A 60948-nucleotide genomic window follows, 5' to 3' on the forward strand; every position below is an offset into this window, starting at 1 on the left:
AATTACTCCAATTTGTAGAGCTCATTCTTTCCATGTAGTAAATACAAGGGTTTTTTTCATTGGCCCCATTACATATCCCAAGCATACATTTGATAGTCTTTAGGTCAACACTAATATGTCATTCTACATTGAAACTACCAAACCCATCAACTGTTAATGTTTCTCCTTCACCTTGAGACTTAATAATATGAGGAATACTTGTATGAGAAAACAACCATTTCAAGGTTTAATGACTTTCAATTGGTACTTCAGTTGCACCAATCCACTAGATATCCATCCTAGAGTGAATCTTGGAATGTTATTCATGTCCCCTATCGTTATTGTATTCTAGTGCCTTGTTCATGATACAAATGCTGACTCTTGCAATCTTTTGTCCTTTTTGAATTTGCACTTCATCCAGCTTTAGCACAAACTTCAAATTACCACCACTTTCTTGTATAGTAAATTTATACCTATGGACCATTGTAGTTTGCACTCTTTTAAGATCAACCCAAATATTATTAATTGTGTTGTATCCAAAGACAACTATTACTTTTTGCTTTTTGTAGGGCGTAGATCCTTCAATATAAATATACTCTCTAATAAATGCATTTGATATCCTACTATTTATGGCTATCCTAGCAAGTAAAACTGCAAGAGGTCGAGGCAAACCAAATTCGCTTATCTTATGATATCTAAGGTTTTCGAACCACAATTTAGAGAGAGCACGATAACCTCTATGGCTAATACTCTACAATGTCACATGTCTCGACTACTTGATTTGGTTTTACAATCCCTTTCAAGTCTTTCACTAACTCTTTCAATTTTCTTACAAGTGTTGTTTTTTAAATGTTTTTAGCCCTAATGATCATGGAATGGTTTAGAGATTGGGTGTCGGCAAAGAACACATTGGAGAGAACATGACCTATTGTTTACCTACTATTGCTAATCACATGAACTTCCCCCACCCACTTTCGAATGGGGAGTCTCCCCCACCTGGTTTGTAAAGTGGTAGACAATGGTGCACTTTTTGCATTTGCAACCAATCAAAATAATAATAAATATCTCTCTCTCTTTTGCAAAATGTATCCTTTTGATACGTAAATGCTTTGTGCCCACATCCACATCCAATTTCAAAAACTGCATGCCCACAATTTGGAGGGGGATTTGGTGTCCATCATTTAGTGTGTAACCAACACTAGATGATTGGCCAAAATACATAATATTGGTAGTCTTCACCAATAGAAGCGCACTTAATTCTCAAGTGGGGTAAGAGCCAACGTATCCATTGTCAAGAAGTTAGGAAAGCCCACAATAAAAGGCTAATGTAGTGTTCATTTATCATGGATTCTTAGTGGCATTCAATGTCCAAAAGACCTTTTGGTGGAAGGCTCATTATTATCATTACTGGGACCTACCAACTCACAGGCATAATAAAGGCTAACAATATGGACACTTCTAAGAATGCCTATTTTGGTAGCAATAGTAAACGCAAGGATTGCTTCCATAAGCATGTTAGTTCCAAGGTAGAGTAGCATCCAATATGGAATATATTTGCAAGGTACAAACTTGTGCAATTGAATCAATAGAGGCTAACCCATATGCAAGTAGTTATCTTGCAATAGAGGATCCGTATCATTTAATAGTCACACCAAGAGTGAGACTCGTTTAATAGTTTAATCCCCAAAAGCATGTTTATAATATTGACAAGATATAGGACTAACACCCCTATGCAAATTGGTTGCCTTGCAACAATAAGCAATGTCTATGTAGAGTGCATTATGTATTTAACATGAGAAAAGTGCTTTAGCAACCCAATGGCATTAAACACTCATGCATTCATGAGTGAAAGGGTATAGCATAAAACCAACATATACCTCTCCAGAAGAGTTATTTGCAACTCTCATTCACCAACTTGGATCAACATCTATGGGCCATCTGTCACTTTCATAGAGACTCCTTGCCATGATGTTTATCTCCGAGCCATGGTCTAAGAGTGCAATACATGGTGTTTCTTTTTCTCCAATTTTGATGATTGTCTTCGTTGTTGCTCTTGCCCAATGCATACGGGAGTAGTGGCTGCTTGGAATGAACTGAGCTTCTTTCTCATCATGCATGTGCTGTAAATGACCTTCTTTTTTAGAGGTGGGCTGCCCAATTTCCCTGAAAATCGTATTTTTTGGCTATTTTTAAGCACTTCTCAGCATTAAAAATCATCTGTCATTGGCAACCATAGGATAGGGAAACTCAGCCCATCGAATCCTACGAAGAGATCTACACATAAACAACAAAAAGGAGCATCAAGCCGATACAAAAAGTACACAACACAACACATCACAGCTCATACCCTACCCCCTGACAAAACCAAGGCATGAAATCCACGAGGAGTAGGCCCAACATTAGCTAGGCCATCCACCACCGTTTGATTTTCTATGCAATTTAGCATTAGCGCTTTAGGGACTTGCCGCTTAAAATCATACTGATTGCCACCGTCGCCTTCGACGAAGTCTATTTTGTGTGTGTGTGTGTGTGTGTGTGTGTGTGTGTGTGTGTGTGTGTGTGTGTGTGTGTGTGTGTGCGTGCGTGCCTGTGCGCATGCGAGTGATTTGGCTTATTTCAATCACAACTTTTGTCATAAGAAACTTTTGTGAGTACCCAAGATGGAACATACTTACGATGTACAAACTTGTGCAATTGAATCAGTAGAGGCTAGCCCACAAGGCTTTATGTATAACAATTTGAGATAATCTTCATGGATACATGCAAGTAGTTGTGTAACTTTGAACTTTTCATTATATAAACATACATCTCGTTCTTTGTGTCTAACTTGCTAATATAGACTATTTTCCATGTTATCTATTCCATAGTAGGTAAAGTGAGCACAAAAAATGACTATCCATCACCCTCATGAGAAACTAGGGAGCCCAAAACAAGTGATAAAGTTAGCTTAAAGTGTTAAGCTAGACCATATTTAGGTTAGGCCACCCATGGCTATTATTAGCATTGCTTTGGTTTTGTGGCTATCATTTTTCTCACTCTAAGGTAAACATGCTTTGCTTGACATTACAAGTCTATGAAAACTCATTAAATCACCTACAATCAATCTGCTTTTTTCTTTAATGAAGCAATATCTATGTGAAAAACATGCTTTACTTCATAAGTGATAAGAGAAACTTTGTACATGTGACATGCAATGGAGAGAGTCAAAAATGAAGAGCCTATTAAAGAGCTATGGCTTTTGACATCACTCATTATTGTAATCAATTAATGTTTTGCAAATGTATCGCCATCTTTTTATCTAATTTTAATGAACACCTAATGCATGTGACATGAAAGAGTTGTGAAATAAAAAAATATACATGCGATAAGAATCTAAAGATGGATAGCTTTTAAACCTTGGAAACATACTCTAATGCATTATGTATATTACATTTATATGCATACAAGTTTTTAACATGATGTAACTCAAGTTTTACCAATTTACAAACAAAATGATGAAATTAAGTACAACTTCCAAGCAATAAGCATAACATCAAAGCACATGTTTTGACATGTCCATTCAGCGATCGACAAGCCCAGCTAATCAAGACACCCCAAACCTCAACAAAGTCACCCACGACACATGCAAAGGAGAATACATGGGATTAGTGCTCATGCTAGGGCAAGGGCTCATACCCTTTGATATTCTCACCAATGATTGTACCACTTTAGCTGAGTGTGGTTTGACCATATAGTTTTTTATTTCTTCTTTTACTGTTCGTGAACACTCACTACTTTACTAGACACTTGTAACACCATGTTTTTCTAGTTGTATTTGTTGGTCTCTCTCTCTCTCTCACAATGTTTAGGGTCAAAATCTATGCAGTAACTTTGTAGCTTCAACAATTTGTTTGCATTGTGCACCATGTGGATGGGGTGAGAAGACATGTAAGTGTGCATCAAAGCATACATATAAATGTGCATAAGATGGGTATGACTGTAAGTTCACAAGTCATGTATGGGTCTTTATTCCAAGGTTTTTAAAAAACCTTCACGATATTACACAGCAAACATAAAGCGATGAATGTGGACTCCCAAGTATCCTCACTTCAAACCTCTCTCTCTCTCTCTCTCTCTCTCTCTCTCTCTCCGTGCTCTAATATGTAGCCAGAACAGGAGAACCATTTGGGAATTCAAAGCCATGAAAATACCCAACAGCAGTCGGAGAATCCAAATCAACCCAAAAAGGATGAGTAGCCATGGCACATAATAATAAAGCGTTGAGTGAGACTGCCCCGGCAAACTGATCCGCCCAAAGTCCGCGAGCTTCAGACAAAACAATTCCTTAAATGCAGGAGTTTTGCTGTCTTCATGAAGCGCAAAAAAACAACATTTTGCATTTTAGGACCATAACCCGAGTTTTGCCTTCGTTTGTGTCATCCAATGCCGCTCATCAATTAGGAGCCCTTCTCAATCTCAACTTACCATAATCAGGGCATTTTTATTGGTATATTTGGCATACTCAATTTCAATATACGAATTAGCTAGCCGAAAACAACTATGAAATAATTTACTTTGCACACACATGCTGCCACATACAAACTTAAGGTAACCTGGATTACCTTAAATACTTTGGGGATGCATAACATCTTACCAGTGCCTAAATACCTGCTTTTAGCAAGATAAAAAAAGGTCCAGTTCTAATACTTGCCGAATAAATCCCTTTTCATTAAAGATTGCTGACCAGAAATTAATGCTAATGTACATGATGCCAGTGATGGTACACAGGCAGATTTGCTGACCATGTTAGTGAGGCCTCCAGATTTCACCAGAATAAATGCTTAACCCATCCCTTTCAAACTACTGGGTTGCTAATATTGGGTAACCAGGAACCAAGCTCGAAGGCTCCACAAGAGCCTTCTGGTAGTCAAGATCCACAGAAGCATTTCCATCAATCGTGTCTTTGTTGTGCTGATCAAATGATTGAGAAAGTGGACAACCACAGTCTTCACATCTTCCCTGTGTTAAGGGATTCTGTTGGGAAGCAGATAAGCTGTCAGTGAGGGCATCAAAAATTTGCTGACCACAGCTACAAGGTACAGATGATGTCCCATTCTTCGAGCTCACAGAATCATCTGGGAGATCAACCTCTGCTCTTTTTTCACTTCCACTGTTTGATATGGTTATTGCTTGGTCATTGTTTATTTCACTGCTGTGTTTTCTCCGTCCATTGTATTCTGACACTCTCTGATTTAGTGAATCCTGCCTCATGAAAGCAGCAGACTTTCCACTTTGTGATGACGCTTTGAGCAATATCCTAGCCAGCATTACACCAAGATATAAGATCATGAAGGAATAAAATGCAAAACATGTAATGTGAAGTGATTATTATCCAATTGCCATATCAGGGTTCCAAAATAGACTGTTGCCTATATCAAATAAATAGCACGCTGAATCAAAAGCCTAATGTGTATCAATGCATGTGTAAACCTTCCCTGATAAGAGGTTGGAATAACAAAAACTGTATATATTCATCTGCCAAAAAATGCTTCAATCTGGGTGGTGCAAGATACCTCATTTCTAGCTGAGTGCAACCTTTCAAACAAAGTTTTGCAACAAACCTTCAATCACATTTTCAGTGCGGAATAAGATTAAAGCCCATCATATCACCCCTCAGGTGGTCTAACATCATAGCCCACCAGATAGGTTGTTCACACAATCATTGTCTTTGTGATGTACTTAGCTACTCTTTACAGGGTTCTTTGTACTTTTGTATTTAACCTCAATGGGATTTTCTACTAGAATTTTCTTTTCTTTGAAAAAACAAAGTGATGATGCCTTCAATACAACATTGTGTTGACTGCATTGAAATGTATCTTGTCTAATGATGCTGCTATTTCCTTTACTATAGACTATGAGATACACAGTTCATGATGACTTCAAAAAGATTGTATGCTTTGTGGTATTCAGCATCTATACGAATGGTCTTGATACAAAATTAAAAGATTTTACCTTTTGGGGCTTCTTCCTCGCATATGCACATCCTCCCCGAGAGAAGGCTCCAATTCAGCAGGCCGCTTCTTACTCCCATGTTTAGATTCTGGCTTGATTATATGAAAGTTCTGGTCATTGCAGTTGTTCACTTGAACCTTTGGACATAGGCACTTACCGTTCGATCCATCACTAAGATTATGATCAGAAAACTTTGCAGGTAAAACAGCAGTAGTTCTGGCCTCTGAACTGTCATGCTTCCCTCTTGCATGGTTGAAAGTTAATCTGGAAAACCCTGACACTTCCCCAGGTCCTGGATTCTCAGCTTCAAGAAAGTTAACATTCGTCTTTTCAGTATCACATAGAACTTTGCTGCCTTGATGATCCAGCCTTTTTCGAGTGTCCATAGGCATGCTATTTACTTTACTGCCATCAATGTCACAATGCTGTTTATTTTCATATTTTCGAAGGTTATCTCTACCTGCAGCTTGCATCAAGTCATTAGGGCCGTTTCCAACATGTTTTGGTAACCTCTCCTCAGAAGCAGAGGATGACTGATTTCGCACATCTAGCATAATGTCACCTTTCTCACAGGGTGCTTCCACTAGTAGGGTTGCTGGAAAACGTTCCTTACTCAATGTCACAGGAAAATCCAGGGTCTCTTTCAGGTGCTGTGGCATTCCATTCCGTAACAATGGGCTTGTAGAACCACTTTTAGATATCAAAATCTCTGATGCAGCTTCACGTTTGGAACTAACATGCTGAGAACATCGAGAACTTGTAACTGTATTTTTGGCAACTCTTTCTTCTAATTCAGAGTTAAGAAACCTACTTGGATTGTCTGCATCCAATACTATACCGATTGGAGGAGGATTTTGTATCAGATCAAAAAGAAATTGCCTCATTGAGCTGTATACCAGAACTTAATGATTATTTTTTGTTTGTTGAATAATCAAGGATGTTATCAAGATTAAGAAATTTCGTGGGTAAGTAGGAAAGTAGAAACCTCAGATCAAGGACACTGTCATTGGTGCATATTCGAGTGACTCTCCTTCCAATTTCTTTCTCAACTTCAACTCTGAATCAGCCACCAAATCCGAGAAGCTCAAAAATTCTATCCAAAATCATGTACAATCACAAAGCACGTCAAAACAGAAACCAAAAAATAAGAGTTCTTAATTCTATGCTTGAAATGCTTTGCGTACTTACAAAAGAAGCTTGTTGACTGCAAGTCTGTCTATGCCTTCCATGCGTAACTCCTGTCTTCACAAACAGAGCAAAAAACTGTAACAGCTAAAAGGAATCAACTGATAAAGAAAGAGGAAGAAAGAAACTGATAAAGGAAGAGGAAGAAAGCAAGAAATAAAATTATATTTGGTGTAAACAAAGACCCTATAGCCTGTGAGGCCAGATGTTGTACAATTTGTGATCCAAAGCAGTTTTTCAACAACTAATGCTGATGAAGCCAGACCAAGCATGAGGAGACAAAAAGATTGGAAGTCTAGATGTAAGGTACATCGATCAAATCAATCTTTAGTTCTATGGCCCGTATGGGACGATTGTGGCTGAAATCACTCTTCCCTATTAGAGTAAGGGTGGTGGAACCCTAAAATGCACTGATTTACAACAATTCACAGCAAGCAATAAATTCATAAAATAAAAGATAAAAGGAAAATTGAACACTTTACCACTCTGGGCGAGATTTCCCTCAAGAAGATTGAGACAACCCAACACCTAATTGGCCCCAAACTGGTGCTCCTTGTGGTATTTCTTTAACTTGTACTGTTTGAATCTATAGTACACTCAGATGTAGACTAATCTCTCTAAAAATTCCAATACATTGGGCTATCACAAAGTGAGCAATAGGATCAAGATCCAAATTGCCCCTAGATTACAGGCACATGCGGGTACAAATTGGGTCAAGAAACACATCCATGGAGGTCTTAAATGATTAGCAACATCAACCCCCAAATTGTTAGAGTGCAGCGATGCGGAAGCGTGGGACCAAGACTGAGAGAGAGAGTGAACGCAGAGAGAAGAGGGAGAGAGAAAGAGACAATGGAAGATGAAGATCTGCTGTATAAAGTGTGCTGTATACAAAGATATGCAGATATGTACACGGGCGCAGTGCGCGGGACTGCGTGTCTCCACCTCGACGATGCAACCTGCTGTTCATCTCGAAGTCTGCTGCAGTCTGCACGATCTCCAGCCTGAAATCTGCAAAACAGAAGTGTGTGGAAGACTGCAGAATGTCGGCTATAAATAGCTAGCATGAATGCGCCCTGAAAAAACAGGTCGGCTGCAGCATTAAATGCAGCCGACTGACCAGTACAGGTCGGACTGCCACGTGGCAGTCCGACTAGTCAGTCCGGCCAGTCTGCCTATACGGCTAGGAATCTGATCGCTAACACCCCCTCTCAGAGCCTAGACGGGGCAAAAGCCTGAGGGATCTAGCATGTCTCCGAAGTAGAGCCTGGGAAGCGCCTTTGTAAACAAATCTGCAAGATTGTCCTCCGTCTTGCAGTACTCTACAGCTATGGTCTCATCCAGAAGCTTCTCCCTGATGAAGTGGTACTGGATCTTGATGTGCTTTGTCCGGGCATGGAAAACAGGATTCCGTGCCAAGGCAATGCAACTGTCATTGTTGCATTGCAGCAAAGTAGGACGAGTCTGGGGGCAGCCAAGCTCCTCCAACAATCTCCGAAGCCACACAGCCTCACATGTGGTGGAAGACGCGGCCCGATACTCCGCCTCAGTAGGACGAAAGGGCTACCGTGGGCTGCTTCTTGCTACTCTAAGAGATAACACCTGCACCCAAGGTAAAACAGTAGCCTGTAGTAGACTGCCTGTGGTCCACATCGCCAGCCCAATCCGAGTCGCTTCAACCTGCAAGTACAAGATCTGAACCACCTGTGCCTGCTGGATAATGAATCCCTAAGTCAGATGTCCCCCTCAAATACCGAAGTATCCTCTAGGCAGCCTGCCAATGCACCGTCTGAGGTTCACTCATGAACCCCGCCAAGAGAGCAACAGCAAAACAAAGATCAACACGAGTGTTGAGGAGCCAGATCAATGATCCAATCAACTAACGGTAGCGGGAAGCATCTGCCAGGGGAGCATCGGAATGTGAAGTGGCCTTCCAGTTCGGATCCATAGAAGTAGAAATGGTCCGACAATCCTCCATGGCAAAAGAAACCAAGAGCTCCTGTACATATCTCTGCTGAGAGATGAAAATCCCGCTCAAAGACTGATAAATCTCATGGCCCAAGAAGAAATGGAGTAGACCCAAGTCCGTCATCTCGAACATCTGATGTAAAGCTGCCTTTGTCTCTTTGACCTTCTGTGCATGATCACCTGTGACAATCAAATCATCAACATACAACACAAAAAGCACACAACCAGCCTCGGAAGTGTGTACATAAAGCTACGGATCGGCCTTGGAACGCCGATATCCCAACTGTGACTGAAGGAACGAATCAATCTTCTCGTTCCATGCACGCGGAGCCTGCTTGAGGCCATACAAGACCTTCTTTAACCTGTAGACTTTCCCATCTGAAGATCCAAAGCCAGGAGGCTGCTCTACATAGATCTCCTCCTTCAAATCACCATTGAGGAAGGCCGACTTCACATCCAACTGGTAGACAGGCCATCTCTGATGGCCAACCAAGACAAGAACAGCTCGAATAGTTGCCATACGAGTAGTGGGGGCAAAAGTATCATGACAATCAATCCCTGGGCGCTGTGCAAAACCTTTAGCAACAAGGCGAGCCTTGTACTTGTCCAAAGAATCATCGCTAAGATACTTGGTCTTGAAGACCCATTTGACGCCAATCACCTTCTTATTCGAGGAGCGAGGCACGAGATACCAAGTGCCACTCCTCTCAATAGCCTTCAACTTGGCTTCCATAGCTTTCTTCCATGGTGCGGACTGTAAAGCCTCCTTCACGGAGGTGGGCTCTTGATCCTGCATAACACGGGTCATCAAACAATAGTTAGAGCAAACAAGCTCCGTAGAATGTGCTTGGTGCCTCCGTGACCGCCGCGGACCATCTTGCGGTCCCCACTCCTTAGGGACCCCCTCGATCCCTGAATCTCGGAGTGTGTCACGGGCCCAACGAGGAGGAGGCCGGACCTCTCCTCATCGCTCTCCATCAACTGAAGACTCTAGGATATCCACCGGTTGTAACTCCTCGAGGGTGACCGGTGGAACAGTAGACTCTGTATCGGAAACAAAATCTGAATCAAAAGGCGATGGCTCCAAAGGAACTGTCTCGGGAGCCCAACTCTCCCCTGGATCTCCAAGAACGGGATGCTCCTCACCCGCTTCTACGGCCGGAACCTCCACAAACCGCACATCTCGACACGTGTATACATCCCGCTTTATGGGATCATACAAGCGATAGCCTTGGGACTGAGAGCTGTAGCCAACAAACACCTGTCTCCGGGAAGCTGCTTCAAATTTATCACGATGAGTCTTGGGAATGTGAACATAGGCATCACACCCAAAAACCCTAAAATAAGAAACATCAGGCTTAGTCCCAAAGTAAGCCTCAAAAGGTATCATCCCATCAACGGCCGAAGTGGGGGATCGGTTAAGGATGTGGACTGCAGTAGCCACAGCCTCGGCCCACAGAAACTGAGGTGTCTATCGGTGCTCCATCATGGTGCGCACCATCTCGATCACACTTCGGTTCTTCCGTTCAAGAATGTCATTTTCTTGAGGAGTGTTGGTGTTAGCAAACTCCTGGTGAATGACTTTATCTACACAAAAACGAGCAAACTCATTAGAAACAAATTCACCACCCTTGTCGGATAGCAAGGTCTTCAATCGCTGGCCCGATCGGTTCTCCTCAAATAGAAGCCAATCCTTGAAGTGGGAGAAGGCCTCCGACTTCAACGCCAAGAAATAGACCCATGTCATCATGCTATAGTCATCTACGATCAACATGAAGTACGAGCTCCCTTTCAAGGACTTGTTCCTCATAGGGCCACAAAGATCCGTAGATACAAGCTCCATCGGGGAAGTAGACCGCCACGAAGCTTTGTTGGGAATCGCATCCCTATGCTACTTCCCACTAATGCAAGAGACGCATGGCTGTTGGCGCACCACTATGTCCGGCAACCCTCGAACAAGCTGTCCACGTGACGCCCTCCGAAGATAATCATAGTTGAGGTGACCAAACCGAGCATGCCATAGTTCTGACTGTGTCTGAGAGATAAGAAGAAGAGTAGGGAGAGCGGTAGAAGACGTCAATTTGTAGATGCCGTTCTCCTCATATCCCGATGAGAGAACCTTCCTTGACCCACGATCAAGGACTCGCACCGCAAACTCGACCAAAAGTCCAAGTGAACAAATCTTATGAACCGAAAGTAGATGATACCCTAAACCTGGCACATGCAAGACCTCTGAGATATGAGTACTACCACGTCCATCTGGAATAAGTTGCATCTCACCCCGTCCTGCAATAGACACCGAAGAGCTATCTCCGATGAGAATCTGCCCACGCGAAGGTTGCAACTGGGCAACACCAACTGATGAAGGAGTCATGTGCCGGGAGGCACCACTATCAACGATCCACTCTCGAGCCTGGGGAGCTGTCATTGCAGCATCAGAAGCCTTTGGTGTAGAGTCCTCAATGGCTGCTAGATGAAGAAACGTAGCTGATGAGGGTGCAGCCACCGCTCCAGAATCCTTCGTGCCCTTCTTGTTGGTGTCCTTCTTGTCTTTGTCTGGGCAATCCTTCTTCCAATGGCCGGTCTTACCACAAATATGGCATGTGGATTCTTTTTCCTTGTCTTTCTTTGACTTGTTGTCCTCCTTCTTCTTTTGGTCCTTCCCCTTCTTCTGAGAGGCTTGACCTATCAAGGCTTCCGATTTGGAAGCATGTTGTCCCTTCAGTTGTTCCTCTTGGTCCAAGACCATAGGAACTAACTCTTCCTACCGAAGAGTAGATTCACGCCCCCAAGCAATAAGGGCAGAATAGAAAGCACCGAATCGTGGCAGCAACTGGGACAAGAGTGTGATCGCCATGTCTTCGGAGGAAATCGGCTTCCCCGCATTTTGAACCTGCATCTGAAGCTATCTAAGCTTGTTGATGTGCTCCCGCAACGAAGAAGACTTGTTCACGGACAAAGTCCGCATCTGCACCTCCAAAGAAACCCGCTTCATAAGGGTCATCCAGTTATACATCTGATCAAGCTCCAGCCATATCTCCCGTGCCACCCTCAAGTGCTCGATATGGGCTATCACGGCTGTAGTACAAGACAGAAAAAGAAAAGAACGAATCCGGGCATTCAGTTTGTCCCAATGAGACTGTGCCTTGGCCAATTCCGCACGAGCATCGGAAGAGAGTTTGGACTCACCTCTCACCGAGGGCCAGTCAATCTCCTCCTGTACAAGCTCCGCCAAATCATAAGACTCGAGGATGGCCAATATCATCACGCGCCAGATGCGGTAATTGTCGCCATCGAGCTTTTGATCTGCGGGAAGAGCCGGTAAGACAGGCACCTTCCGATCCATGATCGTCTGGAACTCCAAGTCAATCTCTGTAGACATCTTCATCTTCCACTGTCTCTTTCTCTCTCCCTCTTCTCTCTGCGTTCACTCTCTCTCTCAGTCTTGGTCCCACGCTTCCACATCGCTGCACTCTGACATGGTATCAGACCAGTGAAGAAGGGCTGACTGAGTGAAGAACCTACCTGAAGAGGAGATTCCATCATGACACAAGGCTGTGTTTTCAGCGTTCGAGGGCGAGCGGGAGGGTTGCGCTTCGGAACAAGGCTGAAGCGAGCGTGGGCGCGCGGGAAAGGAGTGCAGTTGGTGCATTTGCTACTATTTACTGCTGTTTGAAGAGAGAGGCTGAGTTTTCAGCTTTCAAGTGCAGGTTTTACTTTTTCATCGCCTCCGGCGGGTGAAGAAGGTTCGGGACCTGGAAGAAAGAGCCCTAGCAGGTTGCGTTTTCACAGTCAGAGGGGGCTGCTTTTGCGTTTGTGAAGGCATTACAGGGAGCCTTATGCTTGTCCAAAGAACCATCGCTAAGGTACTTGGTCTTGAAGACCCATTTGATGCCAATCACCTTCTTATTCGAGGGGCGAGGCACCAGATACCAAGTGCCACTCCTCTCAATAGCCTCCAACTCGGCTTCCATAGCTTTCTTCCATGGTGCGGACTGTAAAGCCTCCTTTACGGAGGTGGGCTCTCGATCCTGCATAACACGGGTCATCAAACAATAATTAGAGCAAACAAGCTCCGTAGAATGTGCTTGGTGCCTCCGTGACCGCCGCGGACCATCCTGCGGTCCCCACTCCTCAGGGACCCCCTCGATCCCTGAATCTCCAAGTGTGTCACGGGCCCAACGAGGAGGAGGCCGGATCTCTCCTCGTCGCTCTCCATCAACTGAAGACTCTAGGATATCCACCGGTTGTAACTCCTCGGGGGTAGCCGGTGGAACAGTAGACTCTGTATCGGAAACAAAATCTGAATCAAAAGGCGCTGGCTCCAAAGGAACTGTCTCGGGAGCCCAACTCTCCCCTGGATCTCCAAGAATGGGATGCTCCTCACCCGCTTCTACGGCCGGAACCTCCATGAACCGCACATCTCAACACGTGTACACATCCCCCTTTACGGGATCATACAAGCGATAGCCTTGGGACTGAGAGCTGTAGCCAACAAACACCTGTCTCCGGGAAGCCGCTTCAAATTTATCACGATGAGTCTTGGGAATGTGAACATAGGCATCACACCCAAAAACCCTAAAATAAGAAACATCGGGCTTAGTCCCAAAGTAAGCCTCAAAAGGTGTCATCCCATCAACGGCCGAAGTAGGGGATCGGTTAAGGATGTGGACTGCAGTAGCCACAGCCTCGGCCCACAGAAACTGAGGTGTCTGTCGGTGCTCCATCATGGTGCGCGCCATCTCGATCACACTTCGGTTCTTCCGTTCAAGAATGCCATTTTCTTGAGGAGTGTTGGTGTTAGCAAACTCCTGGTGAATGCCTTTATCTGCACAAAAACGAGCAAACTCATTAGAAACAAATTCATCACCCTTGTCGGATCGCAAGGTCTTCAATCGCCGGCCCGATCGGTTCTCCTCAAATAGAAGCCAATCCTTGAAGTGGAAGAAGGCCTCCGACTTCAACGCCAAGAAATAGGCCCATGTCATCCTGCTATAGTCATCTACGATCAACATGAAGTACGAGCTCCCTTTCAAGGACTTGTTCCTCATAGGGCCACAAAGATCCGTAGATACAAGCTCCATCGGGGAAGTAGACCGCCGCGAAGCTTTGTTGGGAATCGCATCCCTATGCTACTTCCCACGAGTACAGGAGACGCATGGCTGCTGGCGCACCACTATGTCCGGCAACCCTCGAACAAGTTGTCCACGTGACGCCCTCCGAAGATAATCATAGTTGAGATGACCAAACCGAGCATGCCATAGCTCTGACTGTTTCTGAGAGGTAAGAAGAAGAGTAGGGAGAGCGGTAGAAGACGTCAATTTGTAGATGCCGTTCTCCTCATATCCCGATAAGAGAACCTTCATTGACCCACGATCAAGGACTCGCACCGCAAACTCCACCAAAAGTCCAAGTGAACAAATCTTGTGAACCGAAAGTAGATGATACCCTAAACCTGGCACATGCAAGATCTCTGAGGTATGAGTACCACCACGTCCATCTAGAATAAGTTGCATCTCACCCCATCCTGCAATAGACACCGAAGAGCTATCTCCGATGAGAATCTGCCCACGCGAAGGTCGCAACTGGGCAACACCAACTGATGAAGGAGTCATGTGCCGGGAGGCACCACTGTCAACGATCCACTCTCGAGCCTGAGGAGCTGTCATCGCAGCATTAGAAGCCTTCGGTGCAGAGTCCTCAATGATTGCTAGATGAAGAAACGCAGCTGATGAGGGTGCAGCCACCGCTCCAGAATCGTTCGTGTCCTTCTTATTGTTGTCCTTCTTGTCTTTGTCGGGGCAATCCTTCTTCCAATGGCCGGTCTTACCACAAATATGGCATGTGGATTCTTTTTCTTTGTCCTTCTTTGACTTGTTGTCCTCCTTCTTCTTCTTTTGGTCCTTTCCCTTCTTCTAAGAGGCTTAACCTGTCAAGGCTTCCGATTTGGAAGCATGCTGTCCCTTCAATTGTTCCTCTTGGTCCAAGACCATAGGAACCAACTCTTCCCACCGAAGAGTAGATTCACGCCCCGAAGGAATAAGGGCAGAGTAGAAAGCACCGAATCGTGGCGGCAACTGGGACAAGAGTGTGATCGCCATGTCTCCGGAGGAAACCGGCTTCCCCGCATTCTAAACCTGTATCTGAAGCTGTCTAAGCTTGTTGATGTGCTCCCGCAACGAAGAAGACTTGTTCACGGACAAAGTCCGCATCTGCACCTCCAAAGAAACCCGCTTCATAAGGGTCATCCGGTTATACATCTGATCAAGCTCCAGCCATATCTCCCGAGCCACCGTCAAGTGCTCATCTCTCACCGAGCCTTGGCCAACTCCGCACGAGTATCGGAAGAGAGTTTGGGCTCATCTCTCACCGAGGGCCGGTCGATCTCCTCCTGTACAAGCTCCGCCAAATCGTAAGACTCAAGGATGGCCAACATCATCACACGCCAAATGCGGTAATTGTCGCCATCGAGCTTTTGATCTGTGAGAAGAGCCGGTAAGATAGGCACCTTCCGATCCATGATCGTCTGGAACTCCAAGTCAATCTCTGTAGACATCTTCACCTGTAATGCCTTCACAAACGCAAAAGCAGCCCCCTCTGATTGTGAAAACACAGCTTGCTAGGGCTCTTTCTTTTGCGTCCCAAACCTTTTTCACCCGCCGGAGGCGATGAAAAAGTAAAACCTACACTTGAATGCTGAAAACTCAACCTTCCTCCTCTTCAAACAGCAGTAAACAGCAGCAAATCCACCAACTGGACTCCTTTCCCGCGCGCCCACGCTCGCTTCAGCCTTGTTCCGAAGCGCAGCCCTCCCGCTCACCCTCGAACGCTGAAAACGCAGCCTTGTGTCGCGATGGAATCTCCTCTTCAGATAGGTTATTCACTCAGTCAGCCCTTCTTCACTGCTCTGATACCATGTCAGAGTGCAGCGATGCGGAAGCGTGGGACCAAGACTGAGAGAGAGAGTGAACGCAGAGAGAAGAGGGAGAGAGAAAGAGACAGTGGAAGATGAAGATCTGCTGTATAAAGTGTGTTGTATACAAAGATATGCAGATATGTACACGAGCGCAGTGCGCGAGACTACGTGTCTCCGCCTCGACGATGCAACCCGCTGTTCGCCTCGAAGTCCACTGCAGTCTGCACAATCTCCAGCCTGAAATCTGCAAAACAGAAGTGTGTGGAAGACTGCAGAATGTCGGCTATAAATAGCCAGCATGAATGCGCCCTGAAAAAACAGGTCGGCTGCACCCTGAAAAAACAAGCTGCATTAAATGCAGCTGACTGACCAGTACAGGTCGGACTGCCACGTGGCAGTCCAACTGGTCAGTCCAACCAGTCTGCCTGTACGGCCAGGAATCTGATCGCTAACACAAATTGCCCCTCTATTTGCATGCAAATCAGCCACCTATAGATCCAAACTCTCCTCTATTCTATTTTCCGCTGACTAAATTTATACTACAATTGACTTGAATCGCTGAGGCACACATACGGGCATTCCAATGCTGCCATGCAAACCCGAATCCTTACTGGTCACACATTGAGGTCAACAAATCAGCAACCACAACACAATCAGGTTCAAATTTGAGGCTCAAGTTTCCATTTTCCTTTACTAGATGGCCTATGAATGAGCTTTGGGCTGTCACAAATTACAAATTCCCCCTTGAGTACAAGCCCACCTAGGCACAAATTGGGTCTTTGCCACTTGGATGCGAGTCACCCTGGGAGTAGATGAACAATCCTTCTCAGGTCTGCTATAATTTCTCAGATTTCCAGCAAATCCCTTTGTTTCATGGCTAAGGTTTGATGGTGTAAAAATTACACGGTGCAACGAATTGAATCTGAGAAAGAGATAGAGAGAACACAATATATAAGAGAAGAATTAAAAAAATATTTAGCTCCAAACAACTAATACAAAGATGGCTCTGTCCACCCATGCGCCCCACTATGAAGCTTAGATGGCGATCTAGATAGAAGATAGGTGAAGAGCTTAAGGCTAGCTGGAACAACTCTGACTGGGTGAAAGATAGATGATAGATGGCTGTAAAGGGGTTTAGCTTTTATAGCCCGTGAAGGTGGTTAGGTCGGCTTGACGGACCTACCATATGAGCCTCCACTAGTCGGCCAAGGAACATTCCCTTTACCATCCGGCCGGGGGTGCTGCCCCTAGACCCCCGCCAGGGAGGCCAAATCTTCCCTCAGTAATAAAATAAGGGAAAACGTGGGAAATACAATGCTAACACTTCCTGGAAGTTTGTGACTCGAATTTTCATTTTCTTATTTTTTAATGTTTGACTTTTCATTTCTCCCCTTTTCAGTTTTCCCCTCTTTCTTAGGCGGAACTCAAATTTATCATCTCTCTTTCCCCGCTTCTTCTTTTCCGACGAAATCTTACAGCCTCATTGTTGCTTGCCCTATCTGTAACCCTATGAAATTTCATTTCCTCTACACAAATACAAAGTGAGTTTCACATGCTTTATGAGAGCAGAGCTTGTTCTACCAAAGCCCTAAGATTTTTGTCACAAAACTTTACAAGTATAATGTTCTCTTCCATGGATGTTCTATAGTAAAGTTTTATCTCGTTTGGGCAAACCTATGCAAGTTATGTGCATTCTCTGACATGTAATTTCTTTTGTTATGGTACTCTAGGAGTTTCTTACAGTCAAGAACAATGATCTTTGAACACTCAACTTCTTCTTCAACATCTTACGGTCTTGGAGCTTCCAATTTCTGGCATGCTTTCTGAGGCTGCTGCTAAGCCCTAATTTCGGCTACTACAAATTAGGGTTTATAACGGAGAAATCTGATATTTCTCAGTCTCTAGTGATCTCAATGTTGTAATCTCTGAAGCAAGGCTGTAGAAAGACTAGGAGACGAGAGAGAATGCTAAGGAGAGAGAAAATTCAGACTTTCTTCATGAAAAACTGAAGAAAATCACTCATTTACTACTACTGCCTTGTCTCAACAGCTTGTAGATGCTGTCGCCTACTGTTGATTGGTATTTCCTGCCCTTGGCAGTCTCAAAAGGTCCTCCAATGACTGCAGATCAAACTAACATCTCCTCCCTCTCTCTTACAAGCCGAATGCACTAAAATGCCTCTCTCCAGTCTCTAAAGACGTTATTCAGTCTTGCATGGGCATTTTTTACAAGTGGCAGTTTTCCCAAATGGTTTTTTTAGTATTGTCCATAATTAAATATTAATTTTCAATCTTTACATACTGAAAATTAATCTAATAATTATTTCAGTGCCCATAAAAATAATCTGACTCGCCAATAATTAAATTGGCTAGGCAATTTCCATTCTCAAGTGTCTTTGTGCCATCTTTTTTACAACAAGCTAGACAACTTCCATTCCCGAGTGTCTTTACACCATCTGTTTTACAACAAGCTCATGTGTTTCCAAGTCTCTCTACTCCATCTCCAACCTCATTAAGGCTGCCTCTGCTGCACATCGCGGACCAACGTCACTTCCCAACATCACATCACCTCCCCCGCCTCAAATACTTCCCATCTACATTGCTGCACCTCAGTCTTTTGGCTAGCCAGCACCTCAATGGACACCGAATAAGCAAAACACACCCAGTTTGCAGCATCCTTTCTCTTTTATTTTGCAAGTATTCTTGAAGGATATGTATGGTCAACGTGTATGATAGGTGGAATTGTGTGGATTGAGATAGCGAGGACTGTCATAGCTACAACCAAGTCCATGAAGACTGCCGTTTATAGCACCTTGACCACAAGGATCATCCAAGGGACCGTGACTGACCACCATCTTATCATTCTCTACCTTCACAATCTTGTTAGCAAAGTACATATCCCGGGTGCTAGAGTACATATCCTAGGTGTCAGAGTGCATATCCTAGGTGTCAAGCCCACCTATCAAAGTGCATTTCATTTCCAAGTCTAGTGCATTAAATGTTGCTAGCTGGTATTTTTGGCACACATTAAATGTTGATCACCTGGTCATAATTCTCATATTATTATTGCCTATTTATAGGCTACTTCCCTCCTCCACTTATTCATTCACCAAATACAAGCACACTACTTTTACTGGAGAGATGGAGATTGTTGCGCTCTAGTTGTCCTCAACTTGTATTATTGCACTACTCTTGAGCCTTGGTATATGGATTCCATTTCCCAAGTCTATTCTCTTTTGAGTTCTTTTGTGTTCTTGCTATTCTTTTATGTTCATTGTGTTTTCAGCAAATCCATCAGCACCATCTCTTGTCCTCAACTTGTATTATTGTACTACTCTTGAGCCTTGGTATATGGATTCCATTTCCCAAGTCTATTCTCTTTGAGTTTTTTTGTGTTCTTGCTATTCTTTTCTGTTCATTGTGTTTTCAGCAAATCCATCAACACCATCTCTTTTCTTCCATTGCTAGCACATATATCCTTTTTCTTTCTTCCTCCATGGCTAGCAAGCTTGTCCTTGTTTGTTGGCAGCTTGCATTTTTTCAACACCTCAATCGATTCGAAAGTGGCTTGCACCTCTTGTTGGGCTTTCTTGGCCATAGCTGCCCAAGTTTGAATTTTCGTTGCTACGTGTGTCTTCAATCTCCCCTTCTTCACCCTTGAGGAGGTTGATCTACCTTTTACATGCAGCTGCCTCCTCTTTGCATCTACCTCCTCCCACAATTCCATATGCCTTTGTTCCTCTCTTGGAGAACTCCCTAAAGTCCCCTTGCCACCAAGAGAATTCCATTATGGCTTTGTTCCTCTCTTGGAGAACTCCCTAAAGTCCCCTTGACCTCAAGAGAAATTCGCCCATACCACTGCGCAAAATTTTATCTTCCATGCCTCCATCTTTTGATGAAGGTTCTCAGCAAGTTCGGCACACATGGTTGCCATAGCTTCATGTATATATATATATATATATATATATATATAGGGAGAGAGAGAGAGAGAGAGAGAGAAAGATATATTAACGTCTACATAAGGCCAATGTGGCCTATGAGACGAAATCCAGAGTACATCCATGTCTAATGTCATCTCATCAATAAGGTAAAGATAACATTACAAATAAGTGGGTGGCCTATGAAACAATACTGAAAATAACTCTACGATGGAACTATACTAGGGTTGAACCATGTGCAGTGCTGTTCCATCGATAGAAAAGAAAAGGAAAGGAAAGGAGAACCAGATCTGATAGAGCCATGTACAAAAGTGTGGTGGAGACTATGGGTTGTAGCTGATCTCAAGATCTACACATGATCTCAGCTATGATGCGGTCCCTAGCTGCTTCACTAATATGCCTGGTGGTGAGTCTTCGGTGTCTTGTGATAATGGCTCTAATCCGACTGTGGTGTGGCCTCCTCGAACGTGGTCCGGTAGACGGGGTCGTCGTGCTCGACGAATGGAAATGGCTCTATCCAATGTGACTCCACGGCGTGCCTTGTAAGGTGTCTGGTGGGGTGGCTTTGTCTCTGCTAGGCTGGTAGTGTCAGTAGGGTCGACTCTGTTGAAGAAGTCTGTCACTGCTCTCTATGTGTGTCCCTCTGGATGAGCTGGCCTCCTGTCTTGCAGTAGTGTAGTTCGGCGCCTCTCGAGCTCGAGGAGGAAAAGACCTAAGCATCTCTGGTCCTCGTACTTCATGACGCGATGAAGAGGTCCAAATCCATCACGGAAGAGGCAGCGGTACCATCCTCGTATGTCATAGTATACCGTGTATCTGCATATGTAGTGCTCCTCTGTCTCAGGCTCTCGACCACAAAGCTGGCAAGTCCTATCCTCTACTAGGGTATTTATCCATCTGCCTGTCTCCATCTAAAGCCTATGTGAGGAGGTGCGAATCTGTCCGATATCCATAGTTGCACTCGTACGTAGTACGAATTGGTTAGTACTATACGGTTCGTACTGTACGAATTCGTACCAAAAAACAATCACTTTTTTTTTGCGTAATTGTTATTGGTGGTGGTTTGGGTTGTTGATTGTTGTTGTTGTAGTGGTGGTGGTGATTTTGTAGCCTTGATCAATCAACCAAGAAAGGTGGCGGAAGCTTGATTAGACTCCTCATACATGTTTTGTTATGATTTATCCTAGCGTCAAAGGCCATACATAAGGTATTCAAGCAGTTCCAAACGTTTCTAATTGATGTCCCATCATTTTTCACAATATGTTAGTGTCATCAATAAATAAATTCAACACCATTTAAGAATCATCAAGTAGCTTAATCCTATTGATTTTACCTTTGTTCACAACTCACTTTGCACCACCCAACCCAAAGCATTAGTACACATTGCTAATAAAACTAGGCCAGAGGATAGCTTGGCCTAATGTACCTTCTGAGAGTACACGAATTAGTGAATGTACCATCGATAGTTGCTTTAGCCTTAGCAATGCCAAACAAAACCATAACAAAATTCATAAATCTTTTGCAAAACCTTTGGTGGTTTGTTTGGTAATTGTTGGTCTCACAAGTCATTTTGGCCTCTTGTAGATGTTAATAAAGCATCTCATGTCATTTCATCTCTCTCTTTTTTTTTCGTAAATTTCATCTCTCTCTCTCTCTCTCTCAACCTTCTCTCTCTCAAGCATACATGCCTCTTATTTGTATGATCATTCATGTATGATGTATCCACTCCTATGTATGTACTTGTAAGTTGTAGCGCATGTTGCGCATGCGGCATATGCCATAGAGGTTTTGGCGTGTTACCCACAAGTATTTATCTTATATACTCCAATAGCATTGCTATTTAGACTCTTAACATCTGTTCTATCATTTATAGTTCAAAATAATGAAGTTTTTTTTTTTCGTACTAATATCGTACCGTACCTTATAAAATCTTAAGGTACCATTTAGTACCGTATTTTATCGTACTGTACCGTACCGTACTTTTCGTACCTGACAACTATGTCGATATCAACCCGTACGCTATGGGAGAAATGGGTGTCCATATATGCTGGCCGAATAGTGAAACCATCATCAGAGAGACACAAGAAATGACTCCTATAGAACTCCATCCTCGATCCTAGAGGGAGTGGTGGATGGATCCATGTCCTTGCTGTCTCAATCCTCAAGATATCAGCTCTGATCACCTGGTTCAGCTCTAATCAACTGAGAGAGAAATGAAATAAAATGAAATGATATATTAATGTCCACAAAAAGCTAAAATGACCTATGAGACCAATAGTTACAATCATGTATATGATGGTATAACTGTCTGGGCAAAATATGTAGCACAAAGTAAAATAAGAAAGGAAACTAACTATGGCTATGTGTAAAACATAGAGCTCTATCTAGTAACAATGAGCTCCAAATGGTACAATCTCATGTGGGTATGGAGGGTCTAGCAATAATCCCCTGTATCCGCCTATGAAGGTGTCGTCAGTGTCTATGTCGAGGCCTAGGACATCTAGATCGGCTAAGCTAAGCGGCTCGATCAATCAGTACTCCTTGTTTGTGTGTGGACTGTGGCGGTGAGAGAGGCTCTTGTGTAGATTGTGGCTGTAATTGTATTGAAGTCTTCTGAGTCTCCTTTGCAAAGAAGTCTGTGAGCTGCCTCTGTGAAGGGGCTCAGTGTCCTGGAGCAGCTATACTCCTGAGGCACATGTCACGAAGCCATCGTATCTCAAGAAGAAAGAGGCCAAGGCATCGTTGATCGGTAAAATCCATGACTCTGGATAGTGGTCCAAATCCGTCTCTAAAGAGACAGTGGAAACGACCACGGACCTCATAATACACTGGGCAGCAGCAGATATAATGCTCCTCTGTCTCTGGCGCTCTAATTGGCATATCTGGCATATGCGCTCCTCTGTTGGGATGGATCTATATCTGCCAATCTCAATCTCTAGTTGATGTGAGGAGATGCACAACTGGCCAATAGTACATCTGATCCCATGGAAAAGTTGGGTGTCCATGTATCTCGGGCGAACAATAAATCCATCATCTGTAGTATGAAGGAAATGCTCGCGGTAAAAAGCCATCTTTGTCCCTAACTCCTGCCCTGGCATCAACCATGTCCACCTGATATCCAACTTGGTAAGATCCATCCTGATAATCTTGTGAATCTCTAACCTACTCAGATCAAGAGATGGTGCATCAAGGGAGTACTGGAAGGGAGGTAACTTGTCCATGCCAAAGCCATGCTGCTCAAACCAGGCCGACATCTGTGCATACCAACATGAAGTATCACCCTCTCTGGCAAGCTGCCTGGAGGACTCAAGGGGCCAACCGTGCATATCTGTGTTTGGGTAAGTCCCATAGGCTATGTATGTATGCGACCGATCGGGTGAGGGCCTCTACCACAATCAATGTAGCTGCTAGCTCGGCTCTGATGATCTCATGTGGCACTGAGGCCTTACATCTGATCATCCTGGATATCATGGACACTAGGGGTTTCTCCATCGACCTCCATCTATCATAAGTGTGCCCTGATCTGCTACGGTGGTCAAGACTGGGGCCCCCATATCTGTACTCCATAAAGTAGTGTGGATGTGACCAGTGTATCAAAGAGTCATAGCTTAGTGCAGGATTCTTGGAATTGCACCTATGAGCACATCCTCTCCAAACCACCTAGTGCTATGTATCCACGAGTCAGTCTAGTATCTGCTACCTCTCGCATAGAAAAGGTGGGCCCTGTGAATAAGACTCTCAGGTATATATAAGAATCCACATACTCCAGCTCCTCAGATCCATATGTGAATTTAGGTGCTAATCTCTTGACCCACTATGGTGTAGTATTAAATACCATCACCTTGGTTTTCCCGAGGTTCACTGAAAGCCCACTGTCCAAAGTATAGTAGTATAATGCATCCAAGTGTCTCTGTAGACCTTCTGGAGAGTCAGCTATCAATACAATGTCATCTACATACAATAGGAGAGATATCCAAGTGCCAACTAGTGGAGCTCTTCTATCTCCTTCCTATGAAATATAATCAGCAATCCCATCAATGTACATGCCAAATAATGTCGGAGAGAGGGGGCGTCCCTACTTCACCCAATGGTGGAGTAAATAGGTGTCGAAAGGCCCTCTGGTGTCTGGACTCTGCCCACAACTCTCTCATACAGTGCCAAAATACCCCAACTGAGCTCTTTTGGTACTCCCATGGCATGCAATCTATGTATCAGCCTGTCTTTGGGTACTGTGTCAAAGGCTTTGCAAAAGTCCACAAAGCAGCAGTAGGTCCATTGGCCATGGGCCCTTCCCTCCTCAATGATTTCTCTGAGTGTAAGGATGTGATCCAATGTGGAGAAGCCTCTCCTAAAACCAACCTGTCCATGTGCTCTAAGACCCACATCTCTGACCACCTGCTTAACTCATGCTCAAGGATGGAAGCATATAACTTAGCCAATGTATGCCCAACCATGATAGTCCAATAGTTACTGGGTAGAGTAGGGTCCTTGACTTGAGGATAGGCACAATAGTGTTCGTGCTCCAGCTTTCTGGTAGGCCTTCACACATGGCTCTCTTAAACATGTAAGCTAGGAATCCGGCCACCAAATCTCTAGCATGGATCAAGTGCTCGGCTACCAATCCATCATGATCTTGTGCCTTTCCTTTGCTAAGTCCGTTAATGGCCTCTCAAACCCTACTTTCTGTAAAGAAAGTGGTGGTCTCTGGACAAGGCTCAAGTGGGTCAAGAAGAGGTGGCTGACCCTCCGCAGTATAAAGACTAGCCCTCCACAGTATAAAGACTAGTTGCATACTCCTACCATACAGCGGTGGACGTAATAGGTGTGGTCGGGCTATGCTCTCTGAAAAGCCTCCAAGCCTCTCTAGAGTCCTGGCTCAAGAATAACTTATATAGGTCTCGCTCCAACTGGGCCAAGAATGTTCTCTTTTTCCATCGTGTGAGGCGCACATCTAAAGAGTATCTGTGCCTATCTGTGGATAGTGGACCCCAGTGCTATCTCTCTCTGTAGCCGCATGCTCTGGTCTCACGGCACTCATCATCATACCAGTTGTTCCGAGGTGTCACCCCGGTGGAGGCTCTCTATGTGGATCATGAGTGTGGGAAGGCTACACTTGCACTGATGTGTAGGGTCTCACTGAACTGTTGAGTCAACTCCTGTAATGGAACGTTGGGATCTGCATCATGTAACAATCTAAGGATCTCTGCCTCATAGATATCCTCTGTCTCTCTGGAAAAGAGGTATCTCGGGTGTCGGTGAGCTGCATGATGGGTCTGTGTGTCAATGAATTGGAGGTCGATGGTGAATGATAGGTAGGCATGATCCACTGCAACTCCGAGAAGGCGTGGGGATACTGAGAGGTCCTAGATGTGAGATATCAGCATCGGTGGGGCAAGAACATAGTCTACCAAGGCGCCGAATAGGGGGTATCTAGCAAGGCCATTAAGAATGGCCAACCTGTGTGATGTGCCCATCTCCACAAGGTATCTCCCATATTCGGTGACTTCCCCCATATCTTGAGATGTCCTCTCCAGCTGTAGCTCTGACACATCCTGCTCCTGTAGCATCTCCTCAGATGCATCAAAGAAAGACACCTAATGGGAGGCTGTCCTAGCATTAAAGTCTCCTAGTAAGATAACCTCTCCCTCCTTCGAGAACTCCCAAATATCCTCATCGAAAGCCACATATGGTGATTGCCCCTTGGGTGGGGTGTATCAGGACGACATTGGGGGAAAATAGCATATGGCAACATACAAAGTGCATTCCTCACCACGCATTCTCACCCACATGTATCTGGCCTGCTCATCTCTGTAGACTACGTGGATCATCTGTTGTAGCTCCTCTCTGAATAACACTGCCACTCCTCCTAACCCGCAATTACTGTGGTCTGTGCATGTCTCCTTCCTGCAAGCTGAATCCCACCTATAGCATGTCACCCATAGAAGTGTAGTATGTGGTCCTTGATGTGTCTTTGAGTAGAACACTATATCTTTCCCTCTTAATGTCTCCTCAAAAGCTCCCACATCCAATCGGAGGGCTCCATATTACAGTTCCAAACTGTCACTGCAAGGCTGGTCCCATAGGTCTCACACTGTCATTTGTGGCACCTCTCCATAACTACCACTCTCCCTCCTCTGTAGAAGGCGAGTTTTCCCTCCTCCCTGGCTGCCTTAATTTTTGGCATGCACTCACTCTGTGGGCTAGTTGGGTTGGTGTGAGATCGTCACCCAAAAACACGCTGGTCCCCTTCAATGTACGGCATTGAGCTACGAAGTCTCTCCTAGCCTCCATGGTGGGGAAGCGGAGAATGAGTGCATGCTCTTTTGAGCTCTCCCCTTCTGTGCTTTTATCGCCCACTCTCCAAGCGGAGATGTACGTGTCTTTCTTAATATTCATTAACGTGTATAGCACCTTGGTGTCCTCATCCACTTTTTCATGCATCTTCAGCCCCGTCACCCGAACATGGAGTGCTCTCATTTTCCTTTTTTGTTCCTCCTCCAATGTGTCATTGATTATGGTTGTTGTAGGTGCGTGTGCTAGGTGTTTCCCCTTCTTTTCCTTCGTGGTCTCCTCCTTTTTTTGGAGTTGTCGTACTTCCTCTTTGATGCAGGTGAGCTCCTCAGTCATGCTAGGTTGAATTTCTCCTTCCTCTAGCTTGGGGCTGAGCTGAGTGTCAGTCAGTAGCTGCCTAAGTGATTGAATCTCCCCATCTTGGGCTTCTATCTTCAATTCCCCAAACAGTCGCCAACAATCAGTGAAATGGTCACTTTTTGGTCATCGAATGCCCCAACAGTCAAACAATTTGGTCAGATGAGCTTGACCAGGGAGCATACGGTACAGGACAGATAGGACAGCTGGATCTGTACATTGGATGTGGACAACTATGATCTGTAGTGTCTTGATTTAGAAGAGGTTGGCTATTGGGGCTATGGAGCTCTAGAAGGAAGTAGTCAAACAGAGAAACAACCTTCCTGGACAGCCTTTGAATTGAAGAAGCTACTAGCAGAGTTTAAAACACTTGCACAGTCTGCAAAACATGTTTAACATATCACTGAAATTGTTGTTTTGAAAGTTGAATGTCAAACCTCTACAAGAGAACAGTTGACTTCAATGAAATGGGAGAGCTGCTTTCCCAATTCCTGCATAGAACACCAAGTATTTACATAATGTAAGCATTGAAAAGAAGTGTTCAGACTGTGATTATGTAGCCAAGCGCCTTAGCAGCAAACTTATGGAAATATTTATTGGGCATCACACCTCTAGATTGCCAATTTCTTTTTGTATTTTTTCCAGTAGGATTGATCTTCCATGGTTAACTCCTGACATTTCAACTCCTGTAATGCATTTTTTAAGGTATCAGGGGTACTCTTCAACTACAATCATCAACAAGAGGAGGCCTCAAAACACATCTCCTCCTTATCTGCAACTTCTGTTAGGCTCAGAAAATAACTTATTTTAAGAAAAGCAATCATGCACCTACGTAAGGCATACAAAAGGCTACAAACAGCAAAAACGAAAACCAAATCCTGGTTTCTCATGTTCCTTACATCTTTCATTTCTCTTGATCCTACAGTTAAATTCAAACTTACTACATTTATTTAGGAGTTTTGAGGTCATGGTCCCCCAACTCTTTTGGTCAAAACAAATGGGTCAGAAAGTGTAAGCAGATTAGGTTCATATTTGGTAAAACTGAGATATTGCAGCACATAAATAATTGCAAGAAGGGATTTTCATGTGAGGAAGGTTATCCTCAACAGTGTTTTAATAATACCATATAGATGTAAATTGTCCCAGCCACATGGACTGTAAACTGTCCATGCGGCAATTTAAGACGTTCCTTAAGCGCTAAATGGTCTGTACTTTACTGGTTTTGCATGTCTTTATGTTTAGTACAAGGAGTTCTATCAATGCTCTCAATAGTGCCAGTTATGAAGAAAAGCCCTCTTCTGGATTCCAGGTGCTTCTGAGACCCAAAGCCAGAGATTTGTACCAATTGACCTGCACTCCAACTGCCAAATAAAAGGACAGCCCTATGATATTGAAAAGGAAGAATGAAGCCTTGAAGTTGTGTCAAAAACCTTCTATAATGGCCTGACTAGAAGTAGAAAGTAGAGGGAAAAGAGTCCACAAATCCATTATTTTATTTTTCCATAATATAGCAGTAAACCACTCAAATGTAAACACATTATCCAGATCAAGACTATCTGCAAGAAAGTACAAAAGGAAAAAGCTCAAGGTGATTGGCAAGAATCATGTAACCAATGTCAAACAGTGTGATAGTGCTCTGAATATTTTGAAATTTCCACAAAATTACTCTGCTGGCTAGAGATGAAGTGAATGAAACCAGATAAAAGAGATGATGGCATGAACTGAGTCTGTAGTTTAATGAAACACAGTGAGAAGTGATGGACAAATCAACTCCCAATGCTCAGCTTGTTTGAGACCCAGTAATCTCCATGAGAACCCCTTAAAAAGTGTCTGAACAAAGCAAACTTCTTCATATTCCCCAAAACTCTGAACTTGGTAAGTCCTTCCAACTGCCCATACCATGTCCCACAATGGTTGGCATTCTATTTCTAGTTTAATATCTCTGCTTTGTTATTGGTCTAATGCAAATTGATTGGAGATATTAGAAGTCTTTCTAATGATGGAAGAACAGTTGATGCAGCATCATGTAAAATTCCCTCAGCTTCTTGGCACTAGGGACATAACATAAATCCCAACAAAAATCGAAAACCTCAAGGAGCTCCTTATCAGAGAAACTCCTCGAGTTCCTATCTGAGTCAATTTCTTAAATCATGCAGCACAGGATTTTTCCAGCAAGAAGACATACAGCCATCAATTTCTGCAGTTCTCCAATTTTGCAATAATTTTCGTGACCAGTTGCAGCATGTTCCATGGTGATCATTACCAAGGATTTATGCCCATACACAAAAGGGTTTAACCACCTGCAGGCTTCTTCAACACCATGCTGAATACAGTGTAGGTTCTCCAAGCACCACCAGTGACATGTTGAGAGACACCATACACACATTGACATGTTGCAAGATGGCATACAGAGTAGAGTGCTTCTTACACAAAGAACTACAGAGCCAAAGTAATAGATGAAAACAAATGAAAACAGCACACAGAAAGCTGTTTTTGGCTCAATTTTCTCTTAAAAGGTTTTCTAGCTTCCATGCATTCTCTTACCAGTTTCATAGGCTTTGCATTATTTTCACTTACACACTCGGCAATCACATAGGATAAAGGAGCCAAGTGCACTGCACGACAGGTCCCCTAGAGTGACAATTTTTGATTACTCTACACAGACTACATAACTCGAAACCACATGAATGTAGAGGGAAATCAAGCATCATGCTATATTCTGATCACAGTGCTGAGGCTTTAGAAATCAGAGGCATTGTGCTATTCACACTTGTGTACACACAAATGGAAACCTGATTTTCTTGGTACTCTCAGAAAACAATATATCCAAAGAGAATAGGACATAGACAGTTGCTACACTCAGGATGACATGTTCTCTGTGCTCATGACACTACGGGCCATTTTACCTCTCCAGCCTTCTGCTCTCTGTGTTACAATTTTGTAACCATTTCTTGGCCAACTTATGTATCAGAAGGTTATCATCTACACATTGAGCTAAGTTTTACAACCTGTTGACTGACATTGCCTTGATAACATTTTCAACACAGAAGCATTTCTGAGCCTCTAAGAGCACCATGGGCCGCTGTGTGTACACTGTACAACATTGTAAGTTGAAGATACTCGTTAATCCAACCGTCCACACAAATCTGACAAATTAGTAGACATTAGATTCCTTCAATCTGTCATTTGGATTTGAAATTACAATGTTTATGTCAGTAACCTGAAGACTCACAGAGTTATTCAAGATTGAAAGCAAATTCAATATCATAATTTCTGGAGATCAAGACAGCAAACACAATATCACAGTTTTATGTGACTTTCTCACCAATAATGGAGATAATAGGCACAACATATGACTCTTGAGAAATCCATGAAGCATTCCATGCTTCCTGTAACCCCTGAAATTATAAGTCTAATTCAGTATCCAAGCTGGAAGAACAAGTATACAATGTATCCGATAATATCATGACAGACCTGAGCTCTTAAAGCCATTAGCTCATAAGCCTTTGTGCAAGAATCAAGCCTCATAGCGGACTTTGACACTTTTAACAGCAACTCAGTTTCTCGCCGGTTCCTCACACTGAAGCAGCACAATTTATTCCAACATACAGATTTGTTAGATTTGTAAAATAGTAAAGCAGTGGAAAACTGAAGCATAAACCACTATGTTTGAGCATTCTGTCATGCAAATAGTTGTATAAAATTATAAAGGTGATCAAAAACTTGCTACATTGTAAGGGTGACTTACATGATCATAAAGGCTAAGGGGAAAATAAACAGTATGAATCATGATAACACTGAAATTCTCAAAAATTTTGATCAATAATAACATCCTATCCAAAAGCCTCACAAAAAACTTGTAGATAGAGTGATATGTGACTGTTAAAAGGTAGTGTATCTTGGGTCTTCAAGCTGTCCAAACAATTGTTGATCCTAATTGCAATCGCATACGTTAAAAAGGAGGCCTTGGTTTCCCATATTTACAGTTCTGCAGGAGTACCATATTTCATAATGTAGAATCTATTATAGGCTGCAGAAAGGGTTTCACCATAGAGAAAAAACAAGCAGCATATAGAAAGAAGTGAGCTGACTTGCAGATAAGCTCAGGTTGAAAGTCCAACTGTACTATGCTAAGATGACAAGCTTACCACCTATTATCACATAGCACGCACATGTTTGCTCCATTGATACAGTAGTAGACACTTGGAAAAACATGTCTCAACAGAATTGCTTCATTGCAAGGCAGACTGCCTTCATATCATAGAAATCCCTACCCAATTTGTAGGTGATGCCATAGACCATCATACCCCTTCAAGTACTCCAACATCTGCATCCCTACTCTCCAATGGTTTTCTCAAGGGTTTTTGAGAACCATCACGAGCTCCAATTGTATAAATATTAAATAAAGTCTAGTGTGGTGTTGCTAGAGAAGGGTATTTTCACCATGTGAACACCCTCTTAGAGTGCAGTCCTATCATACCATAGGGATTGTACTTTCATTATCATTCTCACATTAGTGGATGTGATGTTTTAGCAATCTCGTGTTGTTCACTATTCACTATGAGTCTGTGTGAGTGCACGCGTGCCATGATCCAACAATGGTATCAAGTGTTATGTTTCAGATCATAAGACTTCTTGGGAACACTACTTGCCATTGGTTGAGTATGCATACAATAATACATTGCACTCGTATACTAGCAAAGCACCTTTTGAGATTGTGGAAGGTGTAAAGAAATTGCCTCCCGTTTTGTAGACAAATGATAACATCTTTGAAGGAGATCATTATGTAAAAGATTGGGAAGAAGCATAACAAAAGGTCAAGTATGCCCTAGAAAAGTCACAAGCTAAACAGAAAAGAGTTGCTGATAGTCATCGTCAGAAGCTCTTGTTCAAAAAGGATAATTGGGTCTTATTGCGTTTTGAAAAGGCACGTTTGAGAAAACAGAAGGGCAAGGAACGTTTGTTTCCAAAGCTGAGTATGCATTACTATGGCCCTTTTCAAGTCTCAGAGAAGATCAATGATGTAGCATATAGGCTGAAATTGCCAAAGAATTGGAAAATTCATAATGCATTCCATGTGAGCCTATTGAGGCCTTTTATTAGTGAAGTGCTAGAAGATGTGGTTCAAGAGGAACAGCCTAAAGTAGAGGAATTAGATGAGATTCTAGTTCCTGAGCAGATCCTGGCACATAAGGATAGGAAAGTGAAAGGTAGAGTTATAAGAAGATTTTTGGTGAAGTTCAAGAACTATTCACCAATGGATGCCAAATGGATGGAAGAGGCTGAATAGGCAGATTCGCCTCAATTATTGCAAATTTACCGAGAAGCTTTATTACTGGAATCTACGGTGACTTAGAATGCTTTTTGAAGCAATGTACATTCTCTATTGTACAATTGAATGTTGCTTCTTATTGAAAAATGCACAATGTATGGTTTACATTTAGCATTAACATGTGTATCATTGAATGAAATCTCAGTGCTTTGAAGCTGTATTTGTTACACTTCAATTGAATGAATATGCATGTTGTGACACTAATAGTTCGCGCATACGTGCTATCGCCCTGTGTTGCATCCGGAAACATGTATATTAGAAAGGCTCCTAGTAATCATAGTTGGATACAGGATGTAATCCTCCACCTATGTGCGACTTGAACTTGCAATGACACAAATGGTAGTGGGAAACTCCTACTATCGCCCTATGTCATCTATTAGCAACAAGTGATACATGCGATGGTACTAATAACATGGAGAATCTTGTTATCGCCCTGTGTCATCCGTTAGCATGTCTGGCATGCAATCGAGGTCGCTTGCTTCTTTCAAGAGGGGGTTATATCACCAGGTGGTGATACTTTTTACAATTGCTTTTCTTATTTACTTATATAAATATTTTCTTTTTCTTTTCTTTTGTTGCTGCTGCTTCTTATCCCTAGAGTTCTCTTGGAATGAGCCGGGATCTTTGCATGGCCAGAAGAGGCAGTCATTGGGACAAATTGGACTAATGGTTTGTCTGAGCCTTAGGACTGGTTCCATATTGAATGGGCACTGAAGAATAGAATGCCTGTGGTTTGGAACTGTGTGCTTAGCCACTAGAGATGGTGCATGACAATGAGCCTGGCCAAGACAGAAGATGCACATGTGAGAATGCTCACGAAATAAAAGTCATCGTAACTGAGCCACATAATACTTTTTGATGTGGTCACAATGATAAAAGTTGCTCAGAACAACTTGAGGAATGCAGGGGTCACCATCCCTAAAATTTAGGGAGTTACTATTTTTGGACCCCAGAATTTGTTCTCGTCATTATCTTCATTTTTGTACGAGGATTAATTCTTTGGTCTATGCCGAGGTCAAATTTTGCACCGATCATGGAGAATTTTAGACCAGAAGGTTTAAATGGGAAAATTGTTACATGTATGCCATGTGGCACATTCCCAAAAGAGAGAGAGAGAGAGAGAGCATTAAAAAAAACGTAATAGGCATAAGGGGCAGATGGGAGAATGAAGTTTTGAGGAGCTGAGGGCAGATTGTTGCAAGAAAATCAGCCATGGAGAGTACTTCTACGTCTCTAACGCAAGTATGGAGGTAGAGCTTGCTCCCTCTGATCAACTCTCTCTCTATTCTCAGAGGCAAAGACTAGCTCTCCACAATATCCGCAGGATACTCTTTACGACAGCACCGGCTCTGATACCATGTGAAGGAAACTGTTAGGGCTTGCACTGAGGACACACAGAGTGTACGACCACAACAGAAACACAAAGAGACAAACACTAACACAAAGGGAAAAACTCAAACCCTAAACGCAAAACTCAAAAACTCAAACCCTAAACGCAAAACTCAAAACTCAAACACAAAAACTCAAACAAAACAGAAGAAGGGAGAGAGTGAACACAACTCTGAAGTGAATGAATGCTGTAAATGAATGTAAGAGTATACAGTGTGCTCAAGGGCAGAGCAATGTCGGAGTGTGGCATCCACCAAAGACGGATCCCAAGTCTGTGACCACCAGTCGGAGTGTAGGAGTGCTGAATAGTGAATGGCAGCATGCTAGTCACCAAAACGCACCAATCTAGAGGCTAGAAACTGGTAAACGTAGTAGTGTACCACCTATTGGAGGCTGGAAACTGTCCACAATCTGCTGTGAACAGCAAGTTGAAACAGTGTCTAAGAGTGTCATGGCCTGCAATGCTAAAAACGCAGGCTGGCTGACCCTAGAGATGATGGACAGCAGGCTGAACAGCAGTCTAGAGTAGTCGCCAATAGTTGAGAGCTATCGCCTACAGCAATGGACAGGCTGAAGATAATGTGGCTGCAATCGATGATGGCTGGAAAGCAGATAGAGGCTGGAAACTGGGCGCCAACAATAGCAGAGGGTGTGTGGGCTGGTGTAACCTACAAACAAGGATGTTGGCTGAATGGGGGCAGCCTATCTATTTATAGATGTGGAAGGGCGCCCCAAAAATTAGGGTTTCCACTAAACTCTCTCGAACCGCTCCCCGTTTTAGGGTTTCCACTGAACTCTCTCGAACCGCTCCCCGTTTTAGGATTTTACTCTAAAAGAGCATTTTTAGTGTGTTTTGGGGCTGTTTAAGAGGCTAATTAGTAAGTAATGCATATTTTAGCTCAACAGCCCCTGAGCAACCAACGCACACCCTTGGTTTGATGCCCTGGCCTCTGTGGGTGATAACTTGGGCTCCCTTGGTAAGATAACCATCGCCTCTGTAGTCTTGGTAGGTCACTCGGCATCCGATATGCACCCTTTGCCCGATGCCCTAGATAGTTGCTTTGGCGTGAAACACCTTGGGAAAAAAGAAAAATCCATATTAAGGGCTTATTTCTCACTGCCCAGTTTTGGGCCTAAGAGGGGGTATTGAACTAAAAATGCATTAGCCTTACTTAAATAGCCCCAAAACACACTTAATTAGTAAAGAAACCCTCTTATTTTAGAAAGAAACACGATCCTAGAGAGTTATTGTGTCCCACATGCAAAACCCTAATTTGGGTGCCCCAAACTTTCTATAAATACGCATGCAGCCCACCACTCTCCCTCAATCTCGTTTTTGTAGATTTCAGGAGCCATATCTCTACTACCCACACCTGTTCATGAAGAATATCGCGGTTAGAGATTTCCCTAGCCATCTACTACCATCCGGTGCCTAATTCCAACCTTCATCACCTGTCTATAGCTGTTGTCTGGCACCCTGCTAAAACTCCAATTGTTCATCCCAAAGTTAATCTATTGAGATGAAATAGGAGTGACGTCAAAAAAGATAGAGCAATGGAAGCAAAGAAACACCATTGATAGAAACTACAATGAACATAAAGAATATAAAAGAATACAAGAACTCAAAGAGAATAGACTTAGAAAATGGAATCCATAGACCAAAGCTCAAGAGTAGTACCATGGCATATGAGTGTACAGCCAACAAAGTGCAGCACTCTCCCTCTCTCCAAAAGAAGCAGTGTGCTTGAGTCAAATGGGTGTGATGAATGAGAGGAGGAAGCAAACTATAAATAGGAAGAAAAAAATACAACAAATAATGCAATCGGCTAGCGTTTATGTGGCAAAACTACAAATTGGCCACATTTAATGTACTTGACATGAAAGTAAAATGCACTTTGGCCGGAGGTTGCGGCACCTAGTATAAACACTCTGGCACCCAAGATATATACACTGCTAACAACCTCTCCCAGATCATGGGTGATCAAATCAATAAAATATTACAATGATAAAGAACACATCATTATACACACAACAATAACAATCAAATAGGGCAATGGATACCCAAGGAGTGGGTGATCAAGCCACTACCAAAGTGCCTCAAAAAGACATTGATGTCAATATTGATTGTACCAAGCCCCAACCACACAGAGTAGAAATAGTTGAATCTTGATGCATGTCACTAATACCCTACATAACCACATCATGACCATGTTCACTCCGCCTTTGGCTAAAACACCAATGGATCTTCTAATTGAAAACAAATTAGAAGCAAAGACCACTCTCTATCAAGCATTCCATCATGAGCTTAAAAGCCAAACCAACTCCAAGATTTCAATGGTGTGGAAAGTTGAAATCTAGATCCACCACACCTACATACGGATGAGGCTTAGATGCCCCAACATCACCACCCTCTCTAGCACTAGACAATCATGAGGGATGCTAGCACTACTAGGGCTAGAAAGTTGAAGAGGAGGCCTTTGCGCAGCCTTCACCTTTGACACATGGCCTAAGTCAAAGTCTGAATCTAAAGACAATGATGACTCATCAAAGGAGTCTTTAACATTCTTCATCTTCTCCTTCTCTTTTTGTTGTGCCGCTAGTTGCTTGCAATCCTTTCAAAGATGTCACAATGGTAGCACTAACTTTTCTTGTCCTTCTACTTATTATCCCTCTTTGAAGCAACAAAAGCATCCATCATGACGCTACATGGAGATGATAACCTCCCCTATAAACGTAGAGAGCCCTTGTGATCAAGTAGCATAGAGGTCATATGATTGAATCGAATAGGCGTCACCAATGTTTGAGCTTGTAAGGCGTTAGGCATACCATCAAACTCTAGAGCGAGCTTGTAGAGAATAATCCCAACAAGATGTGCTTCTAAAAGGGTAAACTGCATGTGTCAAAAATCCTATATCTATGTCACCTTGAGAAGGAATGGCTAAATCATATCAATCTCCTTAAACCTCGGGTTCTATAACTAACCCTAGAGGATCAAAGCTCACATGGTCAAAAGAGCCTCATACATAAGCTATAACTTATCCCACACCTTTAAAGATATCCTATAGGAGGTAATCGTTGGAAGGACTTCTTTGGAAATGCACCAAAGAAGAGTTGAATATACTAGGGCATTGTCACTATCCCAAGCAAGAACTACTTCCTCATAGTTGTCTTCAGTCCAATCATCTAGAATAGGAGAAATTTTCCTAGGATGCAAGATCACATCTGAAACAACATACCAGAGGCACTTCTCCACGAACCAAGCTTTCATAATAGCACTCCAAGTAAGATAGTCATGTCACTTGAGCTTGACATTACTAGAGCAACATGGGCGAGTCGTATAAGTGAGATGTAGAGATGATGAAAGAAAAGATTTGAGAGAGAGGCACTTTCTAATGCATAGCCCGATACCAAGAGTTCAACAATTCAAGCAAAACAATTCAAAACATAGAGAGAGGAATGGATGTGAAGAGTGTGTTGTGACAGCAGCGCAATAACCGACAAGTGTAGTCCATCCTCTAAATGTGTCCAGATCAGGCTGAGAATGCAAACTTGCTTTAAAAACAAGCTAGGACAATTAGGGTCTACAAGAAAAAATTTGGAAAACGACTGCACAACAGCACAATGTCAACTATAGAAGTAAAAACCGTAGCTAATCAAGTAAAAGTGCAGATTGGATAGCAAAGCAAAGGCTTGACAGCAGAAAAAAACAAGCTGCAACAGGCCACCTAGGGCTGAAAAACTGTCACCCAGTTGCCTTCTATCACCTTGGACTTTTTGGCATTAGATCAGCAGCAAATGCAAAAATCTAGAGCAATCAACACACAATCAGGGTAGTCAGGTATGATCCGTCCAATCTGTGGACTTAGTACGGTACCGAACGTACACAAAAAAATCTCAAATAAAATCTCGTGTTTCGTATGATTAAAATAGAAAATTAAGGGTTAGGCTAGTAAATATTACTTGTTTTAACATGACAATGGCTACCCATGAGATAGAGTATCAAAAGGTATTATCCATCCAATACTAATACAGTTTACGAACCACAAATATCTTTGCTTCAATTTTTAACAAGTCATGAACATGATGAGAGGTTGAGACAAAATGTAAATCTAAGACTCTAATCACAAGTAATTTCCAAGATCCAATTTTATTTATAAGATTGAAGACATGTACAATGGATTTTAAGAAAAGCTAGCTACAATGATGGATCATGGTTCATAGTAGATAGTAGATACAAATAGAAACTTAACGCTAAGACTTAAGGTGACCTGTGTATAATGGGAAGGATTCATGAAGAGGCTTAAGTATCGTAAGAGAAGTAAAGAATATAGAGATATCGATAGAGGCAAGGGAAGGGAAATAAGAGGAGGAAAAGGAAGAGGATACAAAAATAGAGCTATAGGGGATGAGACACAAGAGGAAGAGCATGTAGAGGTAGAGTCTAGAGAGAAGTAGATGGAGGAGAGAGAAATGTAGAGGAGCTTGTAAGAGAGAAGAAGAGGAGGTGGTACGTGAGGTATAGGCAAAGGTCAATGAGGAGAAAGAGGAAAAAGGTAGAGCAGAAAACAAGTTTTCTTTGAACACTAACCCAAACAAAAAAAAACAAAAAACGAACGAAAACTTGACGAATCGTACACATCCGGCTAGACTAGACGGATCATACTATATGGATCCATCTACAAACGGAATGCAACCAGTCACATGATCAAACCTGAAAACAACAAGCAGCTTTGATTCCATGTCAAAAAGTTTGGAGCAATAGAAGCAAAGAGACCCCTTATCCACGAGCACTTTTTACCTTCTAGCTAGAAGAGGGTTTTTTTTCTATGTGAACACCCTCTCAAGGTGTGGTATTATAGTGGCTTAGGAATTGAACCATCATCATCATTCTCACATTAGTAGATCTGACATTTTGGCAATCTCTCTCTCTTATTTGTTGTTCACTGTGTGTTTGTGTGTGTGTGTGTGTGTGTGACTAAGCATTGACTCAACATGATCTTGGCTTTCACTAAACCTATAAGGTGGTTTTGAAATTGGATGGTATTGAGCAACCAAAATCCTCATATGCATTAATAATTAATGGCAATGCATTAACTCTTAAATTTGGTCTTCATTAACAACCTCAAAAAGGCTTTATTTGTATCTATGGCATTTCTTTCACATACTACAACAAATGCACCAAAATCCCTATAAATAAGGCACATTATGGGCATTCATATCACTCCCACTCATTCCTTTTCAGATCAGACTACCCACTCTGCCTTCATCAGCAAGACACATTTATCACAGCTGTCATTGTCATGATCTACTTCAAAACTAGCCGCCCAGCAATTATTACATCTATTACCATTCCTTCAGCAGTTGGAGACATTTTTCTTGATTAAGGAGACCAATCACCCCCAATTTGCATTTTTGTTGAGCTTGGGTCCTTACAGTTTCGCTGATGTCACTTGCATCTCACTCCAAGTTGCATTTAATGGCTTGATCTACTTGCCCGGTAGACTTTAGTGAGTTGGACATTGTCAGAACTCCCTGTCATCTGTTACACCTACTTTTTACCATGTTGAAGGCTCCCTCTCTAGCGGCGACATCATTCATTTAGATTGCAACCAAATTATTGAGCTAAAAATGCATTACAAACCTATTAGCTCTTTTAAACAACCCCAAAAAATGTTATTACCAAAGTTTCATCAAACAATGCGTGATCCTAGAGAGCATTTGTGTCCCATAAGCCAAACCCTAATCAGGCAAGATCCACTTATTTATAAATAGACAAGCTACCCACCATTTAATATTATCCCTTGTCTAGTTTCAACCATCACCTCTCCCTCCAATGGTTGTCTGGCTCATTGCGACTATAAATAGACAAGCTGCCTGCCATTTAATATTATCCCTGGTCTAGTTTCAACCATCACCTCTCCCTCCAATGGTTGTCTGGCTCATTGCAACTGCTGCCACACCCTTGGCGCCCTATCCATCGCTGCCGCCTTGCTATCTAGCTTCTTCTCAAGTATCATACAACTTGCATTTACTTTAGTGTAGGCTCAATCTGCATCAAATCTTCCTTCTATAGCTGTCACCCAACCTTGCATTATTACCGGTGATCAACTACCATCATCTTCAGGTGATTCAATTGCTACATTTACTAGTTCCAACCCCAAAGACTGTTGTGTTTTGGTTTCCAACCTGCTGCCCTTCTCCTTTCTACAACATCTCAACTTCAACTAGTAGTTACACCACTCGCGATCTATCTTCGATGAACATCACGCTTCTGACTACTCCCCCAGCCCACTCCCATAAGAACCATTGACTATCGGACAACTCTACCCTTAGTATCTTGTACACTCTTTCCTTCATTTATAGCATTCATTCATTCACTTCAAAGTTATCTTTCTTCTCTATTTGTGTTTGTGTTTGTGTTTTTGCTTTTCTTCTTTTTTTTTTGTTCTTTGTGTTTCAATCATGGTTGTATAGTCACTGTTTTCTTTTGCAAAACCCCAGCATATCTCCACATGGTATCAAAGCTGGTGCTCTTCTAAAGAGTTACCTGAGGCTATCATGGATTGCTTGGTTTGTTCCAAATTACACTATACACCACATGCTACTTAATGATGGCTCAAACCACTCCATCTTCAAACCCTCTGATGCTTAAGCTACTCTTTTAATGGAGGCTGTGTTGATGCATTATGATCTTGATTGGGAGGATAACGCTCTATCCACCAAACCAACCTCAGCCCCTTTACACAATGGTAGTGCCACACCAAGGAGGTTGAGAGGGGGTCTTCCCCAAAGAGGTGGTGCACCCCCTGGTATCCATGTTCATCTGTGGCTAGTTACCTCCCACCCCTAGTATTCGTGCTGGACAACTTTGTTTGCTGGACTGAATGTTGATTTCAACTCGTGGACTCAAACATAAGCCGATTGGCTTTTAGCATTACGACAAACGCACTGTTACTTTGCATGAAATAATGGCTATTAAAAGATTACGATAAATGACTCAAAACCTGACTCAGGTTGAGATTTTACATACGAAGGATTTTATCTAGTTCACAAGCATCTCAGCTTTTTTTGTCGTTTTTAACGGAAAATAAAGAGGAAAGAAACCCTGGTATCAATCCAATGCAGATTGCTATGGGAAGAAGAGCTTACAATGAAACCAGGAAATCGATGGGTAAAGACAAAGCCTTAGCAATGGAGAACTCGAACTCAGCGTCTGATTCATTCGTACTACTTAATTTGGCCAGAATGTCCGGGTAATCCTGCACAAGGGCGGCAAAACAGGCATGTCTCAGCTAAAAGAAAAGAACCTCGTGTGTGCGTGCGCGCGCGCGCGCGCGCGCGTGTGTGTGTGTGTGTGTGTGTGTGTGTGTGTGTGTGAGTGAGTGAGAGAGCGAGAGACCATGACTCATCGCAGAACCATAAACGGCCTCTTTGCTCCATTACCTGCACTATTGCTCGAAGAACGACCGCGCACCCATTTTGAGCACCTTTCAAGCTTCTTGAAGAAGCCTTGTCTCACCCCGGCTTTCAGCTGACATGAAATTGGTTGATTAGTAACTCTAAAAATACATTAATAGATTAGTAATTCTAAAAATTCGTTAATATATAGTACAAGCTTTTACTTATGAACACTAACCAAAATTTCTCTGTGTCATTTTCAAAGCACCAGCTTTAAGCCAATTCTAGGTGACTCATGTGGAGGTTCCAAACTTAAATTGTTGAAACTTCTTTTGAGATATTACAAGAAGATTACCTCTCCTCTTTTATATTTTTTCTATAATCGGTATGTGTATTCAATAGATATTTACATTTCCATAAAGGCCAAGACATCAACATCTCAAACTTCTTAAAAGCCTCCTCCTCAGCTAATTTACCCAGCATACAGTGAGTAGTATTGAAAATTTTATGTTTTGAGAGCTTAGGACACCTTTAGCAAACTTGATTCTATCAAAAGCAACTTCATTTTTAATAAACCAAATGCTCAATACAATCAGGCCCCTCAAGATGGACTACACTTGCTCGGAAATTTCATTCAAATTTCCCCTATCATCGAGTAGCATCTATTTTCAATTTACCATTAAATGTAGCTTAATCTTAAACATTCCTTATTTAATATTTCACCATAGTGCTTATGCTTCAATGCATTTCCCAAAAATTTTCTTAACATTCTCCACCTTCGTTCCTTATTAAGTCTTTTGCCATAGTATTTATGAGTTTAGAGTTGTGTAAGGTTGTGAAATTGCAAGAGCAAGGAAATTGTTGCTAAAGTGAGTTGCAACTTCTGAAAGAATAGAAGTCTATCCAATGTGCCGATTGTTGTGCATTTAGCCCAACTTTTTGGTTCCATTTTCTAGATAAAGGATGGTGCAATAGCTAAGGTTCTTACACTCTTACAATGTGGCAGAATAGGAGGCTTATCCACTTAAGTGTGAATTGGTTCGGTGGGATATTGATCATCCATACTCATGACTTACATACTTTGAAACACGTATGGCTAGTTTAGAAAGGCCAAATCAGGAGGAACTAATTCATTGCATTGAGATTGAAGACATTGGAATATGTTAGAGTAGAAGAAAACATAAAACACATACTCAAAAATACAAGGAGAAAACCTCACTCACTCAGACAACGCAACCACTTACACACTCCAAACACCAAACAACTACATACACCCCCTACACAAAACCTACACGCTAAACATACACCACACACACTTACACACCTATCCAATATCCTACAAACTTAACCAATCCTTCTTGTGCTACACACCCATTCACTACTTGCACTTGCACATACTTCCCTCCACTCATTCACTCCCTATTTGTCTCAATCTCTCAACTCGCCCACCCTCTTGTCATAATCTCTCATCACTATCCCTCATTACCCACTCTCATCATAGCCACTCATAACAACTTCTTGTCACTAGCTCCTGTCACCTACCCTTTCATCAAAGGTCTCATCACTAGCCCTTGTCACAAACTCTCGTCACACAAGTTCTCGTCGTGTCCTCTCATCACAAGCTTTTGTCACAACTAGCTCTCGTCATACCCTCTCATCACAACTTCTTCTCACAAGCTCTTGTCATATCCTCTCATCACAGTCTCCGATCACAAGCTCTCGTCACACAAGGTCCTAGCCATTAGTACTCACATACTAACACTCCCATGCTATACCCTTACTCACACCACTCACTTGCACACTATATCCTAGTAATCCCATACTAGAATTCCAATACTTCCCTACTCACTCCCACACCATTACATTCCCACATATGCACATGCTTACACTCCCACATTACCCCTATTCCTATACACTCCCACACATACACCTCTATTCTCTACTCCACACTTGTTGCATTGGTCCTGATGTTCCTAAATCCCCTTTCTTAAGGACCATCCTCTTTTTCCAAGGTTCTCAGCACATAAGTATAAGCCACAAGGGTTAAACCCTAGGCTCTTTCATCTTAAGATATCCAATTGAAGGGAGTGAGCTTAGAGTGGAAGTACGTGAGCAAAAGTAAGAGCTATAGTGGAGAGAGAGAGAGAGAGAGAGAGAGAGAGAGAGAGAGAGAGAGAGAGAGAGAGACTCCAACAGTCACAATGTGTGACCGGCCTTTCCTTTATTCAAATGTCACTTAAAGAATAAAGAATGAAGTGATCGTGATAGGCACTCGCCACTTGCAGTGTACAAATGTGTGGATACTGTCAGTGTAGTAATACACAGGCAACTAAGCACATGCACCCCAACAACCTCTCACTTAAAGGCAAATGTGTCCTTAGTAAGGATAGAACAAGAAAAAAGTAACAAAGTACAAACATACATTAGTACAACAAGATGACGAAAGCCCTCATCTCATCCAATGCCATCAACTTCCTAAGGAAGGCAAAATGCTCCACTGAGAGACTTTTTGAGAGTAGATCTATAGGATTTTGGTCAGTTGAGATCTTAACAAGGTCAGCAGACTTGTCCTCAACAACCTCTCTGATGAAGTGGTAATACACCTCAATGTCTTTCGTCTTCACATGGAAGGCTAGATTCTTGGCTAACTGAATAGCACTCATATAATCCGAATGTAGTGTAGGGACCACATCGTAATACCAAGGCATGGGCCTAACCAGAGAGCCTCCTTATAAGCCTTAGTGGTTGCAACATACTCAGCCTCAGTAGTAGAGAGGGCCATTTCTGCACCCTAGATATCTAAGAAATAGCATCTCTAGCAAAGGTAAAGACATAGCCAGAGGGGACTTCCTATTGTCTGCATGTCCTGCATAATCATAGTCAATGTACCCCACAACTCATGTATCGTGACCACCATAACATATGCACATAGTTGTTGTGCCCTTCAGGTACCTCATGATACCCTTAATGGTATCCCAATGACATTTGCCAAGTGTAGCCATATAGCATGCCACAACTCCCACTACAAATGCTATGTCAAGATGAGTGGTGATCATGGCATATATCAAATAGCCCATAATGGATGTATAAGGAAACTTGGGCATATTAGCCTTACTCATCAAACTACGAATAATTGGCTTGAGTAACCTTCACATGAGAAGGTAGAGAATAGCCAATAGGCTTATTATCCTACACATGAAATCACTCAAAGACTTTTTGGATATACTCCTTCTATGATAGATAAAGGAGTCCCTTAGAGTGATCACACATGATGCGCATCCCAAGAATATGCAAGGCATGTCCCATGTCATTCATTTTGAAACTCTTCTTGAGCTGAGTTTTCAAGGCACCCAACTCATCATGAGCTCTCCTAGTAATAAGCATATCATCCACATAGAGTACCAAAATCATAAGGCTACCATCAAGAGCCTTCTTCATGAATAAACATGGATCCATAGTATTATGGCTATATCCCTATGAATCGATAAAAGCATCAAACTTGTGGCACCATTTCTTAAGTACCTACTTAAGGCCATAAAGGCTCTTTCTCAACTTGCACACTAGGTGTTCCTTTCCGTTTTCTTCAAAGCCCTTAGGCTACTATATATACATCTCATCATGTAAGTCTCCATGTAAAAAAGTTGTCTTTACATCCCATCTAATAAATGTCCAAATCTAGTTGAGCAACTAATGCTAGTATCAAGCATAGGGTTTTGTCATTTTGACCATAGGAGAAAAGACTTCATCAAAGCCAATGCCATATTCATGTTTAAAACCCTTAGCTACCAAGTTGGCCTTATAAGCAAGACAACATTGAATGGTAGACAAGACATCCGATTTCTACTTAATAGGGTAAGTCTAGACCTTATGTCAATAATCATCAACAAATGTGACAAAGTATTTTGCACCAGCTAGCAACAACTGACAGGGCATGGAACCGCATACATCTGAATGAACAAGAGCCATGCACTCACCCATGCACTTCATGCCATACTTCTTATACATACTACGTGTTTGCCTGCCATATAAACAATAATCACAAGACTTTAAACACGTTTAGTCTAGGGGTGAAAGATAATGCAAACCAATAAGCATTTTCATTCCTTTCAAAGACATGTGCCAGAGGTGATGATGCCAAAGAGATACATGTGGAATTGTAGCCATAGCCAAAACATGGTCAACTAATCTAGATACAAGCAAAGGATAGAGGGTACTAGACTTAGCACCACATAAAATAACAAGATTCCCATGTGTAATCTTCCATGAGGAATCACCAAAAGAGACAACCTAACCTGCATCATCCAAGGTGCCAGTAAAGTTAAGGCTCTTCGTGAGAGGTGGTACATGACATACATCATGAAGAGTGAACATGCTACTTGAACCAAAACACAACTAGATATCACCAATACCAATGATCTCCAATGCCATCTCATTATCCAAATGGATACATCTAGTTGTATTGCAATAGGAGTGAAACAAATTCTCTATGAGGGGTCACATGAAAGGAAGCCCATGAATCTATCAACCAACACTGAGTATATCTTGACAAAGCATCAATTAGTTGTGAAGCATTTAAAGAAAAATGTGCTAAGATAAGATTATCAGATACATCATGCTACATCACATTAATCTCCTCAATCTTGACACTAGATTTGCTAGGCATAATGCTGTGATCATCATTCTTGTCATATACTTTACCCTTTCCCTTTTCCTTGTGCTTGTCTTTGTGTATTTTATGGTAATGTAGCTAAATATGACCTGCTTTTCCACAATAATGAGACAAGTAAGACTGGACTTATGACCACAAGACTTACTGCAAGACTATCCATGTATCCTAGAGATTGAGACCTGTTAGATTCTCTACCATAGCCATTTCCATCCTGCCAGCCTCTCACAATCAATGCATGTGATGTGGGAGAAGCATCCACATTCTTTCAATTCATCTCCTCTATCAAGAGGGTACTCTCAACATCTTGCAATTTCAGTCCATCCTTAGTAGAGAGAGCCATATGTAAAGTGTCCCACAACTCAAGTAGGCTACCAAGCAGGAAATAAATGATTCAAAGTATCCTTGAACTCTATCTTCTATGAAGCTAAATGGCTAATGACTGAGTGAAACTAATTCAACTGTACAGATATAGAAGTCCCTTCCTTTATGCAAAGGTCCATCAAATTTTTTTAGCCAATATATTGAGATGTAGGACTCTGCTTGTCATAAAAATTCTTAATCTGTGTCCAAAGTTCATATGCAGTCTAATTTCTAGTTACAACATTGTAGTGAACCTACTTAGAAAGTGGTAACATGATTATGGACTTATATACTCATCCAATTTATCCCAATCCTTGGCTACAATGTTTTCGGGTTTGGCACCGATATTTTTGAGAGGCCTATAGAACCTGTAATTTTTGCACTAGAACCTGCCATATTTGGGTCTTCCAATAGTTGTAATTAATCCCATCCAAGTTCTTAATATTGAAGATAGCACTGTCGTGAGGACCACTAGCCATAATGAGACCAAGCAAGTACATAGAAGGGCAAGACATGAAGCTATAGTACCCTACAAATCAACCCCAAAATCATTGCTAAACCAAGTTGAAAACTCGAGATACTACTAAAGTAATGAGTTGTCCACAAAAACTATATGCAAAAGAATATCAAGTCTAGATGATTTCCCTCAAGTAGAATGCATAAAAATGAAATGACATGCTACTATAATAAACTGTAGCAATATGCCAACAACCAACTATAAGCAACCAAGAAGTACGAAGCCAGGAACAACCAGCACTGAAGCTATCACAACTGCAATGTGTCAAAAAACCATACATGCAATAGATATAGATGTCATGCACAGGGTAGGTCTCAAGGGTAAATGAAGAGAACTATCAGATGCATAAACCACTGAGTAAAAGCTCAATACATAACCCAAAAGAGTATAAATACCACTGGCAACAGCCTCACAAACATAAGTACTAGGTCCAAGCTAAGAGATCAAATTATCCCATGATAGGGTAACTGTATCCAATAAATATCAAGAGAGCATGTACATGTCACAATGAATCCCATTGTCTCATTGTAATAAAGCTCAACTACATAAACCAAATGCTCTATAGTGCATCCAAGTGCCAACGTGGCTCGATATATAAAGTTGAATAGCTCTCACTAAAGCAAGAGTCGAAGGTCAAATGAGCAAATAAAACTCAAAACATCATGGTGATAATATTCAAACATCCCATAAAGTATACGTTCAAAAGCATAAATCCAATATATTCTTTAAGCACTTAACTACATAAGCCACTGAAGCAACTAAGGCTTGAACCACAATCAAGATGAATATTTTCAAGCTCAAAATCGAAGCTCAAGTGTATCAGAGAGCATTTTTGAGTGCATAGACCAATGCCAAGCAGCAATGCATATACATAAAAAACTCAAATGGCATTCAAGAGCAATAGGCATTGAGTGTTTCTTGATAAGATCTTGTTATCCAATGTATTACAGTAGTAAAATCTCTACAAAAACTAGGCAAATGCAAACTCAATCAAAGCCCAAAGCATTCCAACATATGTGCTAAGCATCCCCAAGTGTCAAGCTAACATGTGGTATCAATACCAAGCCCTAGAAGCATCAAATGATAAGGGACATATGCTTTTTCTAAATAAATGACATTCAATCCTATTATTATAACAATGAAAGCTTTGAGAAAATTGAGCTAAAAGTGTGCTCAAATCAGTCCAATATAATCATACCATCCAGGCACCAAAATAACATCCCTCAAGCATCAAATATGCATTATGGAATTTATGTTTGCTGTCCAAACCTTTTTTTTTTTTTTTGTGAAACAGATAACAAAAAATTACACAAATCTAGGCACTCATAGAGAATCAACTCTGTGAGTGCCCAGATTTATAGATCTTGTCGCGCTCTTTGTTTCTAGCTATAGAATACCTAAATCCAATACTGTATGCAAAAGTTATGGCCAAAATATGATAGTGGTATCAAGCTACCATAGCTTTCTACTGCTTTTACAACATACTCTGTATTCACTCAAAATTGATAAAATGGCTGCTTCTCAGCTCAATAAGCACTCATCAAGGCTTAGTAAAGCCTTGGAAATCTCCTCAACAAGCATGGAATAAGCTAGAACAAGGAAAGACTCAATGCATACCTCGAGAGAAAGAAACAATGGTTGCCATGAAACCTTGAGTTGAAGCTTTGAATCTAGGTTGAAGCAAAGGATGAAGAAGCTCCTCGAATGGTTGACTCTAGTACCAGTTGAAGGGAGTGAGCTCAGACTGGAAGTACGCGAGTAGAAGTAACAGCTATGGTGGAAGGAGCAAGAGCAAGAGAGAGAGAGAGAATGAGTGAGAGATAAGATGTGAAAACTCTAACAGTCACAATGTGTGACTAGCCTTTCCTTTATTCTTTCCTTTATTCAAATGTCACTGAAAGAATAAAGAACGAGGTGACAATGATGGGCGCCCACTACCCCCAACATCATCAACTACAACCCAATATTGATTCCAAACCCTTGCACTAAGTACAAGTTGCCCCCCTTGCACCTTCATTCCTTTGGACACACATTTGGGATTAGTTGGACTAGTTCCACAACTATGAGTGTCTAGCACTCTTTTTGGGAGAGCATTAGCACCCACACATTAATGGTAGAGTTTCACCCTTAGAGCATCCAACCTATAGGAACATTCACTTTAGTCCTAGGTTAGCCTTCACATCCCCTCTTAGTCACCACCATTGGTATACAAGTATATAAGTATACTTTGTCCTAAGACACTACAACCAGCACACTAACTTAGCACCCATCCATCCACACGTAGTCCTAGATAAGATTTGTCATCGTCTCATGTGCACTTGAAGTAACACCCACTAACACGTCCTCACACTAAGGCATCCTCTGCATAGGTTCACCTAGTCCCTAATCAACACCTCACTCTCTCACACCCTAGGCACACTCTAGATTTGCATCATGAGGATCGAGTCCCATAGCACCTAGGCTAAGCACGTTAGGCCAATATCACCTAGGACCAGTTAGGCTCACTAGAATCACATTGCACAAACAGAATAGTCACTTAGGCACTAGACCTAGGACACACTACATTTTGGGAGGGGAAACATCATTCCAAGCTGTTGACAAGAGAGGAGTTGTTTGCTGAGTGACTAAGAGTACTAAACCAACCTCAAACCATCTTACCAAGGAATATTTAAGAGTAAACCAAGACCAAGGGACTGAGAGGAGCAGCCAACCACTGAATTGAAAACTTCAACGTCAATAAACCTTAAGACCCAAGTGTGGCATTGTGAACTCTAAGCTTAGACCCAATTGATTTTAACTTATTAACTTGAGCTGAACTCAAGTGAGTTGCACTCACTTCACTAGCCACAACTTGTAGGGTAGCTTGCCTTAAGCATTGCTACTTGATCTTAAGAGAACAGAGAGAAACACCTTAGGTGGCTCTTTTTGGCACATCCCAATTAGGAAGCCAATTGTGTAGAGCTTGAAAAGCCAAGCATATCAATGACCAAGATAGACATATTCTAGCTCAGAAAGCTGATTGAATTTGTAAGTCCAATGAAACTATGACAATCAAGAGCAAGAGCTTACGGGGACAAAGTTAGCCAAGCACATAGGTACATCAAGGAAAATTCAAAGGACATTTGAACCTGGTGCAAGAGCAAAGGCCATTGACTTGAAAATTCAAAGAGACAAATTGGAGGGATTTTGGGCTTATCCCATTAAGCTGAAATCCGATGTCTTGGCTGTGTTTCACAGATGGCTTGCATTGGTTGAGAACCAGCTTGGGTATTGGCTAAAATGCCTAAGGAAAAATAATGGGGGTGAGTATGTCTCACATATTTTTGAGCAATTATGTGATGAGAGGATTATTAAGCATCAGTTGACCACCCCCTACAACCCCCCCCCCCCCCCCCAGAATGGTTTGGCTGAGCGGATGAATTGAACCATCTAGGAGTGTGTGTATGCAATATGCTTAGCCATGCAGGCCTATCATAGAGCTTTTGGGCTGAGGCAATTAGTACAGCTGTGCATGTCATAAACAGATCACCTTCTAATGGTTTGGATTTCCAGGTTGCAGAGGAGGTATGGATTGGAAAACCTCCCCCTTATGCGCATCTCTGTGTCTTTGGATGTGAGGCCTTTTGCCATGTGCCCAAGGACAAGAGAAGTAAGATGGATCCTAAGAGTGTGAAATGCATTTTCCTTGGTTATGGGGATGCAGGCAAGATGGGTTACCGTTTCTGGGATCCGTAGGCGCGAAAAGTCATCGGCAGTCATGATGTAGTCTTCCATGAAGACAAGATGCATAGGCGGCCTGAGAGAGTTGTTGAGATCCGCAAGGTCATATTTCAAGAGGAGCCGAGAGCTCCCGCACAGCCAGTTGGACAACCCACATCTACAATAAATGCTCATGGTCAGGCTGTTGGATAGGCAGCTGGGTAGGCAGCAGAACCTGCCTTGAGACGGTCTACTAGAGACAGACGTCCACCTGACAGATTTCAGCTCTCAATGCATTATGTCTTGGTTACAGATGCATGAGAGCCTTTCACCTATGATGAGGCCATGCGCAGGGGTGACAGTCACTCTTGGGAGAGGGGTATGCAATCTGAGATAGACTCTTGCATAAGAATGAGACTTGGGATTTGGTTTCCTTGCCTGAGGGCAATAAGGCTTTGCCATGCAAGTGGGTGTACAAGCTGAAAAGTACCCCTGGATACCCCAAGCTGGCATACTAGGCTAGACTGGTAGCAAAGGGTTTTAAGCAGGAACATGGTGTGGACTTTGATGAGGTCTTTTCTCCTGTGGTTAAGATGACCACCCTGCACTTAGTCTTGGCTTTGGTTACTCATCTTGACTTGGATTTATGCTAGATGGATGTCAAGACAGCTTTCTTACATGGGGACTTGCATGATGAGATTTATATGGAGCAGCCTAAGGGCTTTGCAGGACCTGGCACGGAGCACCTAGTATGCAAATTGAAGAAAAGTCTTTATGGCTTGAAGCAGGCACTTAGGGAGTGGTATCATAAATTTGATGCCTTTATGCAGTCACAGGGCTACAACAGGAGTGCTATGGATCCGTGTCTTTACACGAAGAAAGCCCGTGATGGTTCTTTATTGATTTTGGTACTCTATGTGGATGATATGTTGATAGCAGGGAAAGCTCATGATGAGCTAGATGCTCTTAAGCCTCACCTCAAGAAGAGCTTTGAGATGAAAGATCTGGGACAGGCCTCTCACATACTTGGTATGCGCATTAGACGTACAGGCATCAGGGACTCCTCTACTTGTCATAAAGGGAGTACATTCATTAAGTCCTTGAATGCTTCCACATGCATGACGTAAAGCCTATTGGCTATCCATTGTCTTATCATGTAAAGGTATCACAGGCTGATTGTCTGCAAACAGATGAGCAGAGGGTCGAGATAGCCAAGATTCCCTATGCATCTGCAATGGGCAGTCTTATGTATGCCATGATTGCTACTCGTCCAGATATTGCCTTTGCAGTTAGTGTTGTGGCATGCTATATGGCTACACCTGACAAGAAGCATTGGGATACCGTGAAGGGTATCATGAGGTACCTGAAGGGCATTGCAGATATGTGCATATGCTATGGCTGTCAGGATATAAGAGTCATGGGGTACACTGACTCTGATTATGCAGGGCATGCAGATAGTAGGAAGTCTACTTCCGGCTATGTATTCACCTATGCTAGAGGTGCTGTTTCTTGGATGTCCAGGGTGCAGAAATGCACGGCCCTTTCTACTATAGAGGCCGGGTATGTTGCAGCCACCGAGGCTTACAAGGAGGCCATTTGGTTGGGTTGTTTGTTTGCTGACCATGGTATTGATGCTATCCCTACACTGCATTCGAATTCTATGAGTGCTATTCAGTTAGCCAAGGATCCGGTTTTCCATGCGAAGACGAAACACACTGAGGTGAGGTATCACTTCATATGTGGGGTTGTTGAGGACAAGTATGTTGATCTTGTCAAGATCTCGACTGACCAAAATCCTATAGATCTGCTCATGAAAAGCCTCTCTACAGAGCGCTTTGCCTTCCTCAAGAGGTTGATGGGTGTGGGATGAGATGACATCTTTCCTCATCCTGTTATACATGTGTACATATTGTATTGTCTTTTTCTTTTTCTTTTCACTCCTCATTAGGGTAGGTTCGCCTTTAAATGGGAGGTTGTTGGGGGTAAAGGCACCTCCGCCTAGCCGGCTGTGTATTACTACACTGACAGTCATCGCTACTGCACACTGCAGGTGGTGGGTGCCCGTCACCGTCACTTCATTCTTTATTCTTTTAGTGACAGTTTGAATAAAGGAAGGCTCGGTCACACATTGTGACTATTGGAGTTCCCATTTCTTGTCTCTCTCTTTCTTGCTCTTGCTCTCCCGCCATAACTCTCGAGTGCAAGCTTCGATCCTTCTCACCTTTCACTCTAGGCATTGTTAGATGATGCCTAGAAGGCCTATATAAAATGTATATTCAAATCAACTTACAAATACAAGACCTCCAAGCATAATTGAAGGAATGCAACTTGGCATTAGAATCTAAGAACTAATAGGAGTTGAAAGAGTTGCAAAGGCAATGGGGGGAAGTTCATGTCCAATTGAAAGATCTCATTGTCCAATTAGAGTAGGAGAAAATCAAGTTAGCTCTCCATATCAAAGAACTCCAAGAAAATCAGCAAGCCGAAGGATAAAAGCAAAATGTAAAAGAACTCTAAGAGAGTCAATAAGCTAAAGGATAGTTAAAACCAACATGCACGTGGTTGTAATAGACTATTTAGTCAAGCTTGGAATCGTCAATTTGGTAAAAAATGAAGTTAAACAAATCTATGGGAAAGCATTGACTAAGCTGACCATTGATTTAGTGACCTTATTGCATATAGAGAGTCATGTTGAGGTACATTCCTGCAACAATATCTTGACTTCATGCAATAGTAACCAAACTTCATGCAGCAACTAGCTGAATTTCTGTAGTACCTACAGTAGCAAGCTGAATTTTTGCACTTCCTATAGCAACAAGCTGAATTTTTGCACTTCCTACAACAACAAAATGTACTACAGCAAGCTGAAAAACAATCAAAAGTACGCAACAAGGATCAACACTGTCATGGAAGTCGATCTACCTAGCCTTATCAACCTAATCAAAAACTTGGCAGAATAGGAATTAGGTAGTTTACATGTAGATATACTCTACAGTAAAATGGAGTTGTTAAGCGAAAAAACAAGCATATTAAAGAGATGGCTCATACATTGATGTGAGAAAAAAACTTGCCTCATTATTGTTGGACTGAAGCAGTTGTTATTGCTATATATATTATGAATAGGACACCCACACTGTTGTTGTACATGATATGACACCCCAATAGAAGTTTACAAATAGAAAGCCAAATCTGTTCCATCTAAAAGTATTTGGATGTATTGCTTAGGTGTATATTGTGCATATTCCTAATGAGTTGTATAGTAAATTTGAGATTAAAGTAGAAAAATGTGTATTTGTTGGATATTATCTTGAGTAGAAGGGATACAGATCTTATGACCCTATTATACACGAGCTAAGAGTTAGCAGGGATGTTGTTTTAATGAAATAAGTAGCTAGTACATTAGTGTGTAGAATGCAATTGGGGTTAATAAGCATGAAAGTGTGGCTATGCAGAAATTAAGTCAGCAGTCACAAGCATTGAGTGGACCACATGTTTTGTGGATCCAGATGAGTAATGAGTATTGGGATTGTGCTATGGATAAAGAAATGGCTACACATAATGACACATGGGAGTTGGTACCTTTACTTGAAGGTAAGAAAGTTATCAGTTGCAAATGGGTTTACAAGGTCAAGCATAAGTTGCAAATGGATCTATTGTGAGCGCTATAAGACACGACTAATTGTGAAAGGGTATATGCAAACTCATGATATTGATTATGAGAAGACTTTTTCTCTAGTGACTAAAATGGCCACTATAAGGATTATCATAATAGTGGTTGTATCAAAAGGTTAGATCATGCATCAAATGGATGCTAAGAATGCTTTCTTGTAGGGGGGGTTGCAAGAGGAAGTTTATGTGGAATAACCACTTGGCTATATAGATGAGAGTCATCCATATTATGCATGCAAGCTTCGTAAGGCCTTGTATGGGGGTTGAAGCAAGCACCCAGGGTATGGCATAACAAGATTGTAGAATACCTTTTTAGATTTGGATTTCATAAAGCACAAGCTGATCACTCACTCTATGTATGTGAGAGTGATGTACGTATTGTGGTCATTACTATATGTGTGGATGATTTGATCATTGTGGGTGATAATGAGATAGAGATTGGCAATGTGAAGAATCTTCTCAAGATTGAATTTGAGATAAAGAGTTTGGGAGAGCTACACTATTTTCTCGGCATAAAGATAATCAAGACTCCATAGGGTATATGGTTGTCACATAGACAATATGCATTGGATATGTTGAAGAAGTATGGTGTGACTGACTGCAAGTCTATTTCTATACATTTGGATGTTAATGCTAAGCTTAGTGCACATGAGGGTGACTTGATTGAGGATGTCACTATGTATCGGAAGATTGTGACAGTCTTATCTATTTGATGATCACTAGGCTAGACCTAAACTACATAGTTGGTTTGGAGAGTTAGTTTATAAAGCTTCCACAGAAGCCACATTTGGATGCACTATAATGCATATTGCATTATGCCAAGTCCACATTGAAGTATGCCTTATTCTATGGTGCAAATGTACCATTGGACTTGCATGGTTATACAGATGCAAATTGGATTGGTTGTATTTTAAAGAGGAGATCTACCAATGGTTGTATGTTTTTCTTTGGTAGTGCTATTGTTACTTGGAGTAGCAAGAAATAGCCAACAATTACCTTGTCTAGTTTAGAGGTAGAGTACATAGATGTTGCGATTGTAGCACATGAGGTAGCTTGGTTACATACACTACTTGGTGACTTGGAGACATGGGTGGATAAAAAGGTTATCATTTATTGTGATAATCTTAGTAGTATTCAATCAGATGGAAGCCCAGTGTATCATGCACGGACCAAATACATAGAGGTCCATTACCATTTCATTTGGAAGCAAGTATTGTTAGGTGATATTGACTTGGTTCATGTAAGGACAAAGGATCAAGCTACTGACATTTTCACCAAGGCCTTGGAAATTGAGAAGCTTCAATGCTTCATGACTATACTTGGAGTTCACGAGCTCATGCTGAGCTCGAGGAGTGTTGAGGTGTCGAGCTCTACATGTGCTGGCATTCACTACGTGCCCTGGTGATGTGGCAGGATATTATTCATTGGTATGCTAGGTGATTGACATGAGGATACACAAGTGATTCTACAGCTGGACTATACCCACATAGTCCATCCTTGGTTATGTCATTCATTGTGCCGCCTCTTCTTTCTGTGCGTGTGTTCTTTCTGGTGCCATGTGTTCAATCAGGCTTTCAGTTTTTCTTAAGTGCACTTCAAGTGCAAAAATTCAAGGTGTGAGCGGCAAATAGCCTCTAAGTGTCTCACGCACCCTCGGGCCTAATAGGCTTTGTAGATCAATTCTCTAGCCGTCTAGGCGAGATTTAGGGCCTTTCGACTATGTTGCCTTGCCGTTTTTTTTGGGCTCGATCTAGGTTTTATGGCTCAGCGGATCACCTTCTAGGTCTCTGATTTTCTAGGTATCGCAATAGCCCACTCAAACTGTTAAGCGGCCATGCCTTTCGATTTTGTCTACTCGGTGCACAAAATCAGGCTCTAATCGTCAAGAGGGCTCACGACAGGTTGCGCTGCAGTTAGGTCAAGTCAAATCTCTGAGACTTAAGTTAGGCACACACTTAACCCAACTGGTCCGAATTGCAGGGGCTAAACGAGTGACTCGGACGGGTTGAATCGCGCCTGTCCGAGTGCAAAAAGTTTTTTTTCGTAGGAGGCCGAGGTCCGAGTGGAGTGACTCGGATGGGCTGAGCTAGATGATGGGCTGAGGGCCGAGTCAGGTCCTGGGCCGAGTGGACCTTGGGACGAGTGGACTTCAGGTCGAATGTAGGTTTGGTCAAAGGGCCGAGTGGAGTATCGGGTCCGAGAGCCGATTAGGGTTTTCGGGTCGAGGTCCGAATGGGCGGGTCCGAGGACCGAGTCTGGGACTCAGCCTAGCAAGGGCCGTTCGGACAGGCCAAACGCGACGCGACAAATACCATGCAATGCTGATTTCGATCAAATCTCCCTAGTTAGGCAATCATCCCCTGCATAAACTTCCAGATCCTGGCTAAGGCACCAAGGGAAGTGATTGGTATACATGGGGTGAGCGGTAGGCTCTCCAACGACGCAATCGGATTGAATCTTTGCAAGGGCTCTCTCTCTCTCTCTCTCTCTCTCTCTCTCTCTCTCTCTCTCTCTCTCTCTCTCTGTGCAACGGTTGCAAATGAGCTCTCCCTTGGCCTCCTGGCCCTTAAACCCCTTCCCAGGCAGGGCTTTGACACTCTCAATCACTTACTTCCCGACATTAAGCATCCCAAACTAGCTTTTTGCCATTTTTTGCATGTTTTATGCCCTGTTTTTCCATGTTTGCAACAGTAAACCCTACCCTTTCCCAGTTTGATTTCCTAATGCTATCCTACACTAAATGCAACGAGAATCTAAAGCAACAAACTGACATGATTTCTCCCTATTTTCCAATCATCAAACAAACTAACTAACCCAAAATACTTACTTGTTTCAAGGATCAAAACACCCAACCTTCCTACCTACCTCAAGCTCTGTTTCGAGGGAGAATCCCTTACTTCGATGCTTGATATGGGGCGCGCACGTGCTCAAGCTTGAATACGTGGACCCGACAATGGAATCAAAATGTAGGAGCTTTCGCTCAACCGCCAAGACCCACAGACCGCTTATTGCTTCAAGCGTTCCAAGCCGAGCTCTAATGGCTACCTCTCACATAGCCGACGCACCCTCGATCTTACGAGTGTAGTGAGCTTACCTCGATGTCGATATGAGTTGCCTCCTCTTTTTTACACTCTGGTAGCTCCACGATCCTAGATGCTAGCTCAAGCATGCTCAAGCCTCCTCCATCTCCAAGCTCCAACCGCCATAGCCGCACACGCAAGAGAAGGAAAGAGAAGAGAAAAAAAAGAGGAGATGGTGAAGAGCTTCACCCTCCTGATCCCTCACTCCCACTCACTCACTCCCTCACACTCACAATCACTCCCTCTCTCAAGAGCACACACAAGCAAGGAGAGGAGAAGAAGAGAAGAAGAGAAGAGCTCTTGTTGGACACACACCAAAGAATGAGCTTCCATTCACTTTTTGAACTTTATATATACAAACCCTAAAACCCCATGGGCACCCATCCTTTTTTACATGACCAGCCATTGTGGCAAGGTCCCTTTTTCTAATTCCCTCTTTTTGCTTCATGCCCTAGGCCTATATTTGACTAATCTTTTATAGGTGGCACAGGAGGGAGCCTAACACTCTTTTACAAGAGTTTTTGGAGTTTTTGAGGTGCCTTTTATTTAAAGCTACGCTTTTGGCCTCGGGGTAGCTTTGGAGACCGCCTGCGTGTCCTTGCTCCTTTTCCATCTTCTTTTTGCTTTTTCATCCGTCCTTCCGCCTTCTCGGCTTGGGGTTAACATTATCCCCCTCCAAGACAAGTGCCAGTCCCATGGCACTCTTGTCAACTATTGGTGTTTTAAGAGGCAGTTGGCGGAACAGTCATGTGAGGGCAGGGTAGCATGTAGACTTGGGTGCTCGTGGAAGCGTGATAGTAAGGTTGGTTGGAGAAGTAACGGATAGCTAGTGGTTGACGGGGGCCTCCGAAGTCAATGGGTGGGCGCGCTGGTGGTGCTTGGAAGGACGGGGGTGGTGCTCCACTTAAGGAGGGGGGTGTCTATCTTAGTGTGCAGTGCAAGTGGCTCAGGGTGACAGGTCTAACCGAGTGGCCTCCCTAGGTATGTCCTGCCCTTGATGGACCCTAAGCATGAAGTGGGGGAGCAAAAAGGGCTAGGGGGTTAGGAGCGGGGCCGGTCGATCGAAGCCACCAGGCACGCCTAACTTGAGGACCCCTAAGTGCGGTGATTGTGCTTTATGTAGTGCTGAGTGGTTGTGGAAGTGAGTTGTTTTGTTTATTCTATGAATAAGGATCTGCCTGTGCGGTGTGCTTTTTTTTTGTATTATACTAGGAGAACGATAGCCTGTACCTAATCTTCCTTATCTGATTGACGTAGAGAAGGGTGTCGAATGGACTTGCTAAAAAATTAACAGCTTTGCATGTACCCTTTGAGGTTCATGCGGACATGGAGGGAGGTGGTGAAGAGAAAGGGATGGTTGCACCTAGTAAATTGGCTGTCCTTCATATCTTCTAGGAGAGCTAGGCAAAAGGAGGGAAGAAGACTAGCTCTCATCATTAGGCACGCCATGGCGCAACTATCAATAGCGTTGGGGTCAAAAAAGAGGGGAGGCAAGCCACGCTCTTGTGGGGTCGGGTCCTGCTTGGGTAATAGCTTAAGTAGCCTAAGGTAATTGCAGGTAGTTATAAAGGCCAGATCGGGACAGGAGGAGAAGTCCGCAAGAAAGTGCATCATGGAATCATTTAGGCTTCCTAAGTCAAAAAGGAGGGCATGCTCAAAGGAGGCAGCATTGGAGTTATAGATGATGGGGAAATCATGCTGCCCATGGAGGGTGGCAACAAAATCCACACCTACCCTACGAGGATATGCCATGAATGTGGGGTCGTTCCTCTCGTAGGGTAGGGTGTTGCAAAACGCCATCTAGGCGAGCATGCTAATATCATACACTTGCCTCCTCCAAAGAGGTTGGCAGTTGTAGCCCTGTACAATATGTGGTATTTTGAACACCTTGTCTGCTTCCTCTATGCCCCACAGAGTGGGGTCTTCTCTCTTTCTTCCAGCCATTTTTGGCCCAGTCGATCGCCAATCGCGATCACCTCCTCCATTACCTTAATTGGTAGGACCCTCCTCAAGCTGTTAGGCATGAGGAAGCTGAAGGTGAAAGGGTCCTTTTCGTTTTCTTGCCATTCCCAAATCACCTGCTCCATGCGGAATCCTGCAGGGAGGTCATCGGGGCACGGTGGGAAGGGTGCGGATGGCCGCACGACTGGTTTGGCTCTTAACTGCCTCCTGGTTTCTTCAACTAATTTCCTCCGTCGCTCCCTGAGCGCGGTTTGTCTGTCCGAGGGCGGGTCAATCTGTTGTTGTTCTTGATCATGCGGCGAGGGGGGTTGTGGGATTATCTCTTCGCTGGTTCTCCTTATTATGAATTCAATGTCAGCCTCCTCCCCTTGCCGGTCTTCTAGTTGCACTCCTTCCTCAAAGTCGAGTGCGTCCAACTCCTAGGGGGTTAGGCCGGCCAATAGTAGGTACTTTTGTTGTTTTTCTAAGCCCAGCCTATACTCCGCAGGTTGGGGTGGCATCTGTAGCCCCGTATGTAGGGCCCTGCGTGCAATGCTCAGTTTCTTCTGCACCACCTTCAATGACTCCTTTCCCTCTGGCCAGGTCGTGTCCAATAATGTGTTGAGGAAGGCCTGTTGTTGGGCACTGAAGGCTATCTGGATGGCGTCTGCTTTACTTTCTGCCAGGATTTTTTCTTTTTCCACCAAAGCAAGGTGCCGTGCCAGTGCCTTCACCTGGTTCTCGTTCTGTGCAGCCCATTTCTCTGCCCTTTTGTTCATTCCTTCCATGCTCTCCCCCTACTTCTGTGCTAGGGTTATGAGCTTCTCCTCCTGGGCTCTGAGTTCTCTGCTCATATTCTCATGCTCTTTTCTTCCGAGGTGCAGTTGATTGGTCATAGACTCGATCTCTTTTCGCTGATGCTCCCTCTCTTATCTTCTCTCCTCTTCTTTGGCATTTAGTTCCTCCATCATTTGCTCGATGTTGGCAGTTTTCGCCTCTAGTTTCCCATGTTGCATCAAGAGGAGCTTGTATTCCCGTTGCATCTGCACCAATTCTTGATTTTCCTCCTCAAGCCGCTATTTGTAGCTTTCTTCCATGTCTTCCTTGGCTTTTAATTCCTGCTTGAGGTCAAAGATTTGTCGTTGTTGCATGGCTATTATGCGGGTTTTCCCCAGCTGGAAGGTAGCTACTGACTCCTTTTTCGCCACCAACTCAGCCACCACCATTCTCTTTTCCTCTCCTTTGCCCTCTCCAATTGGGAGAGCAGTTCGGTGACGTACTCATCGTAATTGGCTGGTGGTGTCATTGTTGTGTGGGTTGGGGAGGTCGAGGCCTCCACTCGTGGACGCTTCTGGTCCTACCTCGACTCAACATCTGCGGGTAGCCTCTTTTGCCCTATAGTCGTGGTTTCTGTGCTCTTCCCCTGGGCCATTTCTTTACTGATGAAGTATTGCATCCAGGCCACGACGTTGAAAACTTCCATGCTGGTGGGGATGCTAGGGGTGAGTATAGTTGGTTCGGTGGAGGGTGCTATGAGGGTGGGGATAGGATGGAGGAGGGCCTTGCCTTTGCCTTCCAGGACTGTGGGCGGCACGACTTCTGGTACCTGCTTGCTAGAGCTAGGCCCTTCTTCCCTCAGCTGGCTCCAGGCTCCTGAATCATTAGCCCTGCACTGTTGCTTAATGGACTGGCGTGTGGCTTCGGCCAAGTCCTCCTCCTCCTTTCTTCTTTGTTCCTCTTCTTCCTCCGCAACTCTTCTTTGCCTTTCTTTTTTGGCCTTCCTGTATTCTTCCTCCAGTCTCTCCTTTTCTTCATGTTCTTCTCTTTTTCTCTTCTCAGCCTCCTGTTTTGATGCCTTTTTAGCCCTCTTGACTTGTTCTGTTGTTTCTTCTTCTTCCCGTTTCCTCTTCTTCTCCCTCTCCTCGGCCTCCTTGAGGGATTGTCTTTTTGCTTTTTCCAAATCCTCTTTCTCCTTCCTGCGACCTTCATCCAGTTTCTTTTTCTTCTACGATGTCTTCTTCTTGGGTTTCTTGACCTGCTTTTTGCTTGATTGCTCTTCTTGCCCATGTCCTTTCTTATCAGTCTCAGTCCTGTCGCTGGACCTCTCTTGGTACTGATGAGGGGGTGACCTATCGGGCGTTTCCCCTTCCCCTTCTTCTGCATCCCGTGTCTCTTTCACTGCCTCCTAAATGAGCATAGTTAAAATGCTTCCATAGGCAATGAACGAGGCCTTGGACGAGGCTTTCTTTCTTTCTGTGGCCCTAGATGTT

General features: G+C 42.9%; 1 protein-coding gene across 1 annotated transcript; it reads right to left on the reverse strand.

Moving 5' to 3' along the window:
* Window positions 1-4514: 4514 nt before the first annotated feature.
* Window positions 4515-59466, reverse strand: LOC148026100 (uncharacterized). The gene is made up of 12 exons (XM_087692052.1): window positions 59150-59466; window positions 40982-40991; window positions 40789-40854; window positions 40495-40604; window positions 30099-30204; window positions 29950-30022; window positions 27234-27310; window positions 27062-27115; window positions 7159-7208; window positions 6956-7027; window positions 5971-6858; window positions 4515-5275 (listed from the first exon to the last, which is right to left on the reverse strand). Exons 1-12 carry the CDS (start codon window positions 59464-59466, stop codon window positions 4819-4821), a joined length of 2280 nt encoding a protein of 759 aa, XP_087548178.1. The 3' UTR covers window positions 4515-4818.
* Between the last annotated feature and the right edge of the window lie 1482 nt (window positions 59467-60948).

The sequence above is a fragment of the Lygodium microphyllum genome, chromosome 14 (genome assembly GCF_053477565.2).
Source record: "Lygodium microphyllum isolate KBCC chromosome 14, Lygodium_microphyllum_v1.1.10, whole genome shotgun sequence".
NCBI lineage: Eukaryota > Viridiplantae > Streptophyta > Polypodiopsida > Schizaeales > Lygodiaceae > Lygodium > Lygodium microphyllum.

Coding starts and splice junctions, on each gene's coding strand:
- LOC148026100 (XM_087692052.1), bottom strand. CDS start 59,466: ATGGAAGGAATGAACAAAAGGGCAGAGAAATGGGCTGCACAGAACGAG. Junction 40,605..40,788: donor TTCTTCGAGCAATAGTGCAG/GTAATGGAGCAA, acceptor GCCCTTGTGCAG/GATTACCCGGACATTCTGGC. Junction 5,276..5,970: donor CGAGGAAGAAGCCCCAAAAG/GTAAAATCTTTT, acceptor AATGCTGGCTAG/GATATTGCTCAAAGCGTCAT.